A 72,089-nucleotide genomic window follows, 5' to 3' on the forward strand; every position below is an offset into this window, starting at 1 on the left:
AATGCTTGAAAGATGTTGTCCGCAAATCTGCCCATCCCTTTATTGGATAGGTGCACCCCATCCTGATGGAACCACTCTGGGTCATTTTGTGACAGCCCATGTCTTATGAAATGGAGACCCGTGCTCTTACAGTATTTTTCTACAGCTTTGTTCAGTTTTTTCCCGCACTGTCTCAATGGCCTGCCGTCTGCGCGCCCCATACCAAATTCTGCGGGTAATTATCTCTGACATGAAAATTTCGGTTTTCCACCAACAGTGGGCTATTGCCCTTAATGATTTGCATATGCTGCGCATCAGCTCACCCCTATTTGTCTTAACCAAGTCATTCCCCCCTAAGTGGATGACCAGGTATTCGGGAGGGTCCCTGAACCCGATCAGGTCTGATAGCCGATCGTGGATGTCCTCCCAATGCATTCCTGGGAGGCCCCACCAGGACGTAATTGTCGCTTAAAATGTAATCCTTCTCTGAAATCTTCGATCCACCTGCCTGCTCGTGTCACGAATGAATGGCCGACTATCCATGCCGACTTGTAGGGGGCCTCATCTGCATGGGTGGATGGGAGATAAATCATATCAAATACTCTCGCACGTATTTTTTAAAACATTGTGACTTCCACCCCCCAATTTTCTTTACTCCTTTCGCCCCTTGTCCCCCTGCCCATGCGGAGGTGGCTGCCCCTATCCTGAAGGAGTGGGTCCCAAACTCGGCTGCGTCCCACCCTGCCTTCGCTATGGTTTTCTTTAGGACGGCTTGGAATTGATACCTGCTGAGGGCTTTGCCGTCCCTATGTATCAACAGCTGTCCCCCGACCTCAGGTCGTACCTTGAGAAATTGCTCCGTAATGCACCTGGGGCAGTGGTCCCTTTCCTTAATACAATTTAGCTCGATTGTTCGCTCCTTCCCTCCTTGGTCCGTTTTTGATCTCCTTAGTAGTATGGACATACCCTTAGAACCTATGCTGACGTCGCTCCTTGCTAGCCCGTCTCTTGCCATCGTGCTACTTGCTACAAGCTCCCCGACCCTGAATGCACCATAGTATGCCAATGCAAATGCCGCCCTGAACAGCATACTCTCATAGCTGTCGCTACATGTGTTATGCAATAATTGTAACAATTTTACTACTTTCACAAAATTCAGGGGCCTCCTGTTGTCTGGTTTCCTGCTTTCTAACCTAGCCCACCCCTTCAATGCGTATTTTAACCGTGGGCTTGCTGTCGGGTCTGCCAACCCAGCCACCTTTGCTGTATACGCGACTGCAGCCAAATGTGCTGCCGCCCAGCTTTTCCTCTTCCCCTGGGTAAATGCACTCCCCAAAAAGTCACACAAATTGGAGACTGTGATATCCCCCACCTCTTTCACTCTTGATTCTCTCAACACATTATTCACATGTTTTTTATATTGCTCACCAGTTTTGTATGTTATGGCGTTTCTGGCCAATCTCTCTACTACTTGCTCTCGTGGGCTTTCCTCCTCTTCCGAGTCAACCTTACGGCTAACCGACCTTTTTGCCATGCTTCCAGTGGTACCCATGCCTTTTTTGGCGTGGGCGTTTTCATCCTTCTTGCATCTGGCCGTAGTTCTCTGAACCTGCTCCACTGAAAACGAGACAAGGCATCAGCGACCATATTTGCTTCACCGGCGATGTGTCTCGCCCTTATGCTAACATTATTATTCAGACAAGCCAGCGTTATTGCCCTCATTAGCTCTAAGACCAGCGGGCATGAAGTGTTTCCGTTATTTATCACATGCACTACCGCCATGTTATCTGACCACACGTTTAACTCTTTGCTGTTTAACTTTGTTTCCCATGCACACAGAGCTACCCAGATTGGAAATAGCTCCAAGAGTGTAATGTTATTTGTCCATGCTGCCTCATGCCATGCCTCTGGCCATCTTTCTGCGCACCATTCTGTACCCAATATTGCACCAAAGCCGAGACCCCCAGCTGCATCCGTGAACAACACCCTTTCGCTTTCTTTGTTTATAGGTGTGCGCCAGATTACTGAACCATTGAACGAATTAAAAAATTCTTCCCAAACCTCCAAATCTTTCTTTATTGCTCCACCGATCCGCACCCTGTGGTGCCCCACCTTAGCACCCTTTGTTCTTTGTTCTACCCTTCTCTGGAATATCCTGCCTTGCGGTATGACCTTCCCTGCAAAGTTCAATTTCCCCGCTAGTGATTGCAACTCTCTTACTGTGGCCTTGTTTCTCCCTTTCAGGTCTGTGATTGCACCTAGCAAGTCCGCCACCTTTTCCTCCGGGATCCTGCACACCCCGACCCGTGAGTCAATTTCGATGCCTAAGAATTGTATTACTTGAGTTGGTCCCATCGTTTTTTCTTCTGCAAGCGGAAAACCCCACTCTTCTGTTAATGTCTTAAATTTCTTCAATGTATTTTTACACAGCTCGGAACCTTTTGGTCCCACAAATAGAAAATTGTCCAGGTAATGGACTACCTGTGCCCCCTTCATTTCCTTTGTAAGAGCCCATTGCAGGAAAGAGCTCACTTTCTCAAAGTACGCACAAGAAATGGCGCAGCCCATAGGGAGACATTTGTCGACAAAGTATTTGCCCTCCCAGTGCATGCATAGCCATCTCTGTGATTCGCTCTTCACAGGCAATAGGCGAAATGCTGACTTAATATCTGCCTTCGCCATCCAAGCTCCCTGCCCCGCTTTCCTCACTAGCTGCACTGCTTCCAGGAAATCTGAGTAATTTACTGACGACTCCTCTTGTGTGATGCTGTCGTTAACCGAGCCCCCTGGCGGATATGACAGATGGTGAATCAGCCGAAACTCGCCTGCCTCTTTTTTTGGGACTAGGCCTAAAGGTGAGCATATATATTCTTCAAAAGGAGGAGAACTATGTGGGCCTCCTATCCTCCCTAGTTCAATTTCTTTTCTGATTTTTTTGCCCACCAACTCCTTATTTTCTAAAGCGGATTTCAGGTTTTTTGGTGTGTTCTGCAAACCTTGCCCCTTAAATGGTATCGTGAAACCTTCTTGGAAACCTCGCCTTATTATTTCTGCTCCTTCCTGGTCTGGAAACACCCTTAGCCACCTTTCCATATTCTCGATTTTTACTGGTGTGGCCCCTTTCTCTTCTTTGCTCCTAGTTACGTTTTTCTGGGACCCTGTATTTACTGGGCGCTGCTCTGGTGCATTTGGCGGTAATATGCTCTCCTCCGCAGTTCTCGCATCTGTGATTGAATTTACATTTTTTCCCCCAGCTGCATGATATTCCCTTCTCAAAATTACGGCACTGTGCTGTCTCTGACCTTGCCATCCCGTTACTCCCTTTACCACCCCCTTGTGCTGTCTGGGGTATGTTGCTCTGCCACCCTCTCTGTGCCTCGTATTGTCTACTCCGAAAATTCTGTTCCCTTGCTCTGTCATAAGAGTTATCGTATCTCCTGTTGCTGTATCTGTACTCGCTTCTATAATCGCTTTGGCCATACTGTCTCCTATAATAGCCTCCTGCACTATACTGATCCCTGGTATCCCATTTCTCTTTTAGTACGTTAAATATGTATAGGTTGTAATTTTCTTCATCCCACCCTATGTCCGGGAAGCAATCCATTTCTTTCCTGAATTCATGGTCGTATTCCTTCCATGCATCACCCCCAAATGCTTTGTACACCCTCAAGACTCTCTGTTGATATGTTACTAGTGATGGGCCGTCCTCGGGAAATTTCTGCAAGATGATTGCGGACATAATCTGGAATGCCGCTGTCCAGTTGTCAAAATTCCTTGACACTATTGCTCTTTTTAATAGGCCCTTTTCATCCTCTCTTTTGTCTTCTTTTGATATATCATGATCCCTTCTCTGTACCTCTAGTAGGGAGAAGATATCTATCAACTCCTTTCTCCATATCTTCTCCTTCACCTTGTCACTAATGTACCAAGCTTGTGCTTTTAAGGACCGACCTTGTGCATCCTTGCCTATCGTGGGCCTGCCATATTTAGTCATAACTGTGGTAGGTTCTGTTGTTTTTATTAAGGGGGGTTCTATCATAGCTACTGGTGCATTGGGGGGTGATCCCTGGGGACCAGGATTTTGGGGAAGCCCCTTAGCGATAGGATCCCCGCTGTCTGTTGGCCCTTGCCCTCCTGTCCTATCTGTTTTCTGCTTCTCCTTGCTTATTACCCCCTTCGTTTTCACCCAGGCCTGAAGGTGGTTCCTCTCCTCGTCTTCACTACTTTCTGTATCAGATGTCACACTTTTGTGCTCTTTTATTCTCCCTTTACCGGCTCTGGGCGACTTACCCTGAGCCTTGATACATGCATTTAATACTTTTACCATTTTGCCAATATTGTTATTCAATTTTACGATACCTTTCTTGGTTCCTTTTCTCCGTTTTATTTTAGGCATCTCCGGCTCTTGTGACTCCCTTGCTCCTCCAGCAGCAAAGGCGACATTGCCCTAGCCCTTTCTTCCGTCTGCACCACGTCCAGCACCCATTGTGCTCCATACTCCTTTTCTGCCTTTTTGGCCCATGCACTGAATTCCTGTGCCCTTCTCGCTCTTTCCTCTGCCATTCTTGCCTTTTCGCCTGCTTTTCCTTCCTGGTTGTTGACTCTGGGGATTGACTTATTTGGCCCCGATGTGTAGGGGACACCTGGATTTGAACTGGGGACCTCTTGATCTGCAGTCGAAATGCTTCTATCACAGAGCTATATCCCCGTGCTGTAATCCGCCTGGCCCTTTTAGCTCCTCTGTACACAGAAATGTTGGAGCTGGGGGTTTGACTCGAACCCCCAACCTTTCAGGTATAAGTCACAGCACTTATTGCCTGTGCTGCATAGCCAGCGTTACAGGCTCACTCGTTTAACAGCTGAGCCTTTGACGGCTTTGGCCGCCGTAATAAAATACATGCTGTTTTCTTCTGGCTGCGACTTTAATTCGTAGCCCCGCCCCTTTCTCTCCGTACGGAGCCCTTTGCCGGCTTGTGTTCTCCTGTTGGCGCCGGGCGGGCGTGCCTGGAGCTGCTCACGCCGCGTCCCCGCTCCAGCTGGCGTCCTTCTTCTTGGTCACCAGCCGCTTCTGAGAACGCCAGATTTATGCAAAGTGCGGGCCCGGGGATCGAAACTGTGTTGCTTCGCGTCGTCTTGCTTCAAAGGCGTGCACGTTGCCGTTAAGGTATCCTCCCAGGGCAAATTTCCGTCGTCGTAGCTCGCCGATCCCGCTCGTCTCCCGCGGCACCACGGCGTCTCCTCGGGCTCCTTCGCGCTACTCTGACGGGCTTCAGCTGCAATCCGACGAACCGTCACCTAGAGAAGGGGAGAGAAGACACAGAAACGGTAAGCCCGCCGAGGCAAACGTTTCCTTTTCCCCTTTCCCAGGTCCGGGGAGCCTACCTGAGTGAGGTGAGCTCCGGACCTGTTTGTGCCTCCTTGAGCTTCACAGGGGTATTTATCCTCCCTGTCCCCTTTGATGTGTTGCTGGGGGCCGGGCTTCTTCCTGCCCCCCTTGCTGCTTCCTTCACACCTTTTGGTGCGTTCTCCTGGCAGCACCGAGGGTGGGGGCGCCGCTTTGGCTGCCCCTCCCTCTTTGTTTCCCGCCGTTCGTCTCCCCCACCCTGCGCCTAACCCCCCAGGCCCTCCATCGTGTCATACCCTGTATGGCACGGGGCCTGGTGCACACGGCCTGGAAGTGGCACCAGGGCGGAATGCCGAGGGTAATTGCAGCCCAATTTGGTGGACAGTGAGATGGACACAACAGGAACACGCGGAGGGGACAGCAGCGCAGTCTCGAGCATGCTGTAAAGAACAGCGGGAAGCCATCTGGTATCTCCTGGCGGAGGAACAAAGCAAATTATAGCGCTGGGGCCGAAGAATGATGGAAGCTGAGCCTGCATCTTGATACTACGGGGACAGAGGATGCACGAGGGCCGCGCAGCCATGGAACTGCAGTTAGTGAACAATAACGGGTGGGGAAAAAGGAAAATAAAAAATGTTTTAAAAAACACGCGAGCAACAACACAACGTCCATGTGAGCTGAGGGACATTTTTTGAAGTTGGCCACAAGAAAGTTCGCTCACATGAAAGATAGCGGGGGTGACCATGGACATCAGAGGAGTACATTTAGAATGAATGATAGGAAGCAACGAAGTGGAGGAACGTGGGGGAACATAACCCACTCGTGGAGAGAAGAAGCAAACAAAAGAACAGGCGGACACCAACTGAAATACCCCGAGGGGAGGGGGCCGGATCTCAGGACTGGATCAGAGGGGAGGCATCCCCTGCCCCCAATAAGGGGGAGAAGAGGGTAAAAGCCTGCAGGTAGCTGGAGGCCATTGGAGCAGCTGGCACATCCCTTGGCCCATGACACGAGAGGCGCATAACCCACGGTCACAGAGAGCCGCAACACCGGATCCATTCAGCGGAGAGGAGCTCAACAGGCGAGGTGAGGAGACACACCAGAGACTCCCACTGCGATAGATCAGACCGCAACGACTACGACTACCACCCACTGTGCGCATAGCAAGCTCCCGCTCGCTAACGGGGAACAGTGGGACAGAAACCAGTGGAGATGGGAGAGCGTAACCCACTCGCTGGACAACAGAGTGACCCAGCCTACACAGTACCCCAGGCACGGCCCGAGCTACATGGAACATTGGACTGGCAGTAACCAGAAGACGTGGGAGAGCACATCCCACTCGCTGAGCAATCTAGGGGGACGGAATGCACAGAATAGAGCGCACTTAAAGAAGGAGGTTGAGGCTGGGCTGAGAGCTGAGCCGCACCACAGAGATTGAAGCAGACTTCTACCGCAGGAAGGGGCTCAGGGCAGAACTCAGTTTGGAGGAGACTGGAACACTACTAGACGGGGGGATTAGCATAACCCACTCAAGGAAAAAGGAATGTCAGGCAAATCGAAGACGGGCAGAGGCAAGCAAACTAGCATTGAGCCCTTGGCCAGGAAGTGAGATAAAGGTCAACCCCCTTCACCGGAGGCAACCATGGCCTCATCCAGCACAGCGCAGTAGGAGGAAGGCGAGAGCCCGATCTTGGAAGCTATAATTGCTCTGAAGGCGTCCATGGAGAGCAAGCTGGACACAGCTATAGCGGCCCTAAAGTTATCCCTGGAAAACAAAATGGACACGGTGATGGTGGATGTGGGCCTACTTCGGCAGGACATGCGGACACTGGCAGACCACATGGGCACGACGGAACAACAAGTGCAGCAGAACAACACTGATGTCGCAGCCACGCAGACTCAAATGTCAGATATGCTCCGTAGGGTTAAGATCCTGGAACAGAGAGCAGAGGACGCAGAAGGAAGGGCCCGAAGGAATAATATCCGGATTGTGGGAGTACCCGAGGGAAAAGAGGGTCAGGAGCCTGCAAACTATGTTGAGAATCTCCTGGTTCAAGAGATCGGAGCGGGGGCACTATCCCAAGGATTTGCAGTGGAGAGAGCCCATAGGGTCCAGACAAGAAGAACTCAACCAGGAGCCCCACCGAGGTCATTGATCACAAAGATCATGAACTTCAAAGATCGAGAGAAAATATTGACATTTTCTAGAGAAAGGGGACGATAACCAGGAACTCCTCCAGAAGAACGATCTACCCGGACTATACAATCCTGGTGCAAAGACAACGAGCATGTTATAGTCCCACCAAAGAACGCCTCAGAGCAACAGGCATACGGTACATGCTGCTTTACCCAGCGAAACTGAAGGTGATATGGGACAGCAGATCGTATTTCTTTGAGAACACAGAGGAGGCCCAAGTGTAGATGGACCAACAGGGTATCCCACAAGGGAGACCCAGGAACGCCAATAATGACGCAAACCTAGCCAGGGGCCAGCGGGAGTGAGGTTGCCAGGGAATGGTGGGGCCGACACCAAAAACACTAAGTAAGCCAGATGGAAGATAATTAAAGGAGCAACGAGAGACAGCACCACCGTGACAAGACACACAACCCCAAACTTTTGTTAGTCAGGATGCCAGTTTTGAGGCACCACACTACCGCGGGCTGGCCCCACATAGATGGGCGAAGCAAGAGAAGCAGGGAAGCCTGAGCAGGGGGAGGGAGGCTGGGCATTTTTTTAACAGTTGTAGTTAGTGTGTGGTTAGTTAGGAAGAGTGAAGGCATGAGTGGAGGAGGAAGCACCAAGCAACAGGAACGAAGCACAAATGGCAGACTAACAGACTTATATAACGATGACGGCTACTGAAGAGGCACGAAAAGGTGGCACACTTGCACCAAAACCAAACATATGAGACACAGCACGAATGGGGAGAGTCAGACCCACCCCGTGAGGGAGAAATCAGCCAATAATTGAACAAAAATGCCCATTAGCAGATACAAGCCGACAGGCAGGCCTATGGGAATAGCTGAGCCGCGAGGCAAAGGAACCAAATGGGTCAGGAGAAAGCAGTCATAGCCACCTGGAATGTTAGGGGACTAAACGCCTACGCCAAGAGACTGAGGGTCTACACCTGGCTGAACAGAGAAAAAGTGGAAATTGCAATGCTGCAAGAAACAAATCTGACGGCGGAAAAGCAAACTAAGATAGCTAAAGAATGGGTAGGACACATGTATAGCTCAACATACTCAAATTATGCCAGGGGAGTCCTGACATTGATAACCCCAGGAGTCCCCTTTAAACTGATAAGACAAGAGAGGGACATGGAAGGCAGAATGGTGATCGTACACGGAATGCAGGAGAGCAAAGAGGTGTGCTTGATAAACAGGTACGCCCCCAACCATGACGTGACAGAGTTCTTTAAGATGATCACACCCCGGCTAGCCCCTACAGAGGAGTATTGTTCATATCTGCTGGTGATTTCAACTGCACGCTCGACACGCTGGCGGAAAGATCCGTCGACAAGCAGAAGAAACTGGCTCCGCCGACCAGGGCCCTGTGGAAGATTCTAAACCAGCTGGAATTGGAAGACGTTTGGAGGAAGGTACATGCCGATACCAGGGGATACACACACTATAGCGCCCCACACAGCATGCACACCCGCATAGATTATTTATTTACGAGGAAGGAGTCCCTGGGGGAATTCACGGGGATACCTATCAAGGCAAGGACGCTATCTGACCACGCCCCGATAGTAGCGATATGGACATATACATATAGAGGAGCCCCCATAACCACCTTGAGACTGAGGGCGGAAGCACTGACAGATGACATCGTCCAAGAACACATTAGAGAGATGATAGAGGACTATTTTGATCACAACATGGGGAGTGTAGACAGCATTGGGATGGTCTGAGAAGCTTTGAAGGTGGTGGTGAGAGGAGCGGCTATAGGGTAAATGGGCGGACTCACGGGATCCATTATGGCTGAACTGGGGGACATAGAACGGGAAATAGAACGGGAAGAGGCACGGGCAGGGGAGAGGGGGGAAGAATCGGAGGATCTTACGGGGCTGCGATTGCATTGTTCTGCAATCTGGGAGAAACTGGGCAGATTAGACAATGGGAAGTACGTACAGAGACTACACGCGGAAGGAGACAAGCCAGGGAGGCTCCTAGCCTGGCTTACTAAACAATAGAACAGACATGAACCAATAACAGCAATCAGGGATGAACGAGGCGAGGAAGTGAGGATCCAAGATGAGTTTAACAGAGTGTTCTCACGGTTCTATGAAGAACTGTACTGCATAAAACAGGAAGCAGAGACGGAAGATATGGTGGATGCCTTGGGGGAGATTCCGCTCCCCAGGTTGTCAGAGGAGCAAGAGCAGATATTGGATGCGCCCCTTACGCTTGACGAGCTGACTACTGTGATAGCTGACCTCCTCAATGGCAAATCCCCGGGACCGGAAGGGTTACCCGGGGAATTCTATAAGAAATACAAAGACACTTGGCCCCATAGCTGCTAGAGAGGTTTCAGGAGGCATATGAGGAGGGAAGGTTGCCCCTTGAGTGCGTTTCCTATAGATCGATCTCTCTAATCAATCAGGACTCCAAAATCCTGACTGCAGCCCTAGCGAACCACCTCAAGAGGGTCATATCTACGCTGGTGCACCCAGACCAAATGGGATATGTACCAGGGAGGAGCATGACATGGAATCCTCGCAGACTCCACCACGTCATTGAGAGCACAAACTGGGAACAGGAGGAACGAGTGGTGGCATCGCTAGATGCCATTAAGGCATTCGATTCAGTGAACTGGGACTGGCCCCTGGGGGCTCTCGCCCATTTTGGGATAGGGGAGGGATTCCTCTGCTGGATCCGGCTTCTCTACAGCGACCCCAGAGCTAGGGTGAAAATGGGTAGGCATATTTCAGAGGGGTGGAGGATTGGCAGGGGTATAAAAAAGCAGGGATGTCCACTATCCATGATGCTATATATACTGGCTCTGGAGCCATTCACCGTTTTCCTTAGGGCAGAGTACGGGAACGCGGGAATAGTAATAGATGAGGTAGTACATTTAATTTCGATATATGCAGACCCATACTCCTTTATGTGGGGGACCCAAGGGGAAACATGCCGGATCTGCTAGAAGCACTGGGGGCATTTGCCAGACTGTCAGGAATCACGATCATCAAGGAGAAGTCCTCGCTCCTCCCCCTGGTGGGTTTGAGGGGGCTTGCTCCTGACCAGTTGCCAAAGTTAGGACTCACATGGACACCAACCACTTTCCGCTATTTGGGAATGGACATACATCACAGCCTCACAGCAATGCATACGGCTAATACACAGGCGGCCCTAGCCAAAATAGAAATAGCCATGAATTTCTGGAAACACTCCCACTAGGGTTGATAGGGAGGGCAGCCCTAGTAAAGATGTCGGACCTGCCCTGCCTACTGTATTATTTTACTAACATCCCATATAAAATTCCCAGGCCCTTCTTTGGACGAGTACATACACTGACGAGAGAGTTCCTATGGGGAGGGGGGAGGAACAGGATTGTGCTGAACACACTACATAGGGCCGACGAATGGGGGAGGGTTAAGCTACCAGACTTTGAGCGCTACTACCTGGCGGGACAACTACAGTTCGTTGTGAAATGGCTGGGAGACGATACATCTATAGACACACTGCTCTCTCAGCCAGCGATACATCATTATTGCCTGAGGGAACTCCAATGGCTGGACAAAACTCTAGCCTATCCACTCCCAACTATAGTCCAGCTGGGCCTTACTCTGTGGAGGAGAGCATGGAAGATGCAAGGAGAGGGAGACCCCTACTCAGGACAAATCCCCCTCGCGGGGCTAGTCAACACCCACACGGCGTCCCGGACCATCTACCACACGCAGTGAGAAGACAAGGGAGTGGCACAGACCGGAGACTTATGGAAAGACAAGCAGTAGGTGGATTTCCAGACCTTAATAGATGAACATGGAGTACATAGCGGTCAATTTCTACTGTACAATGGTATGGTACAAAGGATCAAGAAGAGGTGGAAGACATCAAAAGGGCGTTGCTAGCAAGAGCTAGATGGGAGAAGGAACTTCAAAAGACCTTCACTGATGGGGAGTAAAGCAGGACACTTCAGTATGTGAAGAAAGTCTCCAGAAATGCGATATTCAAGCAAATGCAGCTGTACCTCACGCATAGAGCGCACCTCACGCCCAAGAGAATGTTGAGCATGCGACACAAACAAACTCGAACCTGCCCACGCTGAGCGGAGGAACAGGCGGATATGATACATATGTTCTGGTCCTGCCAGGTGATACTTAACTTTTGGGACACTGTGAAAACGAGTGCAGAGGCAGGAGGGATACAAATGCAAGCGTGGTCGCCAGAATCTTACCTCCTGGGGCTGTTCCCGAGGGGCAGCAAACAACGGACACATATGGCGAAAATGAAAGACTAAATGTGTATTCTGGTGAAGTGCTGCATTTTGATGGCATGGAACTCGAGCACAGGTCCATCAGCAGAAAGGTGGTGGGCAGACCTGAGAAAATGGACAATAGCGGAAAGATCAGTGTGGACCAGAGCGGCGCAGGGAGGAGAGGGGGAGAGCAGGGCCAAACTACTTGCATGGAACTCTCTCATACAGGACCTGTTTCACTGCACAGAAGGACAAGACAGGACAGGCCCTAGTGGACCGGAGGAGGATTGAATCCCCAGAGTCAAGGTGAGCGAAGTAACTCAGAGGGGGCTGTGGATATGTTATAAAGGGCCGGAGTCGGGAACTAGAGATGATCAACACGGAACATGATGTTCAGTTAAGGGGAGAGCTAAGCTGACGCGCTGAGAGGCGGAAGATGGAGTGCGTATCCCAACACAAAGTGCCAGTTGTAGTGTGATGTTTGTTATTGTTGTTGATATATGTTTGTTCAGTGTGGAAATTAATAAAGAGTTTAAAAAAAAGAATTTTAGGCATTTCCCATGCACTGCTATTGGATGCCTAGGTACTCATAGCATGTTGCACCTGCTACAATCAATAGCCAGTTAATATCAGTATGGCAGCGCTTGGCAAGTGCCTTTCCCATGCCTACACAAAAGCCTAAACTGTTGCCATTGCCAAAGCTTGTTGTTCTTTGGAAAACTCCCACAGGAGATCCTGTAACAAATGTTCTCTGCAAAGCACTCAACTGCTCTTTGAAGTTAAGTATGTTCTATATACCAAGTATTTAAAATAAATACAATGACAACATAAAAAAATTGATAATTTTACTAAATATAGACCTGCTAGTGCAGTACACAGTTCTGGGCGCACACTTTTACTATCCTAAACTTGCATATGTGCAACAAGTAAGTTAAAAAAAATAGTCTGAGCTATCTAAATGACCCCGCATTCACGTTTAATGTAGGTCCTACAAAAGGCACATTAGGGCTGATTACAAATATGGAGGTGTGGTAAAAAGAGCCATTAACAGAATTACATCCAATTTTACTTTACCATCATTTTATTTCCTTCACTTCTCCTCCAGAAAAGGGAGGAATTACCACTAGTGGAATTACGACAGGAGGTATTTCCTCAAAACCCCAACTCTCTAACATACTCTACAATGGGGAATACCATCAACTTGGAATCTGGAGGATTCACTTTAGTTCGGAGGTGGTATGCCGCCAGAAACAATTAACAAGTTTGGCAGTATTTCCGCAAGAACTACTGCCAAACTGGTGAAGAGGCTCATAGTCTGTTTTAGCCATGGACATCCCGTATGAAAAACAAATCCACAAACCCTACCTAACACTGGGCTTCAATACAAGTTCGGCAATACAACTGGCAGTGGTCCTGCTTGATGTAATTACTGTTACCACCATAGCGGTCAGAGGGATTACCTCCATTTTATGACTTCATAGACTGACCCAGGTGAGTAAACATAATAATCATGGAGGCTGGAATATGTGAATGTCGAGTAGGAGGGCCAGGCCATCCCAGGGCGGGCTAACAGATAATATTGTTCGCTGTAAGGTTGTTCAGAATTACCGCATATTAGATCTAATGCTACTTATAAAGAGAGGGAGCAGAGGACAAGCTTCTCCTACCACTCCACCCCATCACACGGTAACTCCCACTCAGGGATTAGCCACCCTGATTCAGCTCCGAGCCCATTTCTTCCCCCGGCTGCCTCTTACCTTGTGAGGTTCCCCAATTTAAGAACCCTTCATCTACTCTTCTTGAACCCATCTCTACTTTCACTGAGTGCCTCCCCACCACATAGATTCTCTTTACCAGCCACCCCTAATCTCCTACAACTTCTCTCTGCAACTCAGCAAGGCCCTGCTCCTGCCACATATTAGCCTCCCTGATCCAGCACAAACTCAATTTCTTCCCCTGGCTGCCTCTTACCTCACGCCAACTTGAGAACCCTTCAGCTATTCCCTCTGGAGCACCACTACTTTCACTTAGAAGCCTACTTTCACTGAGCCAGGTAGCGCCTCTTCACCACTCACCTTTAATTCCCTACTTACTACTCCTCTCTGTACTCAAGCTTATGGCTCACCACTCTCTCCCAAGCCCATCCCCCACATCTAAGTCCCTATCATCTAGAGCCCTTCCCTCAGCACTTAGAGCACAGATTTGGGTTCTCACTGAGAGGTCCCCTCTCTTCTTTTTTTTAAAATCTCTTTATTTATAGTTTTAAAAAGAAGAGCATACTGTTATGCGCGCAGGCTCTCGGAATGGTGTACGTACTTTTCATGGAACCAGGAAAAACACGGGAATCAGCCGAACTTTGTTTAGTGGTTCACGGGGAGGAATACCTCAAACCTCGGTCTTCCGAGGCGGCTGGAGGTTGCCATGGAAGCTTAGCAATGCGTTGCTAAGGAGACGCAACTTGCGTGCTGGTTCACAGCGGTGATCATGTGATATTGGGTATTTAACCCCGTCCCCCTGCTTGCTCAGTGCTTCTGATCAAGCATTTTTGGCGCTACTTGTTTACTGACCTTGCATCTTGTTTACCTGGTATCTTGAACCCTCGCATCTCTGACCTGACCTTGCTTTTGGATATTCCTAGTCTGTTTTGGTGTTTCAGTGATTTACTGATTTTCGACCCTTGCCTTCTGCCCTTGGATATTGTTATTGCCTAATCCTCAGTCTAAGTTTGCTCGTATGAATTTGACCCGGATTGTTTAAAGGATTTCTTTTGGAATTGTTGACTTCAGTTACTCTTGTTATTTCTTGTTACTTTTTGTACTGTTAAACACAGTATCTGTTACTTTGTGGAACAGCCTCAGCTGCGCCGCGGGACAGCCTCCGCTGAAACGTGGGACAGCATCAGCTGTGCCTCGGGACAGCCTCCGCTGCAACGTGTGACAGCATCAGCTGTGCCGCGGGAGCGACGTGGGAAGGCATCCGCCGTCCAGCGAAACAGCCTCCGCTGCAACGTGGGGCAGTATCAGCTGTGCCGCGGGAGCTACGTGGGTAGGCTTCTGACGTCCAGCGACACAGCCTCCGCTGCTACGTGGGACAGCGTCGACTGCATCGCAGGAGTTGTTTCACCATTTGGTAAAACTGCAGAACACTTTGGCTTTTCGTATTCCTTCTAACTCAGACGGAAATTTTCTTTCTCTTTCATCACGAGTCTTTACCGTGTGCAATCAACTCTGGAATCCCTCTGGTAAGAATCTCTGTGTCCTTTCTTGTTATTGGTAGTTTAGTATTAACAGGGATTGTAACCAGAGAGGTCACTTGTTTTTTGCAGAATATTCCTAGTATTTCCCGATTCCTGCTCAGATCGTGGTTAATCTTCTTAGGATCAATTCTATCATTGAGCAGGTTAGTGTGGGAGGAGTGTTAGTATTTAGTGAAGCCACACAGTATACTTGGATACTATTGTGCTTCTTTCCTTCTACAGCTACGGTGGTCTCGGAGGGATATCCAAACGTCTTTCAATTAATTGATCCCTCTCTATGTGTATTGTTACCATTCAGAGGGGTACATTGGTGGGGAGAATTCTTCTTCTACACTTCGGGGTCAACCAGTGAAGCCTTTAAACATGGACCCCAATGAGACCCTTGCTAACCTCCTTCAATTAGTGGATTTGAGAACAGATATGGCTAATGCTCATGCCACCACTCAGCAGCAAATTCTAGAGCTCCAAACAGCCATACAACCCTTGCCTCACGCAGTGGAAGTATTACCGACTCCCCCGGTCGTTGAACCTGCACAGGCGGGGGCAGGACCGGTGTATGTTACGTCCCAGTTTCCCTTGGCTCCACCAGAAAGATTCCATGGGGACCCAAAACATTTCAGGACGTTTCTAAATCAATGTCGTTTGCACTTTTTATGTCGACCAGGCGCTTTTCCTGATTCTGCTACCAAGGCAGCCTTCTTGTTGTCCCATCTTGGGGGTACAGCAGCTGCCTGGGCTAATCCTCTTTTGGAGGAGGGTAGTCCTTTATTGTTTCGATTGTGACGCATTGGTTGAAGCCATGGGGAAGGTGTTTGATACTCGATACAAAGCCCAAGTCATGGAGTTGGAATTATTAAGCCTGCCGCAAGGGGATATGACGCTGTTGGCCTATTTAGCTAAATTCAATCAATTAGCTGCTGAGACGGCTTGGCCTGATGATAAGAAGGCCTCATTGTTGTATAAAGGTCTGTCTGAATCTTTAAAGGATACACTTGCTATAGTGCCTGTAGTTCCAGCCTCCTTTCCAGAACTACTGGAACTAGTTCTTCAGATAGACGCTCGTAAAGCTGCCAGAAAAGGGGAGAAACGTGGTCTGACTCCTGACGTCCAAGTCAACCCTTTATCTTCCCCTAGTACATCAGAACCAATGCAGATTGGGGCAGCTACACAAGGTCCTCTTTCACAAGAAGAAAGAGAGCATCGGAAGAAAAACAACCTATGTTTCTATTGTGGATCTTCGGAACACTTATTGAAAGTTTGTACCAAGAAACCCTCCAAGAAACAGGGAAACGCGAAAGCTCGGCAATGAAAGGAGTCCAGTTGCCGAGCAATTACGTATACAAGGACTCCATATCTGTCCAACCGGTTGAAATGGTGGTACATTTCAAGCTCTCACAAGACAAGATAGTTCAAGCCACAGCAATCATAGATTCTGGAGCCACAGGATACTACATTGATTCCCTGTATGCCAAGGATCTGGGTCTTCCTACTATTGATAAAGCAAATCCCGTTGTTGTTAACGCTGTGGATGGATCTTCCTTGGTTTCAGGAATGGTCATCCAGCAGACAGAGGATTTGGAAATGGAAACCTTGATGGGGCATTCCGAAATTATCTTCTTTGATCTGATATCTGCACCTCAGTTCAGGCTCATATTAGGTCTTCCGTGTTACGGTTGCATAATCCTATCATTGATTGGCACTCAGGCAGCATTGAACTTATGTCAGAATTTTGCGAGAACCGGTGTTGGAAGAACAAACTCCCAGCGAGTAGTCCTTGTCGTCCTCTATTGGATATTGCTTATATTGTTGGAGCAGTTATCACCAGTGCTTTGCCTACTGAATATTCTGAATTCAAAGATGTGTTTGATGAAGGAGGTGGTTTGGTTTTGCCTCCACACAGACCCTATGACTGTCCTATTGATCTGATCCCGGGGGGTAAACTACCCTCAGGTAGGATTTATTCCTTAACCCACAAGGAAGACCTCATTCTAAAGGAATACATTGATCAGTCACTGAAAACTGGTTTCATACGCCCCTCTCGTTCACCTGCGGCCTCTCCCTTATTTTTTGTGCCTAAAAAAGAGGGGGACCTCCGTCCGTGTATTAATTATAGGGCTCTCAATTCCATTACTGTCAGGAATCAATATCCCATTCCTCTCATCTCAGTATTTCTGGATCAACTGGGTTCCTCTGTTATATTCACCTAATTAGACCTACGCGGTGCCTATAATTTAGTAAGAATCCGTAGTGGAGACGAGTGGAAAGCAGCCTTTAAAACCAGGTATGGCTTGTTTGAATACAGAGTCATGCCGTTTGGGCTATGTAATGCCCCCGCTACATTTCAATATTTCATTAATGATGTTTTTCATGACATGATGGACCAGTTTCTTATAGTCTACTTAGACGACATATTGATATACTCCACATCCTATGACTTACATGTTACACACGTTTCCCGCGTGTTACACAGATTGCGTGAGAATAATCTGTTTGCTAAGTTAGAGAAATGTATTTTCCATGCTTCGGAAGTGGAATTTCTGGGGTATTAGATAACCAGTAAAGGAATTCAAATGAGCCAGTCTAAGGTTAAGGTGGTTTTGGAATGGCCTCCACCCACCTCTTTGAAAGCCCTGCAATCCTTTTTGGGTTTTGCAAACTTTTACAGGCGGTTTATTAAGGATTTCTCCACTTTGGTCGGCCCATTGACCTCTTTGACTATCAGTAAAGCGATTTTTTATTGGGACTATGTTTGTGATCAAGCCTTCCAGAGTCTCAAGGCAGCTTTCACCAGCGCTCCGGTGCTTCAACACCCTAATCCGAATCTACCATTTGTCGTAGAGGCTGACGCTTAGGACATTGCTCTTGGTGCCATGTTGTCTCAGGAGTGCCCAGAAACTAAGGGGTTGCATCCGGTGGCATTTCATTCAAGGAAACTGACTTCCTATGAGCGGAACTATACTATAACTGAAAGAGATTTATTAGCGGTACGGGACTCCTTTTTGACCTGGTGTCATCACTTACTGGGTACAGCATTCCCTGTTCAGGTTTTTACTGACCACAAGAATTTAGTAGCCTTACAGTCCGTTAAGTGTTCCACTGCTCGGCATGCGAGGTGGCATGAATTCTTTTCAATGTTCAATTTCACCATTACTTACCGGCCCGGTTCTTTAAACACGAAGGCCGATGCACTCTCTCGCATTCATGGCGAGTCATGTTCTCCAAGTACAGATGGTCGTCCTCTATTACCACACCAAGTGATCTGTGCGTGTACTCTAAAACCCACCTTGCGTGATGGATTACGGGAATGGGTGAGAGACAATCCTGTGGAAACCGCCAGACTTAACATTGAAGTCATACAAGGATTGCCTCATATCAAGGGTCTGCTATTTCTTCCAGATGAAGATACACGTAAAAGGGCCATCAAGTGGTGTCATGATTCAATGCTAGCAGCACACCCGGGTACCAAGAAGACCATCGATCTGCTACAACGGTGGTGCTGGTGGCCTTCTATGGCTAAAGATGTTACTAAACACATTGCTTGTTGTTACGTATGTGCTCAATGTAAAAGTCCTCGTTCCAAACCTGTCGGCTTGCTTCAGTCTATGCCTGTCCCTGATTATACATGGTATATGATTTCCATGGACTTTGTGGTGGATTTGCCCCCCGGTTTCTGGCTTCAATGCCATTTGGGTGATCATTGATTACTTTACTAAATTGGCGTTGTTCGTACCTTGCCAAGGACTCCCTGCCACTCCTACATTGGCGGATCTGTTTCTTAAACATGTTTTCCGTTTTTTTGGCCTCCCTTGCGTTATCATTACTGATAGGGGCTCACAATTCACTTCTCGTTTCTGGAAATCTCTTACCGCTTCTTTTGGTATTGATGAGCGCTATTCCAGCTTGTACCATCCTCAAACGGACGGACAGATCGAACGTCTCAATTCAACTATGGAACAGTATCTTAGATGTCTTACTCACCAGTATCAGGACACCTGGTTGTCCATGCTTCCTATGGCAGAGTTCGCTTATAATAATTCTCTCCATACCTCTACACGTTCTTCGCCATTTTTTGCTTTATATGGTAGGCATCCTAGGTCGATGCCTCTTTCTCCGGCCTTGCCCGCTCACCACCCTGCAGCTTCTTCTTGCATTCAGCGACTTGTTTCGATACAGACGCAGGTTAAACTACACCTGGACAGTGCTCAGTCTACTGCCAGACGATTCGCTGACGCCCATCGCTCTCCATCTCCTAAGTATGTTTTGGGGGGTAAAGTTTGGCTCTCCACGAAGAACTTGCGTATCCCTGGTAGACAAGCGCTTCTCCCACGATACGTCGGTCCGTTTGTTATCACTGCGGTAATAAATCCTGTCGTTTTACGGCTGTCTCTCCCTGCCAAATGGAAAGTACACTCTGTTTTCCATGTGTCCCTCGTCAATGCCTTTCATCCTGGTACCTCTCTCCCTTCCCGCCCGCCTCCCCTGTCTGTGCAGGGTGAGGAGGAGTATGAAGTCCACAAGATCCTGGATACCAAGGTTTCCAGAGGTGTCAGAATGTATTATGTGGATTGGAAGGGTTACGGCCCAGAAGAGAGGACATGGGAACCTGGCGCTCATATTCATGCTCCTCGTTTGTTGTCTGAGTTTTGGGCCTCGAGAAGACGGGGCCCGTCTTTGAGGGAGGGTACTGTTATGCGCGCAGGCTCTCGGAATGGTGTACGTACTTTTCATGCAACCAGGAAAAACACGGGAATCAGCCAAACTTTGTTTAGTGGTTCACGGGGAGGAATACCTCTAACCTCGGTCTTCCGAGGCGGCTGGAGGTTGCCATGGAAGCTTAGCCTTAGCAGTGCGTTGCTAAGGAGACGCAACGTGCGTGCTGGTTCACAGCGGTGATCATGTGATATTGGGTATTTAACCGCACCCCCCTGCTTGCTCAGTGCTTCTGATCAAGCATTTTTGGCGCTACTTGTTTACTGACCTTGCATCTTGTTTACCTGGTATCTTGAACCCTCGCATCTCTGACCTGACCTTGCTTTTGGATATTCCTAGTCTGTTTTGGTGTTTCAGTGATTTACTGGTTTTCGACCCTTGCCTTCTGCCCTTGGATATTGTTATTGCCTAATCCTCAGTCTAAGGGCCTCATCACGACTTTGGCAGTAACCCTTGAATCCGGCGGTAGCGCTATTACCGCCGGATTTAAGGGTCCGCCAAAGCAGGACTTCGGCGGATTTCTCCCCAGCTCTGAGCTGGGGGAAATCCGCCGAAAGTTCGCGCTATTACCGCCGGCAGGAAATCCGCCGGCGGTATTAGCGCGCAATTTCCCCATTGAGCCCAATGGGGAATGGGGCATTCCCGAATGGGCTCAATGGGGAATGGGGAATGACATTACCGCCAAACTCGTGATCCGGCGCTATTAGCGCCGGGGAGTTTGGCGGTAGGGCTAATACTGCCCGCGCTAATAGCGTTACTGTTACCGCCCAAGTCGTGATGAGGCCCTAAGTATTAACAGTGATTGTAACCAGAGAGGTCACTTGTTTTTTGCAGAATATTCCTAGTATTTCCCGATTCCTGCTCAGATCGTGGTTAATCTTCTTAGGATCAATTCTATCATTGAGCAGGTTAGTGTGGGAGGAGTGTTAGTATTTAGTGAAGCCACACAGTATACTTGGATACTATTGTGCTTCTTTCCTTCTACAGGTACGGTGGTCTCGGAGGGATATCCAAACATCTTTCAATTAATTGATCCCTCTGTATGTGTATTGTTACCATTCAGAGGGGTACATTGGTGGGAAGAATTCTTCTTCTACTCTACAGGGTCAACCAGTGAAGAGGAATTCTGACATAATCAGAAGCCTTTAAACATGGACCCCATCTATGGCACAGTCCTCCGGGCGATGTGGGGGTAGATCGTGTTCAGCCTTTTCCATGAAGACCTGATGATAGACCTGAAACTGCAGAGGGATCAGATGAATACTTCTGGGTTGAGTCTCCAAGGCCTGTACAACAGCTGGCTGATAGCCAGAGGATTGCAAACAGAATTGATGGCAATGTGATGACTGGAAACTGAGGGTATTCTTAGCCCAGTCAATCGTAGGGTTGTGTTGGCGGAGCCAGGCTATACCCAGTATAATATGAAAATGGGCAGCCCGGATAATTTTGAATGAAATGTCCTCTCGGTGTTGTTGAATGGTAAGGCCGAGGAGTTCAGTAGAATGGGTAATGGGACCGGAACAAAGAGGGGTTCCGTCAACTCCCTCTACTTTAAGATCTTCCTGGTTTTGGACTCGACAGATTCCCATCTTCTCGGCCCATAGGGTTCTACAAAATTGCCAGCGGCACCACAATCTATTAGGGCTAATGTTTCCACTGCTTTCTCTCTCCATGTCAACTGTATGGTAACCACCATCAAGCGGGTGTCTTCCGGTTGTGAAGATGGAGTGATGGATAATGATACATAGGGACCTTCCATAATACCTCGAACCATAGTCCCCCCTAGGTTCGAGGCGCCCTGTTTCCCGACCGTCTTGGAGGGACTTCTGGACAATTCCGTAATAGATGTGAGGGAGAACCGCAATACATACAGAGACCTGCGTCTCGGCGTCTCTTCCGTTCTTCTGGAGTAAGTGGAGACCTCATAGACCAAATCTGCATAGGTTCTTCTTTGCTGGGTGAGTTTGAGGATGGGGAGGGAGACAGAATAGGCCCCGGGAGACCGGTTGTACCCTTAACCTTCTTTCTTTCTTGTCTGCGCTCATTGATCCTATGTTCGATCTGTAGAACCACTGACAAAAGTTCTGAGAAAGAAGCCAGACGGGGAACTCGGGCCAACTCATGTTTCAGTTCCTCCTTGAGACCACGCCGGAATATTGTAAACTGCGCTTGTTCTCACCAGGCAGATTCCGAGGCGCGTCTTTTGAACTTCGTGATGTAAGTCAAAAGGTCCACCTGACCTTGGTGGACCTCCAACAATTCCTCGCATGACATATATGTCATTTCTGGCCTTTCAAAGGTCTGTTTTAACTTGGTAAGAAATGCTTCCCAATCTTGTAGGACCAGATCATTACCAGTAACTAGTGGATTGGCCCAGGCCAAGGTATTTCCGGACATGTTAGACACAGCGAAGCTTACCTTGCTCAGTCCTGAAGAGTAGGCGACAGGCTGGAAAGTAAAATATACGTTGCAGGCTTCAATGAATTCTTTAAGTGACTTGGGAGTGCCATCAAATTTACCCACTGACAAAGGCATAGAAGGGAGATCGGAGCGGGTTTCCCGATCGCTCACCAATTGACGGAGTACATTGTTCTCCACCTTAAGATTCTGTACTTCTTGGCTGAGATTTCGGACTTCCAGGTTAAGTGATTGGACAGCGGAAACGAATTCCTGAATCTGTTCAGGGGTAGCCATTTCAGTGCGGGTTGGGCGTTGCAAACTGTCACAAATATCAGATATATCCAAGTCGCTCCCTACTTCTGTCACCTCCCCCTCCTCCTCACCTGAGGAAATGTCTTTGGAGAGCTTCCTTCTTCTTTCTCTGGCGGCGGATTTCTTTTTTAGGAGATATGGTCTACCACAGAACAACGCCACATTGGTTGCCGGAGTTTCTGGGAACCAGTGGCCCCGGATCCGTAATATCCGGAGGGGAAAAAGCCTGAAAGGCAAAAAACCCCTGGAGGACTCGCCAAGAGATGATTCCAGCAGACTACGATGTCCGGTGAGTAATATATCCCCGGAAGTTGGCGAGGGTATAAGATACGAGGGGCGAAGAGTACTGGCAGAAGACAACAGAGGAGCAGCAGGCAAAACGGGACGCCAAAGAAGGGACACTGCACTAAGGGAGAATCCACAGGGGAGAGGACAATATCCTCTAGCAGGTAAGGAGAAGGCAGGGGAAACCAGACTGAGAGGAGGCGCCGAGGGGAAAGCCCCGCGGGCCAGGTAGGTGGAAAAAGAAAGAAACAAAGAGAGGAGGGCGAGGGGCCCTAAGGACAGGAGGGGGCTCAGCAGAGCCAAGAGGAGCACTGAGCGCAACAACCAAAGGAAGCGAAGAGCGAAAGTTGCAACGCGGCGAGCCGGCAGCAACTGGACGCCAATAGGCTGGAGGTAGCCATATTGGAAAAAAAACTAGACCGCTCTCGGAATGCGTCTCAAAACGTGGCAGGACATTCCATGGCAACCGAGCCTCCATATGTGCCAATGACCGACAAAAAAGGGTCGCATGACAGCCCTCTCTTCACCTTGTTGTTGAATTAGGCGTGCTCTCCGTCCTGCCTTCTTAGCAGTGGCGCGTTGTCCTTCGTGGCCAAGTGCGATCCAGTTAATTCACTGACGCCGGCCCGTTTCATGTCTTTCAGGTAGGTCTTACTGCTGTTTTTTTTGTATTGTGTTGTTATTCCTGCATGCCTTTCTTGGTTTAGTAATGTCTCTTTCTCCCTTAGATATGCAGAGCTTCAGCATGGCACATTGGCTGAGTTGGGCCTCGCTGGTAAATGGTGGCCCGTGATGAGCGCTATGATGCGGTAAGTAAGCGCTATGCACAGTGCTGTGATGCCTTGCCTTTGCTAACATGTTTTTCTCTTTTTTTCTCATAGGTCGCGGTGTTCTCCCAGGGTGTGGAATTCCGGGGCGATCTGCCAGGTAAGCCTTTTGAGCAGTTCGTATTATTGTGATGTCTCTAATACCTTGTTTTTTTTCCTCTTTCAGGTCTTTCAGTCCGGGAGACGTGAAGATCCAAGGAAGCTGTTTGCAGGAGCTGTGGCCGGATAAAGATGAAGATTGCAGGTAAGATGCTGCTGCTAAAGATGTTACTTTTGTCTCCTTGCAGGTTCTGCTTCTTCCGAGCTTCGCGGGTATAGCTGGACACGGTGAGCGTCACGTTGCAAGACTGCAAAGTAACGCAAAGCGTGTCATCTAGTTCGGGTGTGGTTTAAATACCTTCAAGAAAGTAGTCCAGGTAAAGTAGTCCCTAGGCTACCACACCCAAAACACTATACCGCATAGCTTGGTTCCTAGGAGCCAAGCTATGTGGATGCCTCCATGTTGGCTGATAGCTTCAAGTAAAGTAGTTCCCTGAGCACATGACTTTTCACAGTGTATGAGCCTGGCGCCATAGGCGCCAGGATTGGCTCCAAGAGGGATGCCAAGGCTTATTAGAGACCCGAGTCCAGATCTCACCTGGCCCATTGGCTTGTCAGAGGGGGTCGTGACAGCCACCTCTATACTGTTTCTTTACAACCTCTTGGCTCTTGACAATGTGGGTAACAGATCTCCCCCAGTTGGTGTCACATATAAGGGGAGTTGCACCCTTGTTGCCTCTGTGTTGTTTCTTTACAGACTCTTGGCTGGGGGCAATGATGTTTACAGGTCTCCCCCAGTTGGTGTCCCATATAAGGGGAGTTGTGCCCTTGTCACCTCTGCACGTTATTTGTTCGGTATTCAAAACTAGTATTTATCAGCAATTGTCCTGATCGGAGCACCCCGGGGTCGCCTTTGATTTTAGGCCAACCGAACAGTCTTCTTTGGCGTCCCTTCTTCGTTGTTTGTTGTCGCGGTGAACATCCTGCGTCCTGCCAGCTCTGTTGCCAGCTGCAGCATAACCCGGCGGACTGTACGGTTCTTACTTGGAACTCTGACAGCTCTGCTAATCTTCTGTGACCTCTTGCACACTGAAGTGCCACACGCTGGGTTGGGAGCATGTCTCCCACTCAGCTGGGCTTCTCTCCTCGATGCTGCTTCCTGCTGCTTGCATTCTGCAATGTCTCACACTTTCACTTCTACCGTCAGTATCAGCTGGTGTTCTTCCTTCTGTGGCAGTCACAGCATTCCAGACTGCCTCTGCCTCTGCTACTCCTCCTGCATCCCTCCTCTTTCTCAGCTGCAACTCATTCCTGAGTTTAGATGTCCCGCTCAGGTGTTTTGCTCTGCAACAACTACACAGCGCATTCTGGTCACTAGCACTTTTGATCCTCACTAACTCTGAGCCCTTCTTCATCGTCACAGTACTACAGGCAGTATGGAGACTGAAATCCATAGTGGGTCTGGTCCTTTTGTATTTAGTTAGTTTTGACTGCTTTGTGAACTGAGAGCTCTTATAGTTAGGGAATGTCATGAAAAGGGTTTGTGATTTAACATTGGAGTGAGGATCTCTACCTAATTCAGCATCATAACAATTAGAGGATGTCGTCTTTAATCCTTGAACTTTCAAAGTACAAACCTTATTCTGTCTAAGGCACTTTGGATTGCATGTTCTTTGGGTACTTTCATGGGATCAACTTGTGCAATGACAGCATGCCATTAAATATTCAGGAATCATAGGACTCTCATCCCCTTAAGAAGATGAATACTGCGTCCCTCCCAAAGGAGACATCACTTCCCTCTGACAGCCATCTTCTCCCAGGTGATCCTCCCTCATGTTACCACCCCCTGGGTTAATATCAGGTAGCGGCTGCCTTTTCCTGGCCACATGGGTGGACATCTTAGGCTAGGGATTAGTGCTGACTCCTCAGGATTCATCACACAGGGGAGTATCCTCTTTATTGTGTGTAAGTGGAAGAAGTATTTCTTGACTACTGTGTTTTGGAATGAGGTGGTTATTCAACGGGTTGTTGGGTGAAAGCATGATTTCAGTTTTGTCCGGATTGTGTTTAAGGATGTTGGTGCTCATCCACTGGTTTAATTCAGTGAGCCAGTTGTTGATTGTTGGATTTTGTTCTTTGCTGGCGGTATATTTTTTAGATTACTGGGGTCATGTCGATGTTGAAGAGTAGTGGTGATAGCGATGAGCCCTGTGGGACTCCACATGTTGTTTTACGAGGTGCTGACTCGAATGGCGCTAACCAAGATGTTTCCGTTCTTTCTGTCAAAAAGGAATTTAGCTAGAGGAGTGCAGTGTTGCCGATTCCAGTACTTTCAAGACTTTTGATAAGTGTTTGATGATTAACTGTGGAAGGCTGCTGACAGGTGGAGTAGTATTAGTGCTGATTTGACGTGGCAGTCTGTGCTGGTTTGTAGGTCATCCCTAAATAGATAGTCTTGCAGTTTCCATTCTTTTAATGGGTCTGAAGCCTATTTGTGTCTGGTCAAGTATCCAATTGTTTTCTACATGTTCCAGGATGTGTCCGTAGATGTAGCTTTCTAGTAGTTTCACTCGGTATGGGATGTTTGAGATCGATCAATAAAAGGTTAGATCTTCTGTGTTTCCTGATGGATTTTTAAGGAGTGGCTGTATGTACGCCAATTTGAAGTCCCGGGGCATGTTTTCTGTTGCAAGTGAGTGTTGAAGAGTTTTAGGAAGTATTCTGCATGTGTTGTCTGGGTGAGGCTAGTCTTGTATATGTGTCTGGTGGGCAGGGATCTGCTGGAGAGCCGGCTCTGTTGCTTTTGCTCACAGGCTGTTGAATATATCTGTTGAGATCGGTGGTTTAGTCTAGTAGATGATTCCTTTGTTGACTGGATGAGTTTGTTGATGGCACTTTTCGGCTTGCTCTCAATGATTTGCTGGATGTTTGCAAGTTTGTTTTTGAAGTGGTATGCAAGGTCATCACATTGTTTTTTTGATGGGTTTGGTGTGTTGTTGCATGCTGCTGGGTTTCTTAACGTGTTTATGATGTTGAACATCTATTTCTGGATGTTGCTTGAGTTTGTGATCCGTTTGTTGTAGAATGCCTTTTTTGCTTTGAGTATTTCAGCTTTGTTTAGTCGTATCAGTCTTTGGTATATGTTTTTTTCCATTGGTTGTAGTGTTTCCTCCATTCTTGCTTAGGTTTATTCAGTGCTCTGAGGTGGGGTGTGAACCAACTTGCCATTGTTTTCTTTGGAGAGAAGTTGACTGTTTTTTCAGGTGCGATGTCATCCAATGTTTTCACGATCCAATTTTGGATTGTGGCTGTTCTTTCTTCTATGCTGGCTGAGTCTAGAACAGTGATTGGTGGTTTTGGGGCTTGAAGTCTTGCATTTAGGTCAACAATGTTAATGGATTTCCAGTTTCTTTTCAGAATTGGAAGATTGTTTTGGGAGGTTAGCAAGTATCCGTGTTGGCGGTTGGATCATGAAGGGTATAATCAGGTGGTCGCTCCAGAAGCTTTCCATTGGTGGTGCAGTTGTGGGCAGGTTTATGTTGTAGAAGAATGCATCTAGTGTGTGGCCTGCTGTGTGTGTCGCTCCTTTCACCAGTTGTTGTAGATGCATTGTTCCTAGTTGATTAGTTAAGGTTTTGGCTGAGTTGATAGTCTCTTCTTCGAAACATATGTTGAAGTCTCTGAGTATGATCAGGTGATAATTTTTAAAGACAATGTTGGTTATGGCGTCCACGAAAGTGACTGTGATGGTAGGGTTGTATGTTGGTGGCCTGTAGACAAGTAGAAATGTTAGGTTGGTTTGGAGATCAGAGGCTAGGTGCAGGACGAGTGATTCGCAATTTGGGATGTTTAGTGGTGGTGCTGTTATGTTATGTTTAGCTAGTCCTTTTATGCTACAGTGAGACCTACTCCTCCTCTTCCTTCTCTGTTGGCTTGTTTAAGTTTGAAGTTTTTGGCTGGGCAATTGTGCGCTATTACCTTGTAGTTTTGAGTAAGCCAGGTTTCAATGAGGAATATGGTGTCTGTCCTACCATCGCTTAGCAGTTCTTATATTTATGTTGTGTGTTTTGACATTGCTCTGGCGTTGACTAGGTTGCAGTGTATCTTTTGATTTCTGCAGTTTGTTTGGTCTTTGGCTGTGTTTTGGGGATATTGCTTTGATAGTGGTCCATTTTTCTCCAGCTTGTGTTTTCAGATCTGTTGTTTCTGTTTCTTAGTTGAGTAGTTCAGCAAGGCTTCGTCTTGGATTGATGTCTTCTTCAGGGTCTTCTGCCTGCTGACATTGATAATTCTGTGTCATGCCAATTGTGATGAATGGCGTGTTGATGATGTTTCTTTTGGTTATGTTTCTGTGGGTTTCGTGTCTTTCTTTTGGGATTCCGGTTATCACCCTTACATACCTTCGGTTCTTGAAGATGGATGGTTGCCCGAGCGGGTGGTAAGTGGACAAGTAGAGTGATAGGTAGTGATTTTGGTCTTGTCCTAACAAAGAGACTTATTTGTGGTGGACGTGTAGGTGTACAATCTCTTGGTAAAGGTTGAGTCCCAGGTGTGGTGTTATGAGATTGTTGCACTTTGTTTATTCTGTTTTGGTCATTCCTTGTGCAGCAGTCTTTCCTGGTGTGGGGCATTGTGGTTGGATCTATCCCGAGGGTGGGTCTATCTCAGGAGACAGGGCTATCCCAGGGATCGGGGTATCACAGGGGTTAGGGATTAACCCAGGGGTCAGGGTTAAAGCTGGCTGGCCGAGGTTGGTCTTTGAGGTCGGGGGTTAACTCAGAGGGTTGGGGTCTAACCCGGGGTCGGGATCTATCCTGGGGTCGGGGTCTCCCCCAGAGGTGTGAGCTGTTCCAGGGTCTGAACTGCTCCAGGGTCTGAACTGACCTGTGGCCTTAGCTGTTTAAGGCAGAATGATCTAGGGAGTAAGCTGTTGCTGGGTGTAGCTACTCCATAGTAGAGTTGCTCTCTGGATGGAATATTCACCACAGCTGGGTTACTGAGTGATGGGTTCTTACTGTGTTATGTGGTTCCTGATCACTTGTATTGATGAGTGACTTAGTTTGGTTTTATTCTCCCGATGGTTCGGTCATCCCTTGTGGGGTCATGTATAGTTCACAGTGGCAAAGACCTCTCTGTGGTGGTAGTTTCTCAGTCTCAGAGTCTCTTGGGGCTCGTGAGCCTCAGGCCGTTCGGCTTTTTGTAGTTGCATGGGGTTATCATTGCAATAAAGTTAAGTGAAATTCTTTTATTACCCCCCACCCTAACCATATAGTTGAGAACCGCAACTGTTTTTCAGACTCTGAGAAGTGCAGGCACTCGTATTCCCAAAAATATGTAGTGCAAGTACTGAGTTCTGGGTTGGACCGCCCCACTTAAAGCACTGGCTGTCATCGTACTAACACGCTTATTGCTGTTTCATTGCCGTTTCTCACATGACTGCCGTAGGATCTCGCATAGAGATGAGATCATTCATTTTGGAAAAACCTGTTTTGACCTACAATGCCCACTCACCTTATTTTGGATCTCTGTGGTGACTGAATACCTAAATCACATTTTCGGCAAAGAATTGTCAGTTGCCATTGGTCTTAAATCAACAGGGCGGCCGACATGTAGATGTTTTAAGGATCGTCCTTAGTGAGTCATGCTGCTTGTTGTCACAGAACGGGATCAGTTTGCAGAGGGTAAATATGCAGTGACATTTCTAAAGCTCTTCAAACAACAGCCACGGGCAACAGCCTCGTTCATTCAAAGCGCGACCACATGAAATAACACAACAGAGCAGGCGATTTTAAAATGTGAAGGCAGGCTATGCGCAAATGCAGTGCTTTTAATCTTGAAAAAAACAGACATTTAGGACTTGGGTCTCAAAGATTTGAACCTGGACGCACACCAGGAGACACACATGGGCACCTCAGATTTGCACCTGCCATCTTATGCCGGATTCACAGGTCTTGAATCACAAATATTAGCACTGGAGCAAAAAACGGATGCCTATGAGCACTGCTGATTTGCTCCTGATACCTTATTCCTGATTCACAAAGTCTAAAACTGAAGCCAATCTGTAGAGCAAGTAGCAGAAGAAAATGAGAGTTTCTCATAGGCCTCTCTGATTTGCCCCATCATGGATACGCACATCCATGATGGAGCCCACCCCCATGATAAAACCAACATGACACTATTTCCTTTGTATGTTAAGCAAAAGGAGTACGATTGTAGCTGTATTTCCTCCACCATAAATGGAAGTCTAAAAGTACCAGATTTATTACTGGTGTCAGCTTAAAACAGCTCATTTAGGCTTTATGATTTTAAATTAATTCAAATGTTGTACTGTGTTAAAATGTTTACAATATAAGCACAAGATTCTATTCCGTACAAAGAATAAAAATACATCAAACAAAAGGAACTGTGAGAACAGCTTACGTCCATTGTTGCAGGTTGTTATAAGCATAAGAGCATTTCGAATTCTAGAAAAGAACGAACGTATTTTGTGTCAAAATACCAACCATGTGTTCTGGTGGAATCTGTACTCCAATCCCAGTTTCAGTTTCTATTGCACCTCTTGGTTCTAACCTGGTCTCTTGATGAGAATGCAAGTCTACCCCTGCAGATTCTGGGGTTGCACGGTATGCAGCTTTAAGTATCTGGCATTATCTCCCAGTATAACAAAGTCTCTTCAACTGAATTAGGTTGCATCTGCACTGCAGGCATCAACATTCGTATTAAGGGTTTTTCATTTTCAGTCTCTTATTCAAAATGTTCATAGCATCAAAGACACAATCACGCCAGCCTGCCAGAGTGCCATTGCCTGATTTGCACACTTTTTCTTTCAGCAAACCATTCGCTCGCTCAATAAAACCTGCCGCTTTGTGGTTATATGGTACATGATAGAGACACTCAATGTTCTTTTCCTGACAATATTCCTAAATCAACTTGCCTTTGAAGTGTGAGCCATTGTCACTTTGAATTTGCAAGGGCACACCGTAATACAATGCAATGTGATCTAATAATTTAATGGTGTTCAGTTGTGTGGCTCTCTTACACGGTAGTTCCATCAGATATCCAGAATATGTGTCCACAATTGTACATGCACACTGACAACCTTTACTGATTGGCAGAGGTTCAATATAATCGATCTGCAAGATTTGTCCCAGCAGCTTACCTCTTCGTAAAATGCCCTGGACAACATGAGGAAAGGGTCTGTGCTGCTGATGTTGACATACAGGACATTGCAAAATCACTGTTCTCACTACCTATAAAGGGATACTAATGCCCTGAGTTTGTGCCCACCTGCAAGTAGCCTTCTCTCCCATGTGTGCACATTTCAGGTGTGCCCATTTTACAAAACCCTCCAAATCGCCCTCCTGATCCTCTGTGTCCTTGGTGTGTTTGTCTGCAAAAGAATTGAACCAGTGTTCTAATGAGTCGGTACTACAATGAGCATGTCATGCCCTAGGATTATCTCAGAACTCCTGCCTGACCAATGAAGCCAAATGGTAGCCGACACTCCCACCGCGGTTGGCACAGGCTCCTGATTATGGATAACAGGTAACCTTGAGGCAGCCAATGGGGGAAGAGGGTTAGGGAGAAGTTGTGGATAGGTAAGGGGTTGATAGCAAAACTGAATAGCGGGTTAGGGAACTTGCGGCTGGGATGGGTAGTGGGGATTTGGGATAGAGACATACAACACATATACTTTGCAGAACTCTTACTCCACTATTCCTGCCTTCATAAGGGCACTATCAGAGCGCTGTTTCTTAACATAATGCACCAATCTTCCTTATGGTAGAACCACACCTGACGTCACACCCTTCCCTGTCTAGAGTGTGGATCCTAAATACCTGTGGTTACACTCCTTCTTAATTCAGAGTGTGAACCCCTCTTGTCCTTCTCAAGCATAAACAACAACTACAGTAATACATTTAAACAATCATATGCAATGCCACATGGCATCTTGACAATTGATTGTGACTGGACTGTCAAACTCATGGGTAACTTGAGCGTCCTTGAACACACTCAGGACCACTGGACTAGGACAAGACAACTCGCAATGTGCAAACGGTTATCTTAATAATGGAGTTCAGCACATGGAAATCAACAAACAAACATATCATAAGCACGTGTGCATCTGAGTGTCCTAACGTTCACATAAACATTCACTGAAATTGTGCTTTAGCCTTTGTCCCTCTGACTTTGCAAACCCAGCATGCACTTATCTGAAGCCTGGGGGAGCTGGGTTGGCACACCCCCAGGTGAATATCAGCAGGCTTTAAACGTTTCACAGCTGGAAACCCACTTGTGCTTCTGCATGCCATCGGGCGGGACGGTCCCGTGAGTAATGAGAGAAAGTTCCATCATCAAGCTCCCACCTCCTTACCGCCAGGCTGGGGTCTAGTTCCCGCCGCACCAGGGTCATACTAACACACGCTGCTCCAGTCTCCTACGGCCCGTGCCTGCAACCAACAAAATCACCAGAAAGTGGCAGGGCTGAGGAGGAGCTTATCAAGCCCTCAAGTCCTGCTGCATTATGCACCTAATTACGGCCCCCAGGAATCATGGGATTTGTGGTTCAGAGTCGTCCGTGTCCCAAAATACCACACATCCATGGCTTAATAGACTGTGTATGGTGACTCCGGCTGCAGCACTCCCCAAGAAACACCCCTGCACTCCATTTCCTCACATTACGCCCCCTCTCCAGGCCCCTTTCCAGGATCAGGCTTGTCCGGGTAAGCACAGTGGAAGTCCTTCACTGAAGATGGAGCATGAACAGCACTTGCAGGCTCCCAGGGATTGTCCTCAGGACCAAACCCCTCCCAAGAAATGAAATACCACAATCTTCCAGCGCAGTGTTTGGAGTCTATGATCCTTCGCACCTCAAATTCCTCATAGTACACATTTTTGTGACCCAGATAACTTGATGTGTTGTGCGGACAATCACACCCTGTCCCCTGCTACATACGGTGGCCCACCCTTCTCTTCATGTCTGCCTGTTTGTTAAAGGCCTCCTTAGCCCTGTCAAAATTTTGGCGTACCCTCCTCCGTATGTCAAGGAGCTCCTGTTTCCGCTCTGTCACTGCTGGGATCTTACACAGTGAGTTCTTCAGGCAGCAACCTACACTCCTGACCATATAAACAACAATGGGTGACATTCGCAGCGAATCATGCTTAGTATTGTTATAACAAAATGTCACCAACCACAAAGCTTGTGCCCATGACTGAATACCATCTGCAATAAAGCATCTTAGGTATTGTTCCATGATTGGATTGACTCTTTCAGTCGGTCCATCAGTTAGCGGATGATAACTGGTGTATAACGAACAGGAGATTCCCAGCATTTTACAGAAGGCTCGCTAGAACTTGGAGGTAAACTGAGAGCCCTGGTCCGATACTATAGACCTAGGTAGACCATGCAACCTCACAACATGTTGTAAGAACAACACCGCCAACTTATCAGCACTGGGAATTCCCTCACAAGGAATAAAATGTACTTGTTTTGAAAAGTAATTCACCATGATAGTGTCAAATTTCCCATCCTTAGGAAGCTCGGTAACAAAATCCATAGAAATACAAACCCAGGGTTTGCCCGGGTTGGTAGCGGTTGCAAATACCCTGCCTTCTTTGACTGATCTGCCTTAGACCTTACACACATCTCACAACATGACACATAATGTTGAACATCAGCTGTTAACCTGGGCCACCAGAAGGACTGTTACAACATGGCTTGAGTCTTCCTTACACCTGCAGTACCTGCCAATGGAAATTTGTGGCACCAGAACATAGTCTTCTCTCTCAGGGACTTAGTGGGGAGAAATAGTTTACCCTCTTTATAAGGCAACCCATCTCAAATTGTTCTTGTTCTCCTCTTCCTTGTCCACTCCCTCCATTTTCTCTTAGGGAAACTCTTCCATACCTCCATTAGCATGCCCATAGTTATGTGAGTAACCTGAGGGTGTTCTCCCAAATAGATAGCGGGAACCCCTTATTCAGGTGGCCACAAAAGGAATGGCCCTCTCTTATCCCAACCCTGAAGGCAAAAGAGCAGTGAAAGACCACTTGGGTAGGAGGACCCGCGGTTATGCTTAGGAAAATGCCCAAAGGGAGACACTGTATTGTACCGGAGAAAGGGATGAGGAACGCGAGGTCCCCAAGGCTTTTTATGGGCTGTATCAGCTCACCCTCCTTTCCTTCCAATAAACCTCCTTTTGAACAATTCATCATCCCCTCCGCCTCTGATGAATCCATTACACACTCTGCTGCCTTCAGAAACCATCTTTCTCAGAATACTCATTTTTCTGTTCTCCATCCTAATACTCCCAATCATTCTTCTTCCCGTCCTTCTGATTATTATTTTCCACACTCCCAACCTACTGAGGTAAAATACTACAATTCCCACAATCCCTATTATTTATTTCACAATACCAGCTATTCACCTTTGCCCCACAAACCCTACCAATCCTGTCACTTAGATTGTCATTTTCCGAACACCCAATCCACTATGACAGAACACTACCATTCCCACAGTCCCCTCTCTTCTGTTCTCCATCCTGGTCATTTTCAACCATTTAACAAACCCTCCAACAACTCTTTCCCTTCCGACCCTGTAGGATATCTGGAAACTCTTCCACCCGCGTTATCCGACACTCTAACCCCTTCCTTTTCCGACACGGACACTTTTGAGAACTATAATCAAAACCGGACTAATGCTAAACCTGTTTACCTGACATGTCTCAAACCAAGGGCCAGGCACAGTCAGGCAATTAACCTGGATCACACACACCTGATGGCTCTTTCCGTCCCCGCAGGGATAAGAGGTGGAGTGAAAGAGCACAGTATGAGCAAGGCGAGCACGGCAGACAGCACGAAGAGACGGCTAATCAGACACAGCAATTCAAGAGAAGGAGAAAGGCGTCAGGAATCAAGAGGGTGGCGAGGAGAGAAGTGACCTTGCCCTTTTCATCCCAGACCCGTGGAACCTTCATGGAAGAGAGCATACGAGCACAAACAATAGTACAAGTGTCTTGCAGCAGATGTCAATGGTACACAAGGCAAGCATATGGCGATAAGCAGGAGCGAGGGAAGCTCCCACGCCTGTGGTACCGACCTTGACTCCAGAAAGAAAGGCCAAGCGGTTCATCCCAGACGGTGAGTCGCAGGAGAACCAATAAGATACAGGCTGTGTTGAATGAGAATCACAGGAGTGGCAAGTTTGAAACATGTTCAACAAACTTTGAATGAACTGTAAAAAGTGTGAAGCGGAGACCAGTGAAAAGGGGAAACCGGCACCACGTGGGTGCTAAACCCAAGAGACTCTGGTTGATCCCCATCTGAGTGAAACTACAATTACCAGAAGGCCGTACGAGGGCCAGCGAAATAGGTCAAAGTGGTCATACAGAGCTTGAGACAAATCCCTGTACAATCGAATGACTTTGATCTACAAGCAGTGTGAAAGAAAGGGAGGTGAATCCCTCAAACATTGAACTGTGTTAAAAGAAAACTTTGAAAATAATGAGGGTTCAGCACCCAGAAGAGGCAGAACCAGGGGGTGAGCCACTATCACCTCGATCGAGAGCCACAGTGAACCTGGTGAGGGGAGGTTAAGAATTGAGAGGGGTCGGACACCGGCAGAGGGGGATCGGAGGGTGAAAAGTTGTCACCCCAAGATTGAGAAAAGAGAAAGCAAAAGTTAGGAGACTCAAGAGTGAACCTGAAGGAGGGATGCCAGAGGCAAAAGGGTCCGAGCCCGGAAGAGGGAGATCCAGAGGTAATGCTATCAGCCAAGTACTAGCAGTCAAGAGGGGTCTGAGCCCGACCAAGGGAGATCCTGGGGTGAAGCAATCATCCAAACTTCAAGTAAGAAAAGAACTGACAGATAAAATACGATACTTGAAGGGTCAGCGCCCAGAAGAAGGGGACCCAGGGGTGAAACCATTACCCAATTTGAACTGTGGATTACAATTGTGAAACGGTCAGTGCCCAGAAGAGGGGGACCCATGGGTGAAGCATTATCACCCTAAAGAACTTTGATTTGATTAAAGGAACTTTTGTTTTTGTTATTTAAACACGACAGGCCCTGAAGGCAAGAGTCTTTCAAAGGAAACAAGACTTGCCCATCGACGGTCATGAAAACTGCCATTTGAACTGTCATCTCATGCTGGAGAAGCCCGAAACTGTACTGTCCTCTAAGTTCCCATCTTACCCTGTGCTCAAAACATGGGGAAGGGAGACCCAAGCTACCACATCCTGACATATTATTTGAGAACATTTCTTTCTTTTCTTGAGAACTATCCCAGACCTTTTTTTGTATTAGGTGTAAGGTTTGGCAATAGGTTTCTTAGTATAGGCCCTTTTTATTTGACACAACGCACTAGGGCTGCCTTATTTTTCATTTGATGGTCGAGGCTTGCTCCCATATTAGATTTACATTTAGATAAGGTGTTTTTTCCAACCTGCATACAGCGTTCATTGTTCAATAAACATCCTTGAACTGTAATCACTTGTGTCTGTCTTACTTGTTGCCACCATGAGTTCTTCACAGTCAGCCCTCCCACTATTCGGTCCAGCGGTATTATACACCAATCCTCCTGACTCAGACTTTCAGTATTCTCTTATCGGTTCAAGGTGTCAGCCTTCCTGTTACTCTTCCCTGAGTGATATGTGATCACAAAGTCAAATTCTTCAAAAAACTGAGACCACCGTAACTGCTGTGGACACAAGGTCTTAGCCATTTTCAAAAATTGTAGATTTTTATGATCAGTGAGAACCACCACCAGATGTCGTGCCCCCATCAAATATTGACGCCACTCCTGGAAGGCAGCCATTATGGCTAGAAGCTACTTATCTGTAATGGCACGGTTTTGTTCACAACTAGACAATTTACGTAAAAAGGAAGCTATGGGATGCATCACCCCATCATCATCGCTTTGTGACAACATTGCCCCAATGGTCAAATTGGATGCACCCGTCTCCAACTGAAACGGCCTTCTTAGGAAGGGGTGGTGCAAAATAGGTGCCTCAGTAAAGATTGCCTTCAACCTATTAAAAGCCACTTCACGCTCTTCATCCGAGCTGAACTTGCTTGCCTTCCTCAGTAGCCGCGTAATGGGAGTGATGATATGTGAAAAATTGTCAATAAACCTGTGGTAGAAATTTGCAAACCCCAAGAATGACTAAATATCCATCCTTCCTACACTTAGGTGATGGCCACTTGGTTACTGCCTGTATCATCCATTCATCCAAAATTAGTCGCCTGACAGAGTTAATATAAACCCCCAAAACTCCACTCGAGTGGAATGAAATTCGCACTTCTCCAGTTTTGCAAACAGATGATATCCCTGCAGACGCTTAAGTACCGTCTTCACATGCTGGACATGTTGTTCCACTGACTCAGAGTATATTAAAATATCATCAATGTATAGAATTGCGAAAAGATCCAAATAGTCCCGCAGCACCTCCTGCATGAAGTGCCGAAATGTGGTGGGAGCACTGCACAGCCCAAAGGGCATAACCAAGTATTCAAAAAGACCGAACTTGGTGCAAAAAGCAGTCTTCCATTCATCACCTGCCCTCACTCTAATCAGATGGTACGCTCCTCTCAGGTTCAGTTTTGTGTATATGGTGGCTGACTTTACCTGATCCAACAGCACTGAAATTAAGGGCAGGGGAAACCTATTTTTTATGGTGACCTTATTTAATGCCTGATAATCAATACAGGTTTGTATTGTACCCTCCTTCTTTGGGACAAAAAAGAGTGGAGAGGAAATAGGTAATTTGGATTGGCGAATAAACCCACGTGCCAACATTTCATTAATATACTGTTGTAAATGATGTGTTTTCTTTTCTGTAAGGGGATAAATCTGACTGCATGGGAGCTTGGCATGAGCCTCCAAATCGATCACACAGTTGTAGGGTCTATGAGGGGACAATGTTTCTGCTCTCATCTTGTCAAACAACCCAGAAAACGCCTGATACTCCGCTTGCAGAGTGGTAGCCACCACACCAATGTTACCTTTGGTAAGTGCCCCTTCAACCAAAAAGGTTGTGGAACCCCTGAGTTAGTCAAATGTGGCTCACAGTATTTACAGTCAAAGGTCAAAGTGCATCCCCCCCCAGTCTATGCATGGGTTATGTGTCACCAACCAGGGCATTCCCAGAAATAAACCAAACTGGGGTGCTGCAATCAAATCAAAGGTTATAGATTCCTCATGCCCTGGGCAACACAATATCTTAAGGGCCTGAGTGCAACATGGCCGAACCTACCTCCCAGGGTGAGAATCCCGACATGCAGACTCAGGGATGAGGCATTGAAAGACACATCGTTTAGAGAAGACCTGAGGAATGGGATAAAGCAGTATTTTTAACACAATACCGGCAGTGTGGCATCGGCAGGGACACTGTGGGAGGCATTTAAAGTGGTGGTGAGGGGGGAGGCAATATCAAAATCGAAGGGGCTGCAAGGAGACATAACACAGGATTTACAAAATGCAGAGAAGAGTCTAGAAACAATGATGCAAGTGCGCACAGGGTCCTATGAGAAGGCCGAGACTATATATTGACTACAGCAAGAATGCAGGAACCACTGGGAGAGACTACGGGCCTCATTACGAGTCCGACGCTAGCCATGCCAGAAAAACCGGCAGGCTGCCGCCGGACCCGAAATACCATTCCGCCTCTGTGATTGCCGGAATCACTGGGGCATTAAAACCCCGGTGACCCAGTAATTCTGGAGGCGGAATTCCGTAAATCCCCATTCCCATGGAGTCCTGTAGGACTCCATGGGGATGGGGACAATGGAAACACTGGTTTCCGTCTATGACGGAGCCAGTGTTTCCATTTCCACCTGGAGGCGGGTGGCATTATTCCCGCCAGGTCAGACCTGATGGGACTGACACCTCCCACCTGCAGAACTCGGAATCAGCCGGTCCGGAAACAACGGTGGCAGCGGATTTACCGCCACCGTTGTTTCCGGATCGGCTGACTCATAATGAGGCCCTATCTAATTTAAATTATAAAAATATGTGGAGAGGCAACACGCGGAAGGGGACAAACTGGGCCATTACTAGCCTTGTTGTATAAAAGGCCCCATGACAAATAATTAGAGCAATGCAAGGGGTAGATGGACAGACACGAGATAATTAGAAAGGTGTGAACAAATGTTTTTTTGAATACTATAAGAAACTAAATGCAGACATTGCAGAGGGTGAAGAAATAGACATACAAGAAGCATTAACAGAGATTACTCTCTCTAAGCGTGGGGCGGCAAAGAGTGAGAATCTAGAGGCTCCAATAACACTGGAAGAGCTAGAAAATGTGATCAAGTTACTACCCACTAATAAGGCCCCAGGGGCAGATGGACTCCCGAGTGAGTTTTATAAAGCGTACAGGGCTGAATTACTCCCCCGCTGCTGGCAATGGTGAATGAAGCGTTTAATTACAAGCACATTGCCAGGGTCCCTACGAGAGGTGATCATCATTCCGCTCCTTAAACCCAACAAACCGGACATGGCGTGTGGGTCCTATAGACCGCTCTCGATGCTCAACCAAGATAGCAAGATACTCACAGCAGTGATGGCGAATAGGTTGAGACCAGTCATAAACAAACTTATACACTCGGACCAAACGAGATATGTCCCATGCAGAGGTATATCTGTCAACCTGAGGAGACTCCGTCATGTTCTAGAACAGACACAGGGAAGCTCCCAGGAGGCGGCAATAATCTCGCTAGATGCGGTGAAAGCCTTTGACTCAGTCAAGTGGCCGTGGCTGATGGCTGTACTAAAGGAATATGGTATTGGACACGTGTACTTAAAGTGGGTCCAATTACTATATGATAAACCGCTAGCTCGAGTCAAAACAGGAACAACCATATCGGAACAGTGGCAGCTAGGCAGAGGCCCCAGACAGGGATGTCCGTGGTGCCTGATGCTTTTTATTGTGGCACTTGAACCCCTGGCTGCATAGTTGAGGCAGCAATATGGAGAAGTAGGTATCAGCACAAAGGGCGGGCAACATTTGATATTGATGTACGCTGATGACATGTTGCTGTACCTGAAGTATCCCGAGGAGAACCTACAGTATATTTTGGAGGTCATGGAACGATGCGCAATACTGTCCAACAGTGAACCCCGAGAAATCAAACATATTCCCCCCTGGGTAGATACGTAGGGATACCACAACATAACTTGCCGGTGTTACAGATAAGATGGGAAATGGTGACGTTCAGTTATTTGGAATAGATGTATACCACAAAACGAAAGTTGAACACAAGCAGAATACCGAAAGAGCTGTGTCAAAAATTAAAAACAGCATGATATTCTGGGCCAAGCTACCCTTAACAATGATGGGCAGGGTAGTACTGTTAAAGTTGGTAATACTGCCCAGGTTGTTACACTACTTTGCAAATATACCATATATAATACCCAAACAATTCTTCACTAAGGTACAGAGCATATTTAGGGGGTTTATATGGCATAACTCCAGGAACAGGATAGCGTTATGGAAATTACAGAAACCGTATGAACAAGGGGGCATCAGATTGCCCAATTTTGAGGTATATTATCTGGCTAGCCAACTCCAATACCTGGCAATGTGGAGGTACCGGAATCCAAACTGTTGAGTGCAGAACGCACCCCTTACTTCTTGAATGAATGGATGTGGTTGCCAAGACTGCAAAGGGAGAGAGGAAGCAGATAGCTGGACCTGGGGGGGCGGGTGGAAGATGTGGCGAAGAGCCTGCTAGTTAATGGAGAATCCGTAGCTGTGCTCCCAACAGATACCGCTAGTGGCACTGGAAGGAGTGGATGAATAAATGAGGAGGACTATCAGGGAGAAATGGGAACCAACAGGCATAGTGACCATGGGGGATGTGTGGCAGGATGAGAAGGTGAAAGAGTTTGATGCCTTGGTGGAAGACACTGGATTACATCAAGGACAATACATCACATATGTTAGGCTGGTGAGGATGATAAAGAATACATTGTCCGATGCAGTCTTAGCTCGACAGTCTGAAGCGGTCATAGAAACATTTTATGACATATCAGACGGGGGCCATGAGGTCTCCCAGATATATGAGCTACTGATGTCTAAAGTGGGGAAAGAAATAGCCCAGACAAGACAAGACTGGGAAGAGGAGGTGGGGGAACCGGTGGGAGATGGGTTGTGGGTGAGGGCGCAGGGATACCATCAGAAGGTATCAAGGAACGTGAGGTTGCAACCCATAGACCATACATGACGCCCAAGAAGATAGCCAAGTTTAAAAATGCTGGTACACAGTCATGTTTGAAATGTGGGGAGCAAAACGCGGGAATGGTACACATGTTCTGGGCATGCCCCGAAATAAAGGAATTCTGGGAGGAGGTGGCCTGCTTTATGGCAGGGAAGGAGATTAATTTAGATGTGAACTCCCCATGGGCATGCATGTTGGGGGGGTTCCCCAGGCCGAATAAATTTAAGCATGTGAGCAAACTTAAAGACTTGGCATATATACTGGCTAAGCGCAGAATAACAATGAACTGGAAGGCAAGTAGGAGACTGAGAGCAGAGGCTTGGTGGTACGACTTTCAGAAATGGGCGAATGCCGAGACCACGGTGTGGGATGAGGTAGCAAATAGAGGTGGCGAGGAGGAAGCAAACACGTTGATTGCCTGGAAACAAATAGCAGTGACACTGTCCGGATCTGACCAAGCAAGTCAGGAGGAAGGAGGCCCTCCAGGTGGGGGAGGAGGAGGAAGGCCCGCTGAAATGGAATGAGGAAGGTCAAATGTTTGTCAGGCTCGGTGGGGGATAAAGAGAGAAAAAATACAACATGGAACAATACACGGGAATTGACTTGTATATTGATTGTTACACTGTATGATGTGCATGCTAGAAATTAATAAAAACTTTTTTTTAAAAAAAGAATGTGATGGCATGATGGTCAGTCCAAGCGCAGGGTATTTTGGCGAGGATGTTGGTTTTGCAGTTGAGGTCAGCGATCCAATCAAGAATTCAGCCTGTCTTGTGCGTGGGATTGGTAATATGGTGGGAGAAGCCTATTTCCGTAATGGCGTTGGCTAGTGAGGTGGCTGGGCTGTCCTCCGGGTCAAGGAGGCAGAGGTTAAAGTCACCAAGCAGTAATATTTGTGAGCCAGGTTTAGTGTCAGTGGCAAGGAGTTGTTGCATATGTTCTTCGAATGAGGATATGGGTTCAGGAGGTCTGTAGACAAGGTGGATCTTTAGGGTACATGAAGCCAATAAAGGAAGTTTCATGGAGAGGAGTTTGGCTGAAGGGAACAGGTGGCGAGGGAGTACTCTAACTCCCAGGTCAATTTTGCTGATGATAGCAACACCATCACCTTTGGTAGATTCTCTGTCGCGTCTTGTGAAGATGTCATTATCTGGGATGGCTAGTGCCAAGGACGGGTCTGCTGCAGCATGCAGCCAGGTTTCCCTTATGGCTAGGAAGCCTAGTTGGTTGGCAGTAATAAGGTCAACCACTTCTAAGGCATGTGCTATTAGTGGCCTAGCGTTGATTAGGGCACCTTTGATGGACGGAATAGAGTTGCTAGGCTTGTTGCAGCCAGTAGGGTATGTAGTGTAGGAAGGAGTACCATTATTAGCAGCGTTTTTAAGGGACTTCCTAGTTTTAAACTTAGTCGTAGGAGATCTATCCTTATATAGGGTGTTGGTAGTCGGTGTATTGGAGGGAGTTTGGATAAATCTAGATCTTAGTCTGAGATTTCTTGTTACTAAGTCAAGTGGTTGATTCAGTGTTGGTCGAGAAGCATAGCGTTGGATCCATTGAGTAGGTAAACGATTAGTAGTATCAGTGGATGGGGATGGGATGGTTTGCTGAGCTGGCCATTGTCATAGGAAGTAGGTGGGTGCTATAGAGTCAGGATGCGGTAATGCAGCTGACATAGAGATGGACACACTAATATTTTTGGGTAGAAAGGCTGGGCACTGTGTCGTTTTAGGGGTAGACAGCTGGAGATGGCTAGGACTTGTGTGAGTAATGTAATCAATATAGACAGGGTGAGACCACTTGGTTGAAAGGGCCAGTTCAGTAGAAGTCTAGCATTGTACTGAGGCATGACTTGGGATCAGAAGGGACAGTTTCCAGCTATTGGTGGATGCCTTCAGTGGGGAATCTGAAGTACTTGACTAAGTGTCGGGTGTAAGGCATCATGAAAAGGGGCATATGCCTACATAGAATCTGACATGTTCATCAATTTAATCGCAGTTGTAGACAAAAGGGGGGCCGGATAAGAGGGGGCACTCTGTGTCCAGTATTAAATGCAGCTGATAGTCATAAGGTGATGGTTATTGATTGAAGCAGTATGCCTAGAACATAGCAAAATATCTGGCAATATACAGTAAATGTATCGGAGCAAGTGTGTGAGCGTTATAATATAAGTCTTTTCTGACAATATTGAGAAGGTGCTTGTAAAGAACCATACAGTAACATGCTGGACAGGGAGTATAAATTAACAGTTGTAACAATAGGCATGCATGTAGGCAAGCATGGAGACATCTATGCAGTATACAATGGTAGGTGTGATGATAGAAACATAATTGCACAATAGTCAGCTTAGTAAAGGCTAATGAAGGTGTGCCGGTAGGGAGACCCGTTCAGTATGCGTGTGGCAGGAACTAGGCAGGGATAGTGCCCGGGTTAGTTGGGCAGATATTGCATTGTGTGTAGGTAAGGTGAAGTATAGTGGTTAGTTAGTGCTCCATAGTATTAGGTGCATATATGGCTGTTTTAACATGTGAGGTGGTATGCGGAAGAGCAGATAGGAGGTGTGATTGGCAGATGTATCAGCCACAAATGGCAGGCATATAGTGGAGCTAGGCACTTAGCAGGTATTGAGCGCGGTAGAAGGCATGCAAAGGAGCTTGGCACTAGTGCACGAGGAACTGGTGAGTTGCAGGTATAGAGGAGAGCACTTCTAGGTCAACGGAAAAGCGCTAGGTAGGGTGTGACGCACAATGGAGGGCATATGACAGCAATTAGCATTTCGCAGGGTATCGGGCGATAAGGAGGGATTTCTTTGATACCAGGTGGCGTCTGTGGAAGGAAAGTCGAAGTGGGTCGCTCCATGAACAAGGTTTGTGCTAAAGATGAAAGTAACGGGTTCGTTGAAGGGCATGCTTATTGCGGCCGGCAGTGAAAGGAACGGTCTCTGATTATATAATTTAGACAGATGATTATCCAAACTCTTCTTGCCCTGAGTATAGCCAGCACTGGGATCAAAAGCTTCATGAAGAACCAAGGACAGTCCAAATGGGAACAAAGCAAAATGACATTGGCTGTCCTGCCACAGAAAATGTAGATATTCCTAATGCGGATGGTGAATCAGGACCATAATTTAAGTATCCTTCAAGTTTACCTTGACCATCTAATCTTCTTGAAGACAGTAATCCCTCAACAAGTGTATACCCTCCATCTTGAAGCGGCGATAGTAGAAAAATGTGGAACTGGCAGTACCAACTGACATTGGCAGAGTTAGAATTCGATGTGGTACCCTTTTAACGTTTGCAGTATCCATGTGTCTATTGTAAGAATGGACCAATTCTGAAAGAAATGGGGAAGCATGCCCCCAAACCATATAACAACTTCGGTGTTCATAGTCAGGATGTTTGTCCAAATAAACAGTGTCCGTCCTCTGTCCAAAAATCTACTCTAACCTTACTACTAATCTGCAAAAAGATTCAGCATCCAAATAAAAATAGGACCAGGACAATGACTCCATTCTCTGGGTAAACAGGTAATCTTGCTCAGTCTTTATCTCTTTTCCAACAATCCTTTGCTCTAGTTTCTGATTCAGCAAAGAGAGTATGGTCAGAATATTGACTCCCTTCTCCTGACCCATCTTGCACAGCCTTGAGGGCTGTTTTAGGATAGTCTTTGGCAATAGTCCTCAAAAAGTATATTTCCTTCTTGCCGAGGGCTCCTGAAAGCTTGCTTTACATTTTCAGCAATTTTTCCCTGTCTTATGATTTTAGGAGGATTATCTTCAGACAGCTCTTGTTGTTTAGTATCCACTTTAATCTTACTTGGATGATTACCACTGTGATGAGGGAGATTACTCCTGAGGCTCTCTTGACTCTTGGTTCTTTGAGTAGCATTACTGTGATGAGGGAAATAACTCCAGAGGCCATCTTGTCTATTGATTATCTGGGTATCAATATTGTGACGAGGGAGATTTCTCCCGAGGCTTTCTTGATTCTCGGTTCTCTGGGTATCACTATTGTGATGAAATACTTCTGAGGCTGTCTTGGTTCTTGATTCTCTGTGTGTCACTATGATGAGGGCGATTACTCCTGATGCATTCTTGGTTCTCAATTCTCTGGGTGTCACTACAATGATGAGGGACACTGCTCCCGAGACTCTCTGGGTTAAAGAGTGGCTCCAAGCCCCTACCGGTTCTCGCGCTATTCCCGTTACCAGTTGCATGTCGGGACAGCGTCGCTGGTTCTTCCTGTGGTGGACTTGCATTCCTTCAGTGCTTTCTTGTTCCTTCACTCTGCTCCCCGCATTGTCCTTGCAGCTCTGCTTAGACTTGGATAAAATGGCTCCGGGGCAGTTGCTGGACAACACGGCCCACCTCCCTGGGTTCAGAATTCTTCTCTACTCTTCCACTGCTCAGGACCATGGGTTCCACCTCAGTGGTCAACCAACTGTTCCTAGTTGTACCCGCCCCTGGGGAGCAGCATTGGTGCAGCTTCCCATTCCCAGGTTTGAACTTCCCAGGCTGGACTGGCTTCTCACCCGCTGCTCTCTCTATTTGCCAGTCCTTTCTCAATCTTTATTTCCTGGAGCTGGATCCTCCACAGCGTACAGTCAAAGTCCTTCTTTACAGTTGTTGATGTCATCTTTTTGCCTCCTTGGGGCCAACTCTTCTCTGTAGTATGGTAAGGCAACCTGTTATTACTCTTCAGGTTTCTTTGGCTCTTCTTCGTCTGGGTCATGGTATGTTATTTGGCATTTATATAGTGCTTTATATATCATTGGCATAACTTCAAAGCACTGGTAGGTTGAACACCCATGGGAACCGTAGTCTAGGTCAGTTGAGAAAATAGGGTGTTGAAGAGTGCTTCTGTGCACCAGTTAAGTGTGCAGATGATGTAATTGCCTGATGGTAGCGGCATTCTAGCATTAGGTGTGGAGGTATTGATATCGGTTCAATGTGTGCAGTCTGGCAGGTAGACACCAAGACTGGGTTCTGACTGGGTTAGGCCTGTGGGACGCTTATGTGTGCAGCTAGGCTGGTTTGTCATGGGATATAGCTGCGTTTTATTAGGATGATGAGGTGTTCTTGGGATAGTGTTCATAAGTGAGCAGCTAGGCCGAATTGATCAAGGGGTATAGCTGCACTCTAATTGTGTGATGGTGCAGAGTAGAGACTAAGCATAGTGATATGATATGATATGATAGTTTATTTTTACGTCGCCCGCGCAGAATGCATTTCAAAGCGTCCCACATCAGGGAGAGAACAAGGGAAAACACAAAAACATTCCTACAGGCTATGAACACAAGAATTTGACGATTGACCATCACACTCAGCCTAGCGACACCCCAGACAGTGCAAGTGCCAAGACACAGACCGGAGGGAAATGGGAACAGACAGGTGATTACCGCGCTAGGCCTGACGACATCACCGGAGAATCACACGAGGTGAGGGAGAGAGGAGGAGAAAAGAGGGAGAGAAACAAAACAAGTGACCATCGCACTATATTATCATATTAATTTGTAGATCAAAGACGGAAGACAGATTACCATAACAGACAGTAGTGTTATCAGGGATTTCAGACAGGGACTTGGTCCCAGGGAAAAAGGTGTTAGGGAGTTCCTTCACAGAACGGCAGTCCTTATCCCCAGGAGGGGAGTCTCTCCTTGTGAGGTCCCATTTCCTACCATCCTTTGGGGGGCTATTAGCTAGCAGCCTCACCTCCCTAGCCTCACAGGGAAGGGCACCCCTCTGGGGAGAAGGGATGCGATCCTGTTAATCGTCAGACATGTCTCTTTGACTACTCCTTTTCAGACTCTTTAAATAGTTCTTTGTATTTTCAATTTTCAAGTACCACAGTTCAGTTCTGACACTGGATTTTTAGAGGATACAAGTATCCTGTCTCTTTGCCTAATCCTCTCCTTTTTAGACTTTTCTTTTCTTATCCTTTGGTTCTTTACTTCTTTCTCTTCATTGAGACTTTAAGGTTTACTTTTACTCAGTGCCCACTCTTGTCCTTTGATGTCATTGAATATGAAAGTTCCATTAGTGTTTCTCTCTATCTTTACTTATTTTTGATATTATGTCTTTGCTGGGATGAGTGTGAGTGTTCAAATAAGGATTTTCATTCTCTTTCTCTCTTCCTAATATGTTATTTTGACTGGGACGAGTATGCACGCTCCAATAATGATTTTTATTCACTTCATGTATTGGGGATCCTTTACTCTGACTGGAATGAGTATGATCATTCCCGTAATGTTCATTATTCTCTTCACATATTTGTAACACTTTATCTTGACTGGGACGAGTAATGGTGTTCCAGAAATAATTTGTATTCTCTTCATGTATTTGTGACACTTTATCTTGACTGGGACGAGTAGTAGTGTTCCAGTAATGATTCTTAATCTCTTCATGTATTTGTGACCCTTTATCTTGACTGGGATGAGAATGAGCGTTCAAGTAAGGATCATTTTTCTCTTCACATATTTGCGACACTTTATCTTGACAGCGATGAGTATAGCGTTCCAGTAATGATTCTTATTCTCTTCATGTATTTGTGACCCTTTTTTTTTTACTGGGACGAGGAGGAGCGTTCCAGTAATGATCTTCTTTCTCTTCGCGTATTTGTGACACTTTATCTTGACTGGGACGAGTATGAGCATTCCAGTACTGATTCTTACTCTCTTCAATCACTCTTGAGATTGTATGCTGACTGGGACGAGTATGAGTATCACAGTAATAACTCTCTTTCTTCTCAGCTGTTCCCAATAACTTATTTGGATTGGGACGAGTATGAATGCTCCAATTATTATTTTAATTCCCCTGCCCGAGTCTCCAATTTTCCAGTTTACCTGAGCTCTTTAGGGGTAACATCACCGGTTGGTACAAACAATAGCAAATTCTGAGTGGTGTTTCATGTCTTTCTCCAGTAGATGTCTGTGAAGATGGGTTAGGGATATCTGGATTTGGGAGTTCCTCATAAGAGCAGGAGTCCTTGTCCCCAAGGGGGCAGTCTCTCCCGGTGAGGTCCCACCTGCTTCTACCACTATGCAGGGTATTACGTAGCAGGCTCACCTCCCTACCCTCACAGGGAAATGCTCCCCCTTGGGGAGAAGAGACAGAATCCCACGATTCATTCATTGTATGCCCTTTTCCTTAGGATGTTGGCTTCCCTTTCTTCATTGAGCGAGCAACACCTAATAGCCCAAACAAAAAAACCTGTCATCACTCCACGGCAGCTATAGCCAGCTAAGCCAAGGAGGCATAATGTGTGCTCACTTCCCCCGCTGGCACTTTAGCTGGAAGCACAGAGAAAAAAAGAGTAAAACTTCCAGTTGTAGCAGGAAGTTGTAATCTGTGCTGCCCACAGGTGAGAAAAGGAACATGCATGCCAATATCATATTTTCTATTCAGGAGAGACTTGCCCAGTCATGGCTTTAACTTTGCATTCTGGGACTTGCAGTCTTAGGTTTATAATTGAGGAAATCCACGACTACAATTTCAAGATAGCAAAGTAAAACCAGGACTGAACCAGTGTTCCCCGAACTGATAAAGTTGGTATGTATGAAACAGCCGTGCAGCGGTAAGTCGATGCTGGAGAGGGAAGTTCCATAACTAAGGCAAAGAGGACTGCTGCAAATGCACAGCTGCTTTCTCTGCAGTGGCCTAGGCAAATAGAGGTCAGGGAGCCCACCCCTGTTTACTGCTATTTTGCACCCAGTTTTGTAGAGAAGAAAGAAACTCCCTCAAAGTGAATAAGTGCCCTTCCTGCTCGCACTGGGCTAAAATGTGTGCAAAATGACTACTGGTCTGCAACAGTACAGGGATGATTAATGGCTACAACTCATACTCAGCCCCACAGTCCTACTAAACCACCATTGAAATGATCCCACTCATAAGGGTGAAACAGGCAAAACTGGGCAGTGAAACCTCCTTCGCCTCTTGTGGTTATCACCACTGCGGACAGGCCATAATCCTCAGGAGGGTTGTCAGCTAGCAAAGAAGCATCCAATCAACAATAGTACTGTGGTACCAAAATAAATATAATGTTCAATCAAGGTTCTACAAAAATAGGAGTTTTCAATCAAACTAAAAGTAGAAGTGACTAATAAAAACCCTAATAACCCACCCCTGTAAAAGATGACACAGAAAATACAGACTTTTGAATGAATGGGGGCACTCTATGCCTCATGACATGGATAGACAGGCAATAGTTTCTGCAGCGATGCTTACGTTTAAAGAACATGTCTTTAAAAGGCAACAAGTAGGATCTTAAATGTCTGTAGGGCCATTAAAGCAAGGCTAAGGAGGCAGGACCACTATTCGTACCTTTCTTTTTTTCTTGGGTGGCTCAAAAGTATCAAGCCAGGCTTTTTGGTGCTTATCAATTGATTAGAGTCAGGTGCACTCAATGGATTGAGTTGGCTCGATGCCGTCTAGTGATGTGGTGCGGTCCTGTAGCAGTGAGCTCAAAAGCAATTGAGGCTACAAAAAGCCACAAGCCATTCCTTGGCTTCTTGGTTGTTGCGAGACCCAGTCCTGCCTCTCCAGGGAAAAAGTGAGTCCTTCAACTGACATTCCAAACCAGGATGGTTGCCAGAGACTACTTGCAAGTGGATGTCATCTCCAGGCTGTCCCCTCTAGTGAACAGTATCCTGTTTCCAGTGTACAGGCAGCAGCAGGCCTTGTCCAAAAATCAGTTCACCTCAAATGGTCCCCTGGGATGGGTCTGAGGAAGGTATTGCTTCTTCCTTTGAGACTTTATCTTCACCTCTATGGCAGAGGACATTGGGCAGATTGTATCACAATAGAGTTCCAGGTGAAACCTTCTTCTGATGTCCAAAGAGGAATTAAATTAAGAGGGGGTCTTACCCTTTCATGTACTCAACTCTCCATAGCAGATTGGGCCCTTTCAATTCTAGAGTATGAGTCCAATCCTGGCTGCTGTGATAAGTCTCTTTGCGTGCTGATGTCAGTCACAGAGTGCTTTGTCTGCAGAAATTAGGTAGGTGCACAGGAAATATCAGTGGCCTAAGACATCTCATGATGGTGGAACCCCTCCAATGGCTGAATCTCCTCTCTCTTCAGCGACTCTAACTTGTCTGTCACCCTACATCAAAGCTTTTCCAGAAAATTACCAACCTCGTGTGACCCCTCCATTGTCCTTGCAGGGCTCACCTTTGAAGCACAGATTTCGAATTATCCCACTCCCCTGTATTATATCCTCTGGGGAATTCGAAAAGCCTTTCCGGAGAGAATAAAGGTAACTTATAGGACTAGACTCAAATGATTTTTTTTGGGTTAAACTCAGTCCCAGACAGCTGATACACAACAAAGGACTGAAAGTTGAATGACTCGCTAGACACCAAGTGGGCAATAATGACATCCAAGTTGTTTTGGCCAGTACAATTGTATTTTCCTATAGATCCCCATATCCAACCAGATATGGCTTATAATTACTTATTAATCTGCCAGCAAGCCTTGGGGATACACAATTAATGCAATTGGATCAGGGTTCCCCACTGTTAAAAGCAGGCCCTGGCACTGGGAACTTTAGGTTCCAGCAGGCTGTTTTCAGGAATGCACATGTTACTCTGTAACTGCCATGTTGCCAAACTACAGGACAGCTGTGTGGGCTGTCAGTAGACAGTCCCAGAAGAAATACACGTTTGCACTATACTTTTCAGCACTGAGCATTATGAAAGTGAAGTCTGATTAGGAGATCCCCCTTTCTGAGATTACAAGCATCATTTTGTATTAAAAAATCATAAAAGCTCTGGCTACAATGGATTTGGTTCACAAAATTGTATTAAAGTATAGTGTTTAGGCCTAACTTTCCCTATTGCTATGGGTAGTCCCTATCTATGTGACTAACTGAGGTGCTTGCCTGTCATGTGTGAACATCCAAAGAAATAAGTCAGCTGTCCAAAACTAGCCTAACTGACCCTACCACTATGAAAATCACCATAGACCAGGAGAAGGACTCCCTTCTCCTGAGGGTACTTCTCGTACCAGTGGGGATGGTTCTTGGTTAATCTACGATCCTTAAATTGCCTCTTGTGATTTTATGGATTAGTCTCTGTAAGTCTTCAAAGACACTAATGACTGTTCGTTTCTCCTTAGGGGTCCCTTTTACATATCTTGTATCTGCCAGTGAGGTCCCACTTGCCCGACCCCTACGGAGGGTGTTGACGAGCAGGCTCACCTCCCTGGCCTCACAGGGTGGGGCTCCTCACTGGTGAGAAGGGACGAATTCCCTCATTTCATCACACCTCACGAATGGATTTCTATCACAATAACTCACTCTTGACCACATGCTGCAGTGCTCCAGAGAGTCCTGATACAAAAATTAAATAAACAAAGTAAAGTCATTCAATGTGCCTCTCATGTGCCTTAAGAAGGAAAAAAAGGTGAAGAAACGAACTAAATAAGTGGTGGCCACACTGACACCACCGGTTTGCAGTGACACCATAGAAATAATAAAGTAAATGCAAAACATAATGAGCACACGCCAGTCGACCCAATGCAACCTGTGATTTTCTGAGGGCCCATAAAGAATGGAGATAAAGGAAAAAGGATAAAATGAAGAGATCAACGTTGATGCCACCCATGATTTGCCCATTTGGTCTAAGAAAATCTACAATAAGAAGAAAGAAAAAAGAACAAAGCATAACCACTTGCTTGATCCGAATGACACAAGACCTAGCAGGATTGTTTGTCCTGTTTCCCCCTGTCCCTACTCCCTTTTCTTGTGGTGCCTAGAAACACTTGTGTACAGGCGCGTTATAAATACCAAGTCATATCATATCAAATCATATCATATCACAGCCAGCACAGTGGCGTACCGAGCAGTGAGGGGGCAGGTGAGGGTGCTGAGCTGGTGCATGGTGCTCCTGCTCAGCACCTTCATTGCCTTGGCAGCAGGACACCTTTCCCTTAATGCTGCGGACAGCAGAGCGACACTCTCAGGGAACTGACAGTTTGCTCTGTCAACAGAGGATTAAAAATGGAAACCATTAGGCACTGATGGGAGTAAGAGGGGACTATAAGCAGGGACTTTTGACTCTTAAGAAATGTGAACTGGGGTTATCAGAAGTGATAAGGGTGTAATGCTGCATTCTCTATGACATATTGACTATGGTTTTAAAACCCAAAGAGGATTTTTAAGGCTCATATCAATCTGCATGAAGCTATTGAGACTTTGCATGCAGGATGGGAGAATAAAGCTAAAGCCATACTCTTATTGCTCAACATATATCTATGACAATGTATATTTTGCAAAGTTAGTTTATTGTGAAAGGTTAGTTTATTATGTAGTGTGGTTTGCTTCCAAGGCATTGCTATTTATAAAGTATTATTTAAGCACATAAAATGCAAAGCAAAACCTTACTAAATACCTATATCAACTAAACCTGTGAAGACGTGTTCAGTTGCATAAATTGTCCACATCACGGTTTCAAAAGTGTGTGATCCTGGGCAAATCAAGTAATCACACTGTGTCTCAGCTGCAGCTCCGTAAGTGATTCACTTCATAGCCTATATCATGCTATTATAAAAAAAGTCTAATGAATATAGAGTTGCTCCATATATAATAATAGTGCAATTTAGGTATTTTGCACCACAAAGTTATTTGCCACTTGGCTTACCTATGGCAATTTATTCTAAAGTCACTTTCATGCACCTTGCAATGTCCTTTTCTGTGAAGTTACTTCTGTTGGTGCAATCCATATGCAAATTAGGAGCTTTGTATGTATGTTATGTTTCATTACTTGGCTAGACTCACTTTTGGGGGCAACCAGTCTAACCCTTTTTTACTGTGGTATGCCTTTTCTTTCGGTATCTTGTTTGGGACAGCAGTGTTGGTGTGTGCTCCTGCTTGGCCTGGCTACCTGTAGAACAACAGTCTAGAGCAGGACACAGACAGCAGTGCGGCTGTATGCTCCTGCTCTGCACCCTCCATGGCCAATGGGGGCATAGCAGGAGCATGCTCTGTGTCCCACTCCAGGCTGTTGACTGCACTGCAGGCCCAATAAGGGGCTGAGCCAGATGCAAAGCTGGAGCACACAGCTCCAAGTCCCACTCTTGTCCGAATATTGCAGGGATAGGGTACAGAGTCAAGTCATCATATAGGGAGGCAGGAACGATTGTGTGTCAGTTAAGCATTCAGTTTCTAAGGTGCATTTGGGGGGAAAAGTAGCAGGACTTTTTTGTGGCTCACCCCCACACCCCTACTCTTGCAATGCCTGATGTTTCCCTGAGCCAACTGATGTCCTCACGGGCAAAGGAAAAGTAACCTAAAAATGATTCATCACCCCCCCACACCCTCTCAGAGAGTTCTACCTCTCTGCACTCCCTAATGAGGGCCTGGGAGGAACCCTCTTGTTAGGGAGAACTCCCAGCCAAGCAGCTTGGTTTTCTAGGTTTTTGCAAACTCAGAACTCATGGAAGGCCTAACTCCTTCCCCTTACTCAAAAGGAACGCAAGTCCAGACAGGTAGCAAGTTCAACTATGGTTTATTACAGCCAACAAACCAACAGGGATAGTACACAGAGGCAAATCCAGGCACACTCAATGAACACTAGTTCGCAGGCCAATTTTGTACGGAATTTGCATTATAGTGACGTCAAGTCCTGGGCCCTCTCCAGGAAACCTATCGCCACTCAGGATTCGGTGTTGAGTGGTAGTCCCCCATAGCGGTCCATATAAAAGTTATTTTACTGGCTCTCTCCATGTCAGGTGTCAGGCCTGGACCATCCCCGAAAACTGTTACTTCTAAATGTTTCAGTATGCGGAGCTAATGATTGATTGGTGCCCCCAGCTACCCTCCCCTAGGTTCCTGAATCGTGATTGGCTGAGCTGTTCCCCACAGGCCTGGGACTCACATTGGTTCTGAGCTCGCAGTGTACCTGTTCAAGGTAATGTGTGCAACTATGTGTTTGCATTATACCCATGTGTGAATCACCATCCCTATCAGAGCGCTCCTTTCCAGCGTATAACTCCGGCTCTGGTTGTAACAACTTTGTTGCGACCATTGTCTGACCTGTGAGACGACAGCTCTTCCCAGTTGCCCGTTCTTGGCTTATTATCAGCTCTGCCAGACCATGTGTCCAGAGATCGTGTTTGTGAGCTCTGGAGCTCTGAATTAGTCTTTATTTAATGAGAATTATTTGTAGTGTCGCACTGGTGTTACCTCAGTTCAGGCAAAAGAATGTCACTTGCAACATTGCAACCTTGGCAGTGGCCCTGTTCCACACGGCAGTTCTGGCCTGCGCAGCATTCAGTTTAGCTTCAGCTTTTCTGAGACAATTGTGGCCTACTGTGATTTCCTAAGCAATGGTCTGGTTTTTACTGTATGTACCTTTCCATAGTATCCATAGGTTAGTAGATTATGGCTCTGTCAGGTCCCTTGAGTGCTCCTGCCATTCCATAGTCACATACTGAAACATTTAGAAGTAACACTTTCCCACGAATACGCAAACTTTAAAATCGAAGACACAAACATCAAAGTTCTTGAGAAGGTGAAAACCCTGGGTATGATGATGGAAGCATCCCTAGGAGCATAAGCCCAGACGCAGTACATAAAAAAAAATGCAATTACTACCTGAGACTCCTCAGAGCCATTAGACCCTACCTATCAGAGAATAACTGTGCCACAGTGGAAAGAGCAACTATCCTATCCCGATTAGACTATGGGAACGCACTAATGGTCGGAGCCAACAAAAAAAGCCTACAGGCGCACCAGATTATCCAAAACAACGCGGTTAGGATAATCAAACGCAAATCTAAATCACACCACATCAGTAACTCTAGGAAGTAATTACACTGGCTCAACGTGGAGAGTCAAACGCACTTCAAGGCTCTTACAATAGCCCACAGATGCATCCATGGGAAGGCACCAGGCTACCTAAAATCCAAAATACGACCTTATGTTCCAAACCGCGCCTTAAGATCCATGGATCAAAACAGGCTTGCAGTAATGCCACACAAACGCATGTCTGGACTGGGAAAATCCTTCCCAGTCATTGCAGCTGGCATCTGGAACAACTTGCCAGTCCACATAAGGAAAGAATCTAACTACTTACGCTTTCGTAAGTTAGTGAAAACACACCTCTTCAACTGATATTGCCTCCCTTACCCCACTGATCTTGAATGCTATTAGGAACTGTCCCGTCACATTTATGTCTTGTCTTTTGTCCATGTCTCTGCACCCCGAAACTTGTGAGTTACCGGCGCATTACAAATAAATAAATAAATAAAATAAAATAAATAAATAAACATAAGGTTATTTGCATGTAAGCATCTGCAAGTATGTACACGAGATCTTCTTGCTTCTTGTGGTTTCTGCGTTGCTGCTAAAAGCTAATGGCAAAATAATAAGCGTTCAGACAGTGTGTGCATGTCACTGTCCTCTAACTTATAGAACTGTACGCATGTGATCTTCATGTATTTGGGTGTGTGTGTGTCCCGAGTGTGTGGATGGCACGTGTGTTTCATGTGCTGCTAAGTCGTATTGTCTCTACTGACTTGATACATGGCTTCTTGGCGCTTTAGTCGAGACTGTCAGTGGAGTTGTCTTTGGTTCCACTCCGTGGGTCTTCGTCCACCTTGGGTAATGTTCGCACTGCTCCTGGGTTGTAAGGTTAACTGAGAGGGTATCTTTCATTGTACTTGTCCGTGGTAGGTGCAGTGGGGATTGGTGTGAGCTTGTACGATCGACAGCCATATTGTCTTTGGTTCTTCTTCCGGTTCGTGTATTTTATAGTAGCGGGGAACATAGCCGGATTTCGATCATCCCTCTTCACTCTCATTCACATCAATCATGGAGTTGCGGGTTGAAAGCGGAAAAGAACCTACAAAATGCAGCCTTCATGATCCCAAGAACTGCACAGAGACATAAGAGACACAAGTAAGTCGGCATTAACGTTTATTTTAATTTTTCGGGCCCCATTAGGTTTGTTTTGTTTTGTTGGGTAGCCTGCAATTGCCTTGGGTTTAGAGAGAAAAAACAGGAGGGATAATGCTCAGTTGTTACTCATCTATGAAACGATGTTCAGGTGCTTTGGTTTATTACGTTTGCTCGTTCAAATGTCACAAGCCTATGTGAAGGTTTGTCTAGGGCTAACACAATATGGCATGCAAAAGAAAGTTGGCACATGCCCCTTTTTCTGGGGTTGGTAAAGTGGTGAAAACAAGTAAAACTCCCCTCACAGCGGTTGACAAGAATTTTGAGTGTCGTGCTCTCTTTTTGGAAAATAGTGCTTTTAGTTATTTGCTTCACTAGCCGACTTTATAATTTTCAGGTGGCATAGTTCCATATGCCTTATAGTATTATAGGTGCTCGATGCCTGGAATGATACCGCTTGATCTCATGATTACAGCCACTGTGGTGTGTAGCCATCTCCTGTGTGGTATCTTTCACCAGTGGCTTCACATATGGGTTTTTACTTGCGGCTGCGGTGGTCTCTGTGGATTTCTTTTACAGTGCTATTTTAGCGTCTAAAACTCTAGAGCACCCACCCAGACCTATCCCTCTAGATCGGTGGTCTTTAAACTGTGGGGCTGTCCCACAGCCTCCAGGTTGGCCTCAAGGATGGCCAGGGGGGTTTGAGGCTCTTCAAAAATGGAGTAGAGTGACTGCTTTCAATAGGAAATATATATGGCATCTAGTACCTTGCGGGGTGGGGGCGGCGGCCACACTTATTTTACTCAAGGGGGTGGGGGGCTTCACAAAAATATTTTTGCTCAAGTAGGGCTCTGCGTAAAAACGTTTGAATACCAGCAACTACCGGACCTAGGAACGCAGGACAGAATAATTGCATATGCTTGCTATCCAGTTGGCAATGACATAGCATATAGTAACATGACATGAATACTGCTTGGAATGTGCAAGTTTTGAAACATATATATCGGAATTATATTAGCATGGCACTTTCTAATAGTAATATTTCTACTATTATTACTGATTACGGTCAGACAAAAGTGTGCCCTGGGTTTGCCCACCAGTTCTTTGGTGGACCTTTTCTTCTTTCTATCTTGTTTCATTATTTTGCCATCATTATGTTGCCATGTACATTTTGCTACCTCAAATCTCATTAAGGGGGTGATACAGGTCCAATGCTTTGTTTCTAATGTTTAGGTACAAGGGGGTCAGAGGAATGTATGTTTGTAGTGATTTAGGAAGGCAGTAGGCTATTTTGTCAGGCAGGATTGGTTACTATTAGGTGAAGTCAGGTTGCTAGGTGGGTATGCAGAGTATTAAGGTGTGTTTTTTCCCCTTACATCCCTCTACCTATCCAATTTTGTTTCCCTAACCCTCTTCCCGGTTTCCCTACTTCCCCCTATCCATCCACATCCTCTCCCTAATCGCTCCTTCCCCCACTGGCTGCCACGTGGTCACCTGTAATTTCTATCATCAGGAACGCGTGCCAACCACGGTGGGAGGATCAAACATTCGGCTCCGAGCTAAACAAGTTGTGTACCCCTGCATTAAAGGTTGGGGCCACTAATATGGAACTCCTTTTGGGGGATGCCTGGGATGTTGGCCATGTGGTTTCCTCTTTACTTGTCAGAAGATGCTTTGGTATTACATTCATAACAAAGCTCCCGAAACGTGTGCAGTTAATTTACAATAGTGCTTAAAAATACACAGTGCAGCCCCTAATTATGTAGACATCTGGCCATTGCCATATATGTGAGACACGGCTGCCTCTTCAGAGTTTGCGCTTTGTTCGTTTGCTGGCACTGTTCACCAACCACAGGGTACATTTGCTCTGCTTCCCTGACTCTGCTTCCATTCATTTAGGAAAAATGGCTTACTTCCTACTAAGCTAGAGCTGTGCATTTATAATGGAATGGTAGGACAATCAAATTGACCACCAACAAAACGTGGCCAATTATATAGTTCTGCGTTATAACATGACATGTCATTTTCTGCAGGTCAGTCGACCAGGCCCTTACATGGAAGCTTGAGCCCGCCACATGGACCCCCCATCGACCAGGCCCTAACATGGAAGCTTGAGCCCCCCACATGCAACCCCCCGCCATCCAGGCCCTTAGATGTAGGCTTGAGCCCCCCACATGCACCTCCCTCTGACCAGGCCCTAAAACGGAAGCTTGAGCCCCCTCTACATGCACCCCCTGCCGACCAGGCCCTAACATGGAAGCTTGCGCCCCCCACCTGCACCCCCTGCCGAGCGGTCCCCAACAAAGCTTGAGCCCCCCACATGCACCCCCCAACAACCAGACCCTAACATGGAAGCTTGAGCCCCCCACATGCACCCCCCACCGAAAAGGCTCTAACATGGAAGCTTGAGGCCACCACATGCACCCCCCACTGACAGGCCCTAAAATGGAAGCTTGAGCCCCCTCTATATGCACCCCCTGCCGACCAGGTCCTAACATGGAAGCTTGAGCCCCCACCTGCACCCCCCGCCGACCAGTCCCTAACAAAGCTTGAGTCCCCCACATGTTCCCCCCCACCAACCAGGCCCCAACATGGACGCTTGAGCCCCCCACATGCACCCCCCAATGACCAGGCCCTAACATGGAAGCTCCAGCCACCCACATGGACCCCCCGCCAACCAGGCCCTAACATGGAAGCTTCAGCCCACCACATGAACACCCCACCGACCAGGCCCTAACATGGAAGCTTCAGCCCCATATGCACCCTCCGCCGACCAGACCCTAACATGGTAGCTTCAGCCCCCCCCCACATGAACCACCCGCTGACCAGGTCCTAACATGGAAGCTTCAGCCACCCACATGCACCCCCCGTGCTCAGCATTGTCTCTCTTTTGTGACTCTGGGAATGTACATGACAGGTTGTTGGGTGCAGGTGTTAAAGGGGACTGGGGGCCATAGACATGTATACTGAGATCTGGGTAGGCAATACACCTAGAGTTGTAGTGAATAATTGCTCCACCTACACTAGGCCACATTTAAAGTATCAGCCTGCAAATATGTTTCAGGTTACTTTTGACAGGCATTTGCATTTGATTAACTTCTGCCGCCTCCACAAGCATTTTTAATCGGGAAACAGAAGCGCTGGGTGTCCTTTCACTAGGATATGTCCTGTTGGTTTGCATTGCTTTTCTGCACACAGTGCTGAGGTCAGTGATGGGGTAAAACTTTTAGGGAAGGAGTGAAATCAAAGGGGGGCAAGGGGCTATAAAATTCAGAACATTCGGGAGATGTTCATGGCATTCAGAGGGCATAGCTGTTTGCAATATGGGGATTGCAGTCTCTTATTCAAAATGAGAAAAGCAAAACCCCAAGTCCCAGAACGCAGATGAAAACTGGGACTGGATGGGCAACTCACAGAGGATGTGGTGGCTTCTGACATGTGATGCAGACACATTGAGTCGCCTTGTATGCCAGTAGGAGGAAGGGCTTATCATTTGATGGACACAGGGTATGCAACACCGGAGTAAGGCAGAACTGGACTAAGGCAAAGTGTCTATATAAAGAATGCCACAAAAACAGCTGCCCGCCTACACACGTACGAGGTGTGTTTAGTTGCAAGAAGTGCCATCTTTCATGTCAATCAATCTGTACAGACATAAAAATAGAGATATACATATTTTAATTCATAAATACAAAACACTCAAAAGTTTTTTGTGTTAAAAAAGGGGAAAAACACATTGTTAACAAATAGCATTACATAAAAGCATACAGTGAAAGTTAATTTTTTGGATCAACAAAAAAAAACAATCCTTCTAAACTAAAAACAACCTACTTATTATTATAAGATCGTGAAGTTAGTAAGGGTGTGAGGTGAACGTGTTACTATTACATATATCCTCAACTCGTAATATGCTTGTCCTTGGCTCTGTCAAAGGCAAAGTGTGCCATGCAGTAGCGCCCCGAGACCCAAACTATGGCGCTAGGCTGACCAGGCAATACTCACTATTTCCATTTTCAGCACCTTACATGGGTCGTGTATGAGGACCCCAGTAATGATATTAAAGGCTGCGAGGGCCCCTTTGCCTGGCTTTCACATGGCCTGGTAATCTTCAGGGATGTATCTTGAAACCTGCAGTCTGCAGAACTTGTACTTTTGCACGCTGATGGCTGCAGCCTGCAGAAGTATAATTACACGCTGCCAATTTTAACACGCTGCATTCACAACACTTACATATTCTACTTTCATATTCTGGGGGGATAAATGTCATTATACCCCCCATCTAAAATTGTGGGGCCATTTGTCCCCCCTGTGCCCTCCATGTCCCACGCCCATGAGCTAATATATAGCATATTTTTTATCTCAGTCGGACCTGTTCCTCCAGACTTGTTAGTTGCGAAACAGCCTCTTCATTGTGATCACCAGCTGCTGCATACTTCCCCTGCTGACTACTTACAATGACTACAAGCAAAGGCATGCAGTGAATTTGGCAATGAGTCGACATATGCACACAGTAAGCAACCTCAAAGGCTTAACTCTAACGTGCAACGGTGATTATCTGTCCTACGCACTTGCTCAGAGCATGACCGCTTCGCCCATCTTGTAACTTCATGCAGCCACTTAATGCATTAAGTTAGCACACAGTGCTCTGATGCAAGCACTGCAAGGGTTGATGTCAGAATGCGGGGATTGGTGAGCTAAAATCCTGCGATCCCCGGCTTAGACTTTGGGTTTTGTCAAACAATCAGAACCAAAAACAATATGATTGTTAGATCAGACCTGTTTCCCGGGGCGAGCGGATCGGGCAGCTGGCAGGTGAGTAGAGCTAAGGAGATCCGTAGGTGGGGCACAGGAAGGGGGCCCACCCAGACAGCTGCCTCTGAGCTCACCACTGGAGAAAAATCGAAGCATTCCTTTGTTACAAAATTGCATACTGCTCTGTAGACACACACCCTGTGTCCCACACTCTTTGTGTTGACAGCCTTTAAAGTGGGGCAATCTATAATTGACAAGCCATTGTTTTTACAAAGTATGTGCGTAACATTTCAGTGTTAAGAACTGAATAGGGGGCCTTTTTATTCTGAAGGCCACCACAAAGCATCAATTAGCTGACCAAATCTACACATTCTTCCAAGAGAATGAACGTGCCACACATAAAAAGTTTTAAATTATGTTCTTTATTTTCATGTTTTTTTTTGACACACCAAAACGTTTTTTCTTTTTGTACATTACTTTTTAGTTACATATGGCGCATGCCTGAGAAAGTTAACTGTCATGTTCTTGCTTAAGTGGTCTACTGGCTGCTTTGGGACATGGACTAAGTGAATCTGCTCAACACCATTTCCTTAACAAGCCAATCATTGCCTATCACACACCAGGTGGCTCCTCAATGTGACTTGGCACCTTCACAAGGAAAGCAGGGTTCATTGTGGGTCACCATACAGACAGCAGTCCATGGCCAATCAACGCAGCATCTATGTGGTGATTCTCTATGTAAGAGCACATATGCCTATTTTTGTCTGATGAGTCCCATGCCCATACAATAGCACACTGGAACGTTTTGTGTATGTGGCTCTGACGAGTATGCCATACTTGCCCACATTTAAACACATAAAGCAATCAAAGAAGTTGCCTCAAATTGTTAATCCACGAGGCCAAACGCCCTTTCTACACTGCCACACCATGATTTTCACTAGCTTCGGGCCAGCACTAATAAGAGATGCTAACGCCAGCTGTGTTAGATGCAGCATGGGGCATCTCTTTGTTTGCAGAAATAAACCCTGAGGCCTGCGTAATGGTGAGGAGGAAGTGTCTGAGGAATTGTGAACCCTTAAGCATGCATTAGAAGCTGGTTTTGTTTAAAACGTTTCATCAGTTTATTACTGGTTAGGCTAAGGTTTGCAAGTGGTAAAATCCTTTCTGTGTATCCTTTCAGTGCATTGTTTATTGGGTGTCCCTTGTAAGATATCCTTTCCTGTCTATGGATATAATTCCCTAAAGATGTTTCTGTATTGGGGGCTGGGCATGCTCAAACTGAGACCCAGCCCCTCCTCATCCAGAAACAAGAAGAAAAAGAGCTATTGAACCTCACTTGAGTGGCTGATGTTGCAGCCATGTTATACTTGCATCCAAAAACGTAAAATGCCCGAATGAGTGTGTATGGTTCAAAGTTATAAACATTTTAATGTTAGGGTGAGTGTTGTGAACAGTGATGTGAGCACCAAGCCATGTGCCTGTTATGTATTTAGAGATTCACACATACAACCCGTTCATCACAGACTTGTTTATCAAACATAGGGATCTCTGATCACTGTTATATTCCTGGAATGAACTGCGATTTAATGGAAAGCAGACAGGAAAACTCATTGGTGCTATTTGTCACTGTTCCCAATCTCACTGAGGTATTTTGAAAGAGTACAATAGGAGTGTACCAGACTGTCCATCTTGGAATGATAACCTTCTATCAAAAAATAAGTCATATGGTTAGTCTAGTATTACCCCTTGTAAAATGCAATTGAGGTCGTACGAACAGAACACCTGCAACACAAGGCCAGTGGTCACTGGGCCCACAGATCCCGGCAGGCTGATCACACTGCAGTGTGCAAATACTGACAGCTTGAATCTGCATTTAGACAAGGCCAGTCCCAAGAGCAGGTGACAGAAGAACCGTTTAATTGGGCAGCAACAGGTGTGTTTTCACATTAGATTTCTTCTGTAAAATACTTGAATTACAATGTAATTAAATCATCTTCATTTGCACAGCATTACGCAATGCAGTCAGGTGTGGGAGTCAGGCTTCAAACCCAGATCACCTCAGACGACAGCAACTCACTTAGCAACTAGACCACATGTGCGTGCAAAAAGTAGCCACTTGCTGGCTTGTAGAGAACATAACAGGCTGGCACACACATGCTTGCCTTGCATTTGACTGAAGGCGCCTAGCCCCCTCTGCTCTCCTCTCAAATTGGTCCTGGCAGCCTATGCACGTGAGAGTTAAGACAATTGGTACTGTCCAGCAGAACATTTGTGTGAAGAGACGCTCTTTGGGTTAGCATACATTTGTCTCGGCATCGCAGGCATACTAACATTAATACACCACGATATATTTAAGAACTGTATTCCTCGATACAGTACACAAAGCAGCCATAGTTCGGACATTATGAAGCGTCTGTCAGACATTTATAAATATTCAGTGACAAAACTTTGTTAAATTGACGTTATGTTTGCAGTGTAAAAAATTAAAATCCCCGAAATGCATCTGCACTGTTTTCTAGATCATCCATCACTCGGCCCACAGCATGCATTGCTCATTCCGGGGAAATTGTATCTTAAAATGTTCTCTGCCTGAGCCAAACTGACCGTTGGTCATGGCCACAGGCAGTGGTCGGCGGGAACGGTGCTCCTATACTTTTTATTTTTACGTTTCACTGTTCCGATACTAAAAAGAAACCACTCTGGGATGGTTTGTTTTAAAATGAAAGTGTAGGAAGAAGTTGAAGCTTTCACTTCAGTGCAATGCTCTGAACATTTCCATAACTAGCAGATGTGTTTGTTTGGGGGTTTGTATTGTGCGTGGGAGGGTTCGTGGTGATGGGGTTTGTGGGGAGCAGGGCAGGACAGCAGGGAACATAGATCCACTACTTCTTTTCGTACACTTCGACCACTGGCCACAGGCTATGACTAGTGCACACTACACCATAACAATATTTATTCGCTAATATTGTATGGTTTATTTAAGAAAAAACATAACAATAGCATAATAAACAACTCGGCCACCGCCATGCACTGCTGCCTTAATTCTGCAGAGGCCTCTGGGAGATCGGGTTTCAAATACATTGCCATGGTTTTTATTCCTTTTGTGCTTTCCCTCACGAGTGAGTTAACGTGACCATAACTAATTCGGGGCCCTACTTTCTTTCTTTAGCTCTTTCTGTTGGTCATGTGATGTGAGTTGCCCTAGATGGCTTATGAGCCATTAATGGTGGTTGCTGATTTATGGTGGTTTTACAATGGTGGAAGAACTGTTATGGTTGCTTAAGAAAACCCAAATGACCATATGTTTTTGTTTTGCACCACAACCCTAATGACTCTTTACAGAGAGTTTGTTGCACTGATTTAGCTTTTTTAAGGGAAACCTAGCAGTAACCTCCATTAACTCCATTATTTATTTGTTTTTTTTGCACTCTCCAATAGGAGACGCCTGATAACCACCCGATAGACCCACTGGGCATGGCCTATTGGCATGGCCAGTTGTTACTCTGACTGGGAATGGGCTTTAAGCACTGCATAAAAGTCCATGCACACCATGTGCAGCTTTAATAAAGTACAGGCTTATTATATTTGTGCCTACGTAGATGTTGGACAAAGACCAATTGCAATTATTTATATTATAAAGTTTATTTAAAGGGAAAGAAGCAGATAAGGGACACAGATGAAAATGGAATGTATAAGCAAGTAACTATCTGGAAGTAGAACTGGGGGCTAAGAAAAAAATATTTTAGATTAATGTTGATTGATTTATTTGACCAAGTAAATTAATATAGGTAGAAAAGTAATTACATTGTTTGTTGAAAAGGTGAGGAAAGGATTAGAATTGGGAATTAAGTGAGTGCACCACAGGGTGATGGAGCTCAAACTGTACTATACCAATTCTGAAATGAGAAACAATTTTAAATGTTCTTCTTCACATCATGAATAGCAATGTGCAAGTCTGTGTTGAACAGTGACTATAAGCAGCTGACCTTACCACAAACGTTATTTTTCTGGGTGTGTTTAAATATTTAAGATACAGTAGACAAAACATGTGAGATCTTTTTGATTTATCATTTAGTATCCTGATACATGTAGACTTCCATTTATGATGGAGAAAATAATGTTACAATCATTCACGTTTTGCATAGCATGCTGTAACAGTATATTGAGAGACCATCCTCAACATGGGATGTTCCTTCCGTCCCCAATCAAGGTGTCACCCAACAAACAGTTTAATGGATTATTTTCTTTAGCCCACTTCTCACTCATATTGAGCCGGTTAGATCCCTCTCCCTGTGTCACCAAAGAGCCAAGAACCAGGCCAGTGTACAGAAATATATATATATATATGTATTTAAATGATCAATTTAATGAAAATCACACTACAATTACACACGCCACTTTCTCTGTAGCAGAAAACACAGCTTCAATTACAAAACACACTTTTCTGTAGGATGTTACTTTTAAACACACTTTATCTGCATTTTACTTTTGTCTCGCAAACATGGAACATAGGCTAAATAAACTGGTCAAAACTCTTTCCCATAAACCACATTGTATGTTGAATTTCAATAATTATAATATGACCCAATAGTAGAACATATTCTTCAACATTTATTGCTGGGATTTTAGTGTTAAAACACAGGCACAGTTTTCGATTTATGAAAACTATTTCACCTTCAAGGCCTGATACATGGAGTTCCCTGCACACTCAAAAGCTAGCAGTTTGATATTACAGATTTGTAAAAATACATGTGGCAAAGAGAATCCTCTTTCCCTTTCACCCAAAAGCACTACCAAAATTGTTCTATTATGAGGGTCACTTACCCACTCTCAGGGGAGAGTATATATTGTTCAATGGAGAATTCCACTTGACAAAACTCATCCCCCCAGCACCCAAAACCCAGGCAACAAATACATGCAGCAGCCCTCTGTTTAAAGGCCAGGTTTTTGGAGTGGGGACAGTTTAGGAATAAGGATACCCCTCGACTGAAATGCCAGGGTCAGAAATTGGGGACAGTTATTAATGTGGTCTTTGGGGCCAAGGGAACCCCTTTGCTAAATACAATGTTTAAAGAGTGGTGACAATTGGGATTTTTCGTTGTGGCAAAAACACCTTTTTGTTTAAATACAATGGGCCTCATTACAAGTTTCCCGGTCCGGTAACTACGGTACTGGTAAGCTTGCTGGAACCGTAGTTACCGGACCGGCAAACTACGAGTTCTGCTCACGGGTGCCTTTTCTCCCGCCAGGTCTGACCTGGCGGGAGGAACGGCACCCGCGAGCATAGCATGTCTGATGCATCAGCACCATTCTGAATCGTGCCGGTGCACCCGACCTCCCTATTCCCATTGAGCCCTATCGGGCTGAAATGGGGATGGGAGAATTAAATTCCAGCGCCCGCGAATGGGCAATTACCGGGTCCGGCTGGGCTTTAATGACGCAGTAATTACCGATTTGCAGGTGCCAGTAAAAATGGCAAGTTTGGCGGCAGCCTGCCAGTTTTACCAGCAAGGCTACCACAAAACTTGTAATGAGGCCCAATGTTAAAGGAGTGCTGACAATTGGGATTTCTATTTTTATGGCAAGGACACCTTTCTGTTTTAAAGGTCAGGGTTGGGAATGGTGCCAATTATCAATTTTGTATTTTTGTGGCAAGGATAAGTCTAGATTTTGTTTAAAAATAAGTTTTGGGAACAATGACAATTATCACTTCCGTTTTGTGGCAAAGACACCCCAATTACTTTAGGAGGCTATAACATTATTCCTGCTAAGAGAGAGTGTGAAAGTTTCTTATTCTTCCAAGTTCCCCCCTGCATTCATCTATTTGGGAGTTCATTAAGTTAATATACAGTCAAATATGCTATGGGTCTACACAATCCCCCCTAACCACTAATGGAAGGGAACCCACTAATGAAACGGAATAGGTTAATTAAATAGATCCCCATGCTGACATTTTGTTGGACAATCTACTTTTGGAAATCTCTGGTCTTGGTACTCATGAAGACTGGGCAGAGCATTGCTTTTGGCGAAAAACAAGATTCTGTCCAGCATTTTATTCAATGAGATCCCACAGCAATCATCCCTGTATGGCCCCAGGGAAGTATTACAGCCTCTGTTTTCTGGTTTCCCCAGCAATGGCAATCTCCAGCCCTCTTGCAATATCTCCACCTAGATAGTGTTTCAGCAGATCACCTTTGGTGGGTTTTTTTCAGGCAGCTGTCGCTACTTCCACAGTGCAAGACCCTTCTATTCTTTAAGCCCCTCACATGGAAAATGAAGATTAGGAGGTGTTAACTTATGATCTTGCAACCAGGATTGGACATTTACATTTCTCTCCACGCTCCAAGTCCAGCCCTTCTCTAAGGATTGGTTCAGGAGTCTAGAACAGAAATATTGCAACTCCCATTTGAATTTCAAATGTTTTTGTTCATGTCCAGTTTCACCCAAAAAGTCCAATGTGGCAAAACTTTACATTTTACAAATAACTATGCCAAGCTATATATATTCCGCTTCAGGTAATCATGGCAGATTTGATACAATAACAGTCATGTTCACACCATGTTGCACGGACGCACTGTCATTATTTGCCATTTACACGAAAAGTGCAATAGATATGAACATGAAATGTAATTGCCAGATGCCTAATTTTATAACCCATCAGCTTGCCAATTTTTAGATTGAGGACATTTTCGGGGAATCCAGAAACACATTTTGGAGTGCTATTGAAATTCCATAAGTCGCATGTGGATACATTTGATTGCAACAAAGTTGCCTTGAAATAAGCTTTAACATGGCAAATAAATGGACTCAGTGTGACTTATCATTGATGAGAAAATGAACAATTATGATAGTCCATTTATGCAACAGTTCAAACATGTTATGCAAATCCAAACCCCCATTTCTCCTGAGTTTAATTTCTCTGAATACAAGGGATCCAGATCCTCTGAGGCTTAATTTTTGGTTTAGCCTGAAAATGATCAATATTTCCCAGTGAAGACAAATGCTGGGCTGCAACAGGCTGAAAATATTTTATCTCTCAGTCCAGATGGTCTCTTGGCATTAATGACACATAAAGGCAGGCCATCCCCCATTGAAACCAAGACTCGGTCCACACAATTTCTTCAATTTGGGTATTTTTCAGAGTTCAGCTTGACTTAATTACAGCCTCAGTTTATACAGCACCTCCATACATTCTTGTGATGCTCTTAGGCTTCAGTGTAATTAGCTTTCAGAGACCACAGGGTCTCACAGATCTGGCAATGCGGGAAGTTTGTTTTAAATCTCCATGTGGAATTAAGCCCCATGACCAGAATTCTGTACTTTGCTTGTCACAATATCTTTCCTTAGGCATGACGCCATCCTTATAAAATGTTAATTTTGGCAGCTGAACCCTTTTTATCCATGTGTTCATTTACAGTTGCAAAATACACACACTTCAGGATATTTCAGTTTCAGTCTCTTAATTTGCACACAGCAACTTTTATTAATGTGGCAAAGTTTAAGTGAAGGGCTGCTGTTCAGTTTGGTCATTCCTAAATGCATTCTGATGTATGAAAAGTGGGCCTGATTCACCTGAAATGAAAGATATTAACATAAGTTTGTATTTCGAAAGTGAGGCCCACTTTGTGCTCTGAGTTTTCATAGTGCACCGCCTTTTGACGTGCAGCAGTTTCACTGAAAAATGTTGCCTTAGTCTCTCAGCCAACACTGTGATGTGCCTTTTCAATTTGCAATCTGATTTTACTTTCCAGCCTACTTCGTGTTTTAACTGCAGAAAGACATACATTTCGTAATACACTGTTCCTTGTGTCAGCTTCAGCAAGAACCATCTGTTCATTTACCAGGCCCTTTCGCAGTGTTAAGGTTTTAGGCCTGAAGTTTTTTATTTGCCTTGCCATTAGATCAAGGTAGCTCGCAATAAGGCCCAAACTGGCCTTCCAGTTATATCAGTTGAGGCTGTCATTTAACCCGACAATGGCCCTCATTACGACCCTGGCGGAAATCGAAAAACGATGGCGGAAATGTAATACCGCCATCGAATACCGCTCGGTGCGATTATGACCCGTCACCGTAAAGTACGATGCCATTAGCGACACCGTAGTGAACGCCAACGCTAACTGCACCAAGTACGCGCACGCGCGCCATGCAAAACCGTAATTACCACCATGGCGCAACGGTACGCGAATGCTGACCCTAGCGGACATTTACTTAACGCCATCAAGCATGGCGGAAAGTACCATTCCGCCATGGTGAGAATTACGGCATCGTGAACCAACCGTAAATGGCCCTACTGAGTGCCTGTACACCACTCCCTGCCCACATTGCACAACTCCTCGTAGGTGCAATGAAGTCACACAATGCAACCAGTGAAATGTACAAGTCACCCATGCATGCCAACGAACAAATGAATGTAGGGGCTCCAAGTGCCTTGTGAGTGGCCATCCATATTTGGCATGTCACCATTGCCGTACTGATGCAGCACAGGCACGTGAAGGTTCAAGTACAGCAATATGAACTGAAATATGAGACAAAACAACAACAGGCCCCCATCGCTTGACACCAGTGTAAGGCAACATTCAAAGCAGTATCCTGAGGGAGACTGCACCAGCCCTGTACTCTTGCCAGTAAACAAACCAACCATCAGCATAAGCATGTACCACACAAGTTGGCAGAGTGACTGAGCAGCCAGGCTCATCTCAAGAGGGGCCAATGGGAGCTGCAGGGCACAGATGGCACGAATACAGAAGCTATTCCAATGGACATGACCTCAGTCTCCCTCCAAGAAACGCACGCAAACACAGGCACCTGTGACCAGCCATTTTCTGATAATCACATCATTCCACCAATCCACCTGGCTGACCGGCATCTGTTACACAAAAGCTAATCCCCCGCCCCTGAGCATGACATCATTAAAACAGTCATAATGGCAGCCCCTATCCCTGACCTCACTGGGCTTCGTAGGCAAACGCGGCCAGTACAGTACCACGCAACTATACTCAGAAGCCGGAACCCAATGCAGATCTTCTCACAATACATCGCTCCACAAATAGGAATATGCTACATTACTTGCAAAGAATAACGCTACACGGTTAATATCAGAATAAAATTTTAATGCACATCAAATTCACCAAGCCCATACAGCTATTAGGTCATAAACTCCAAAATATTTTTCATTACTGTGGGCTGCATCCGCAATAAATGACCAGCTTCTTCTTGTGTGACGCCCTGTTCCTTCATGGTACACAGGGGCTACATTCACGTTCAAAAAGGCAACATGGAAGCGCCTAGAACCGCAGGGCCGTCCCATTAGGTAGGCACTAGTCCAGCTGAAAGGTTGATATGTTGCTCCTAGCCACTAGTACTGCGTAAGGGCATGTGGCCCATTGGCGATCGTCCCATAACATCGTAATGGTGCTCCACTGATTAACTCGAAGCAGCAGGTGTCGGGAGTAAAAGCCATCTGCAGGAGTGGCATACAGATGGCAGCGGCAAAAGGGGAGGAGATACCTGTCACCCAAATGAAATGAAAAAGAATAGTATGGGCATCAGAACTTCATTTGTATTACTCACTTCAATGATCACACTAAATCTACAGCCATATGCATGCTAGCCCACTCAAAAGGATTATTTCCACCCAAAAATCACTTGCGAATCATAACTATATACATCGAGGTGAAAACACTATTACAAACGAGTGTTTGTGTGCATGCGTCTGTTAAAACAGAATCCATTAGATGGGATTAGTAACGTGCATAGACACAAGTGTTTGAAGGCGCGTCGAGACAGGGAGGGTTCAACAAGGGCAGATAGACGATGGTCCCACTATGGCAGCTCTGCATCACATAGCGCAGGGGAAGGGGATAGATTCCAAAAAGCCATGTACATGGCAAACTCTCAATTAAATCATCTGTCCATGCATCCATACATCATTCCCTCATCCCGGTATAAAAACGCCTGATTATTCACTCACATAACATTTGAAATTTCCATTGAGTCTGTGCGTAATGCAGTCTGCAAAATCCACTGTGCTCCAGCCCGGAATTCTAGTGTTGTGAAGTAACATGTATTTGGGAACGTCCTGCCTTATCGTCCACTACGCTATTGCGCATCCCATACTATTCATATCAATCATTGCATTCTCGCCATGGCCCCTGTTCCAAGGACATTAAACAATAGAACGTTATATTTGCAGTCAGACCTGTGGGCGTCTCCTTGCCGCTAGCTGAAAACCGAAAGCGCTGTCCTTCGAATTCCTCATTTGCAACATCACGTCGAAAAGGCATCTGTGACCGCTTGAAATCACAAATTCATCCATGTAGTGCGGCAGTGTGTGAAAATGGCAACTGGCTTCACTCACAAATGGGACGCCCCGTCCGTCGGTGAACCTCGGTACAGTGCTGCATGAGGGTCCACCGTTAATCGAGTACTACATTCCACTAACCCTTCACACGTTTGTTCGCGACTGCAAAGATAGTATGTGAAACAATGGGACCATAGCAGAATGAACATATAAACCAATATTTCACTGCCATTGGGATTAAATACATGATTGTAATAGCAAGATGCCATGCGTCACATTGCAGCGTTGTGTGCGGGACGTGCTCGCCCAAAGGGGATTGCAGCTGGCACAGGTGGAATGAATCACCACAGGTGGAGGCTATACAGCCTGAAAACACATAAATTGCACACCCAACCCCCTCCCACAACCACACCCACTCCAAAATGCTACCGGCAGGACTAGCGATGTTGGCCCTGGGGGACCTGATAGCACTGCAAGTACTCCAACTTCAAGAAGAAGACGAACACTAACTACTACAACAACCGGCCGCACAGAGGAGACGCAGGAGGAGGAGGAGGGCAAGGCAGGGTCAGCAAGGCCCACCAGCACAGCCACTACCACCACGCAGGCAGCCCGCAATCCCACGCCTCCGAGCTCATCCATTCAACCTCACTGCTGAGCAGATCCACACCCTCTACCGTTTGGACCGGGACACCATAACCGCCATTGTGAACATGACACACGCTGACCTTGTCAGCATGATAGATAGCCCAACTGCCATCCCACCCCTACTGAAGGTGGTGTCTGTACTCCACTTCCTGGCCACAGGCACCTACCAGCACACAGTCGGACAGTTGCATGGCATTTCACAGCCACTGTTGTCACGGACACTATTGCAAGTGCTTGATGCCCTCCTGAAGCACGCAGACGACTACATCTCTTTACCACGCTCGGAGCAGGAGATTACAAACACAAAAGTGGGATTCCATGCACTTGCCGGCATACCGGGTTGCATTGGTGCCATCGACTGCACCCATGTGGAATTGGTTGTCCCACATGCCATGGAGGTCCAGTACCGCAACCGGAAACAATATCATTCTCTTAATGTACAAATGGTGTGTGACTCCAACAGGATCTTTACACATTGTTGTGCCCGATTTCCTGGATCAACCCATGATTCTATGGTCTTGAGGAACTCTACAATACCACGCTACATGGAGCGACACGCAGGGAACAGATCCTGGCTACTCGGTGAGTCTCATTTCATGCATGATAATGTGGGGTATGTGATGCGGCAATGACCTGGCAGGAAGGGGGGGATGCGTACGTAGCAATGTCATTCCACAAACATCCTTTATTGTCCACATACAGGTGATGCC

This window comes from Ambystoma mexicanum, chromosome 2q, assembly GCF_040938575.1.
Source record: "Ambystoma mexicanum isolate Mex_15411 chromosome 2q, UKY_AmexF1_1, whole genome shotgun sequence".
Lineage (NCBI taxonomy): Eukaryota > Metazoa > Chordata > Amphibia > Caudata > Ambystomatidae > Ambystoma > Ambystoma mexicanum.